General features: G+C 38.4%; 2 protein-coding genes, 2 long non-coding RNA genes and 1 pseudogene across 4 annotated transcripts; 3 read left to right on the plus strand and 2 right to left on the minus strand.

The window, feature by feature from the left end:
* Nucleotides 1–23,687: 23,687 nt before the first annotated feature.
* On the minus strand, nt 23,688–28,050 carry LOC110067445 (uncharacterized). Its single transcript, XM_089297389.1, has 6 exons — nt 27,836–28,050; nt 27,308–27,379; nt 26,653–26,724; nt 25,076–25,135; nt 23,881–23,955; nt 23,688–23,814 (listed from the first exon to the last, which is right to left on the minus strand). Exons 1-6 carry the CDS (start codon nt 28,048–28,050, stop codon nt 23,688–23,690), a joined length of 621 nt encoding a protein of 206 aa, XP_089153515.1.
* Nucleotides 28,051–35,120: 7,070 nt separating this feature from the next.
* LOC149106820 (uncharacterized) lies at nt 35,121–36,196 on the minus strand. The gene is made up of 2 exons (XR_016209824.1): nt 36,088–36,196; nt 35,121–35,630 (listed from the first exon to the last, which is right to left on the minus strand). It is a non-coding gene; the product is annotated as an uncharacterized LOC149106820 (long non-coding RNA).
* Nucleotides 36,197–36,278: 82 nt separating this feature from the next.
* Nucleotides 36,279–37,768, plus strand: LOC149106821 (uncharacterized). The gene is made up of 2 exons (XR_016209823.1): nt 36,279–36,500; nt 37,224–37,768. It is a non-coding gene; the product is annotated as an uncharacterized LOC149106821 (long non-coding RNA).
* A 6,894-nt stretch (nt 37,769–44,662) lies between these two features.
* Nucleotides 44,663–47,749, plus strand: LOC149106822 (uncharacterized; annotated as a pseudogene).
* Nucleotides 47,750–53,825: 6,076 nt separating this feature from the next.
* LOC110067536 (uncharacterized) lies at nt 53,826–58,534 on the plus strand. The gene is made up of 5 exons (XM_089298347.1): nt 53,826–53,950; nt 54,784–54,876; nt 55,622–55,741; nt 56,913–56,971; nt 58,005–58,534. The coding sequence occupies exons 1-5, from the start codon at nt 53,857–53,859 to the stop codon at nt 58,083–58,085; spliced, it is 447 nt and encodes a 148-aa protein (XP_089154473.1). The 5' UTR covers nt 53,826–53,856; the 3' UTR covers nt 58,086–58,534.
* The last annotated feature ends 12,287 nt before the right edge of the window (nt 58,535–70,821 follow it).

Consider the following 70,821-nt stretch of genomic DNA (forward strand, 5'->3'; position numbering starts at 1 on the left):
TATATCGATATATTAAGTAATTGCTCTCATGCTGCCAGTTCATTAAGAAGACTTACAATTTTTGAAGACTACTAAGGCCCCTAAAGGCGTTACCATCAACACTTTTGATTCGGTTTCCATGAAGGAACCTAAAAACGAAAGAAATCAAACCAAGAAAACAGCCAGGAACAATTTTGACATGCACGGAGCTGGAAATAGCTCTTTTGTAACATTTCATCTATTCCTGAGACAGAGGTAATCTTTAGTGTCAAGATTACTCTCAAGATAACTCATTGTGGAAACTACAATCACCGACAGCGGTCCATTTTGGGACTATTTCAATCCAGACGATCACGCCAGACATTTTCGGGAAATATTTTAGCTAGCTGATATATCTATCGTCTCTAAGGGTCAGTTTAGACGATATGTACAACGTGAGTGTGATAAGTGAAATCAATAAAGATGGTGAATTTTAAGCTCGGTAATGAAATGTGAAAATTGAACTGATCAACATGACACGAGTGTGGGACAAAGTAAAAATCTGAGTCCCCGGCAGGAATCGAACTCACGACCTCCCGAACACCGGGCGGGCGCTCTGTCCACTGAGCTACGAGAAAGCATGGAGAGCAAGGTTATTTAACTGAGTTTATATGTCACAGGCGTCCTGCATACTGCTAGGATCAGTATTTTTATTCAGTTATCACACTCACGATGACTTCGACAATGCTGATCCTAGCAGTATTCACGACGCCTGTCACATGAACTCAGTTAAATGACCTTGCTCTCCATTGGAATTCGATTCCTGTCGGGGACTCAGATTGTTTCTTTGTCCCACGCTCGTGTCATGTTGATTAGTTCACGTTTCACGGTATTTACAACGTTTTCACATTAGCCAAACTTGCAAAAAATATACAGCACGAACTGTTTACAGTAAATCAAGCCAAGAACTTGCTGGTGCCTGTGGTGTATACGTATGACACAAAAATGTCAAAACATTTTAAAACGTGTTTTAAGATCCTACGACAATTGTAGACACAAGCATGGCCAGTGATGAGAGTTGTATGGGATTTTCGCATGACGTGGACGCGGGCCAGGTATATCGTCTAAATCGAGCCTAAGAAGACCAAGCAATTCTTATTGTAGACATCTAATAATCCCAACTTCGACGTAGTTTAAAAGACCGTCAAGAAATAATTATACAATAACTGTCTAATTTCTCGCGCGCTGATTGGCTCATTTTTATCATCAATATGAGTACAGACGAATAAAATTTTAATTTATGCAAGCTTTCAAGTTCAACTTTCAGCTCTCAAACTGTCAACTTTTTAACCAATGAGATTTTATGGACTTTTTTTTAAGTAGCCAATCAAAAAGCGAGAAAAGCTATTGACAATGTTTGTGTCATTTTGAATAAAAATTCACTTATCTTTGTTTACGGCAAATTTACGTCGTCTTTTCCCCTCTTTTATTCTCAGCATTTGACCATTTTGGTGTCTTGTTATTGTAAAAACCAAAGTGATGTCAGTTTTTCTGCGTCTGTCCTCTTATTGATGATAAATTTCGTCCTAACATTGTCAAAGTTTACTGCGGAACCACTCGCCTGCGGATCGTGGTTCCACAGCCACTTTGACAATGTTATGACGCAATTTCTCATCAGTAAGAGGACAGACGCAAAAAAAAACTGGCGTCCATTTGTTAATTCGAAACGAAAATTAAACGGGCGTAAATGTAACTGCTCATTCCTCCTATTTGCATTATTTTGCTCATCAAACGTCGCATATTTGTTCCAACTTTAGAATGAATCGTAATATTGCCTGCATCTTGCCTAAGATTACTTACAGCATTTCTATCTTTGGGGAACCAGCGAAAGTGTTTTCAGGGATGATGGACAGGTTGTTGTTTATTATCATCCTACAAGACAAGCAAAAACACAGAAATAAAAAACGGAAAACATTTAGCCTTTCTACTACAGTGTTTGTAGCAGACATTCCCGTAGTATGGTGCACATACATTCACAGAGACAGACACACAGAAAGAGAGAAAAACAGAGAGACAATGAAAGAGAGACAGAGGGTCAGAGAAACAGAAAGACAGACAGACAGACATCGACTATATTTTAGTACCAAGGTGAGTGATCAATTTATTTTATCACTTCGCTTGAAGAATCGAAACGATAAAAGAATTCATAAAAATTGCAAAGTACCTAAAAAGTTCTCTTCGTTATTAAGTACCAGTTGACAAAATCGACAGTCACTTACAGTATCCGTAGATTCTTGAGCCCAGCAAAGATGCGATTGTTGACTTGTGAGATTAAATTAAAGCTGAGCATCCTTGCGAAAAAGAAAAGACTGCATCACTTACTTTTCCTCAACTGTCCTGCAACCTAAATTGGACTGGCTCTTTAGCTGCAATGTCTGTATCATACATTCTAAAACAAAATTAAACTTTCCATATATGTCACTTTCAATTTCTATTGTAATCTCTGATCAATCTCTCTCTGGAATTCATAACAAACAAACCAAAAAATCAAAATTCATTTTACTTACAACTGCGTTAAATTCTTGCACGCAGAAAACGCATTATCTGGTATGGAAGTTAGCTTATTCTTAGACAAATCCCTGAAAAAAAAACATTAAGCTGAGGCTTAAACAAGGCTTAAACAAGATTAATATTACACAAGAGAAATTGAGCTCTTTGTAGATTAAAATTTGTGTTGCAGTTTACATGGAATCGATAATGCATGGAAAGCAATCAGCGATTATGAAGATGGACTAAACAGCGTCTGGCATGGTTCAGAATAGACCTTTCCCGTATTTCACTTTAGTGCGTACGAACAATAGCACCAAAGAGAGATTGGGGTGGACATCTTCATACATTTGCTGTATTTTTGTCCACCCTGACCTCGACTCGGTGTCATTGTTTGTTGCATTTGGAATGGGGGAAAGGTCTATTTGTTAGAGCTTAGAATAATATTACGATTACTTTTACAACACTTTTTTGGTTTTCAGACTTCCTGTTTGTAGTTTAAAGCTATGAGGGTGTTTTTGGTTCAGAAAAGAAATTCAGGGTCTTAATTTGCACTTTTACCAAGTGTTTTCTCGCATCTGATGTCCATGATTAATTGTTGTGAATGATTGACATCGTCTTGTAAATTGTTCTTACATTCCTTCGCAAGGCAAAAGGCAGATTTCAAATATTTATAGTGCCGTAATTTTCAGGAAGCGTACACTTCTAGGCTTATTTTTCTATCAAACGGCCAAGTCTTGAAACTGCCTTCCTCTTGAATCTGCTAAGTCTTGCAGTTCTCTGGGTTATAAAAAGGCTTTCATGAAGGTACCTAGATTAATTAGGACTTTAAATCACAAGTTTGCTGTTGTTTTTAATTTCGAAAATCCTCTGGAAAGAGCTAAATCAAATAAACCATATTGTACTGTTTTTTTTGTTGTTTTTTTACTTTAGTTTTTCAGTCTTTTGTCCTCTATTCTATGATGAATTGTGCCATATCATTGTAAATTTTAATTCACTTAAAGTCGTGGACCAGCAGCGTAATTGAGAATATTTAGATAAAATTTAAGACTATTAAGGAAAATTAATATATATAAAAAGCCTGCGTCAACATCATAGAGCAGCTTCGTTGTATAAATAACGGTTATATGGGATGTAAATAGGGTTTCTTCATTGGTTGCAACTGACTTCCAGAGAAGAAAAAATCTCAGACACCACGGAAAGTTAAACAACAAAGAAACTTAGTGCAATCGAATGACGACTAACTTTCTAATTTATTCTAAAAGTAACTAGTTTCCTCCTGCATGTCGAAACGTCAGTCACTAACAAATGTCCATTGCAGGACTAACCGGCTCAGCTAGACGATCACACTGAAATATTTGTTGTTAAACTTACAAGGAGAATATTACAGGTACATTCTGGAAGATATTGACAGGTAATTCTTCAATCTGATTGTCCCAAAAGGATCTAAAAAAAATGATAAAATAGCGAACTAAATGAATAATCCGTCTATCAATGCTAAGCCCGAGGTGGGAGCCCTAGGCATATGTGGGGTATTTGACTTTTCACATGAATTTTGGGTCAAAATCCCTACGGTAGGGCCCGAAAAGGGGTAAATTAAGATCAGGGGTCTGTTCCTTTCAAGAAAGGTATAATATAATTTCTTGCTGTCAATGGATGAAATATAAAAATTCCAACGCTTGACTGTCTGACAAAAACAAGTGTTTATGAGAGAGGTAGTTGTTTTACTCGTTGAAAACGAGTGGTTATCTCCAAAACACCCGTGTTCTATTTCAAGATGGCCGCACAGATGAGCGCATGTGATGTGATTTTGTTCCTTTCCTCCTCGCAAAAAAAATTAAATGCCCCCACACTGGAGCCCCGAATCTTAGTAAATTTCCCGGAGGTAGGGAGAGGAATCAAATGCCCCACTTATGCCCGGGGTCCCCTCTCCTCGAGCTTAACACTGATAGATCTTTGATGAGATCTAAAACTAGTCTTCAGTTAGGCATTTACGATCGTTAGGTTCTGGATCATATTCAAAGGGTGAGTTTCGAAATTTGAGAGATCTCAGGAATAAACTACTGTGTTCAGCGTAGAATCACTATACCAAAAGAGCAGCACCGCGTCGTCGTCGTCGCCCTGTTCAGCAGGATGAGTGCTTGGTTGGGTGATCAAATACGAATACCCGGTGTTATAATGATTTTTATTTCCTTTACTTTTCCTTGTTTCCTTAGCTTTCTGAGGCGATATCAGTGACTGCAGAACTCTCAGCCCCGTGTAATGTCTTTGGCTCTCTTTATCGACTATTTTTTCATATCATCTCGCCTTCTTGAAATTCTCCTGTCCGTTTCTCGTCTAAAAATCTTAATCACGGCTATATTCATTCGAAAATTCATACAGTTCATCAATTTTGCAATTTTCAATATCTCATCTAATTAAAGTCGAGTACACTACGATTCAAACCTGTATTAACGGACACCTTCAGGGAAAGCGCTAGTATTAGCTTCTGTTGTTAAAGACGAACGAAAATCTTCTCAATGTAGATTACTTCTGGGGTGAGATATTGAGTACTTGCGTCAAAAATGCAAACATCGAATTAACTTGAACTTCGCTACGACTGTGAAGGCCTTATACATTGGTCAGGGGATTCGTCAAAAGTCTAACAGGAAGCGAAGGAGCCAAGGAGTGAATCTCTCATCTATACCTAAAACTTGGATTTTCCATGTTAAAAGAGAGATATAGTATTCCAATTGTAGGACTAATTTATAGTGCTAATTGAACTGAGAGGAGAGCAATTTTCTCTGAAATATAATCGTACGCGTGATTTTAAATCACGATGATTTCAGCCAAAATTACACAACACGAAGTTTTGAATGGCCACTTTATAACATCCATTTTGAAATCACACAATTTTATTAGCTAAATACAGGATTTTGGTCAGTATTAATATTTTATTGATCCTGTAGCCCTTTCATTATAAAAGCAGAACCGGAAACGCTTTGACATCTCATTTTGCAGGCAAAGCACAGAGAGATGCGATTTAGAGAAAGAAATAGTGCAATTTGTGGATAAATAGTACTGCTGAGAGCCAATCGGATTGCGAGGATCGCCAGTGATTTTAGAATGGGCGTAATAAGTACATAAAGACAAAAATTGTTACAGTCAGAGAGTAATATACATGCATTTGATTTTTCTTACATTTCACTAAGTTCTTTTATCGAAGAATTGCCCAGCTGAGATAAATCCTTGATTTGGTTATATAACAGTCCTCTGAAAGAGAGAAAAATAAACTCATTGAGTTGAAGGAATTAAATCACGTTTGGTGAAGATATTTAAAAATGACTGAAGTTGCGCTCAAAAGAGTTAAATCTGTTTGAGTCATTTGCATACAGTTTTGTGTTTTTTTTAATCCTATATTATTTCTCTACTTAGGTGACTGGAATAATAGTTTAGGGGAGTAGTTTTAAAAATATCCAAAGTCATGTATTCCCTGTAAATGTATTATTATTGTTATTATGATGATGATGATAATGATGATGATGATTAATTAGTAATTGTACTAAAGATGCAAATAAAAAAAATTATTATTATTAAAATATTGTTATTTTATTATTATTATATAATATCTGGATTTACAAAAACAGTGTTACAGAAATGGCGCCCTGTTTAAGCGTTCTTCTCGCCATTGACTTTCTCCAAAGTAGACGATAAAAAAATTAAAAGAAATGTCAGTCATTGTTTTCTCTTTCTCATCGTTTGCAGTGATTTTAAGGCCTTTTGGAGTTCTTTAATCAAAATGCACATGGCTGTTTTAGTGCAAAGCCTTGACATGGTTTTCATAAATCCAGACATATATATATTAAATGTATTACATAACCCATAGTCATCAAACGGGTTATGTTAAAAAGAGTTTTATTGCGCAAAGTATGCGCTTGATTTCAGACATTATTGAACGTTCTCAGGACATAAATATTCCTCGCATTGCAATTTTTTAATTAATTAAAAATAGAGCTTTGACAGCTTTGAATGTTTGTTTCATCCAGAACATTAGAAACTTTTGGTTTGAGGATGTCTTAGTAAAATGGTTTAAAACCTTTAAAACGCCCATACAAAGTTGTGGTACTAACAGTGACCTTGCAACACTTTTTCCTTGGGGCAAGTTACACAGGGAAGCCCTCTTTCCGGATTCATTTTGTTATTGGCGTCTAGCCTCGGGCACGCGCCATTGGAAGTAATGTATCCATAAAGGGACTTTCACTAATCTCCAAATCATTTAAATTATCCCAATACACTGATGACATTACCTGCTTTGTTAGAGATACTATATTGACAGCAATCTGGTTAAATAACTAGATCTATTTTGACTATACTCAGGATTTGAGCTTAACAGGTCCAAAACGAAGGAATTATGGTTAGTTTCAACCAAGAACAGAAATGATACGCCCATTTCGCATACGCTGCCCGAGGGTTATAGGATAGCACTCGACATTTGGTTCACAACAAACCAGAATACTTCTTATGGCAACAGCTAAGAATTTGAGATAGCTTTACTTAGAATAATGTTTTAGGGTTTTCTCGTGTAGAAACTTGAGGATGCGTGGGAAAATAGATACAGTAAATCCCCAGCACCTTATAAAATAAACCTTTTTTCCAAGGTTATCCCCATTCCTCAGGGTTTTATATAAAGTGTTCACATAGGCAAATTTTAAGCCCGGGGGGGGGACTCTCATATGGAGTGGACGGGGATGCTCGTCGGAAATTTTGAATTTAACCCCTAAAAGAGACCAATCTGGGCGTGGCCGAAGCTTATGCAGACCCCTAAAAGAGACCAGTTTATAAAACAGACAAATAAAAAGTACAGTGGCTTTTCATGATGGCGAATTTGTTTATATGAATTGAGTAAATATAAAGAATCAAAATTCTTTCTGTTTTGTTATTTCTTCGTGTGCAACCCTTAACGAGACCTTGACGGCTAAAAATAATGACATTTTGTCCAGAACACCCTAAGCGAGACCAAAATCCGAAATTTACACCCCTAAGCGAGACGACGAGCATCCCCGTCCATTCCATATGGGAGTTCCCCCCCCCCCCGGGATTTTAAGCAACTGGGGAGATTTTCGACTGGAGCCACAAGAACCCTAAGATTAAAAAAACTCAACAATGATCGACGAAAGAAAAAAAGTAGGATTAGGTATGGCCCGACTTTCATGCATTTAACAATTCGCTCAAAGCCACCTAGATTAAGAGGCTATCCTGAAGGTAAGAGACGCTGGAGAGGATCACAAAATGCTGTTGAGGATAAAATGCCATTCCCCTAAACAACACAGAACGTAGCATGAAATCTTAATTTTAACTTACAGATAAGTCATCACGGTAACACCAGTCAAATCTGGGACAGTTGTCAGGTTGTTATCATCCAATCGCCTGAAATAAAAATATAATATAGAGGATAATGCTTCTGCGGATGAGAAATTGTGCAATTATGAATAACCCAGCTATGTGTTCATTTTTAGCGTTTGCGTTTTGTCATCTGTTCCAAAGAAGTATAACTACTGTCCTTTAACTTGCATTTATAAACTTTTATTGTTATAAAGCTGGCGTTTTTCCCGTTACAGCGTGCTCATTCATTGGCTAGTTTATGGTCACATGACATCTAACAATGAATGTTTACTGCCAGATGCCATGAACGGGCAACATTGCGAAAACTATGACGTCAAACGGGAAACATTTCACTGTTACCCGCGAAATGTTGACCGGTGTTGCACGTGATCAGATCGAGCATGCAGTTTAAGGTGGCCTGATGCTGTCGCTGGACAACAAAATTTGTTTTTGTTTTGTTTTGCCATGTAACAAATCACTTAATGACTGGCCCCTTGGGGAAGAGTAAATTTTGTTTCCCTCGAATCTCAATGTTCCTCGGGAAACAAAATTCACTGTTTCCCTCGAGATTAGTCATTAAGTGTTAAATGCTAAGCCGCGTCATGGGGTCAAGTTGTGTACTTTGAAAAATCTGTCGAGATGATCGGTCATGTTTTGGTCAAAATTACTGGTCCGAATATATTACTGATGAAACAACTCAGTGGTTGAAATGGAAAAAAAACAACAACAAATAAAAAATAAATAGATAGAAAAACAGAAGAAAAACACTATATGTTAAGCCGTTAAAATTTCCGCGAGAGTCAGCCATTCGCCGGAGTTAAGACAACTAAGGGACGACACTTACAATTGACTGAGATTACGAAAACGGCGAAATGTTCCATCAGCTATTGTTGTAAGACCATTATTTTGAAGAAACCTGTAAGAAATTGGGCAAAAAAGTTTACTCAAGACAAATGGGTTTTTATAATTTTTGTTTTTGTTGTTGTTTTTTTTTTATCTTATTTGTTTTTGTTTTGTTTTGTTTTGTTTTGTTTTGTTTATATTAAGCTATTTAGCAACACTCTGCAAAGTGAAGTGGTAAACCTTGTTTATACTTCAACGCAATTACACTAAACGCCTGTATTCAAGTCATGCGCATGCTAGCGGTTATTTCGAAGAAAACAACCACAAAGGTTTGGCCGGATTTAAGAAAAGGGATTGGCAAAGATGTGAAATATGTTTACTCAAAGCCTGAATAATGGCCTTGAGAGGGTGGGAGACGGTCTTAGCGCATGATTCTAAAAGCCTACTATAGTTGAACGAGACACGACAGATAATAAACTAACAAGTTTTGCAACTTCATTTCCCGAAGTAATGCTCACTAGTTTAGTATATTTAATATTCTAAAAATCGAGAAAAGTCTGCAGAGCCGGCAGAATGAGGGCACTGAACAACAACCCTAACCCTGCAAAAAATCAGAACTCAGTGAATAAAAGTTAGTTAACTTCATTTCAGTTAGCCCATCAAGTAACCAAACCCACCACCAAGAACTCCATCGTTGACTGCAAATATGTCTCTAATCATCCGTCATTACGAAATAGCTTTGATGGTAGAAACAGTTTTGTACATTGATTGAATGTCAGAATACAAACAATTACCGTGAATAATTAGAATGGTTACATGGAACTTCATAAAATTTCACAGTGGCTAAAGAGGCAAGCATAAAAAGCGACTTTGAATACCACTTGTACTCTTGCTTGGGATCCCAGCCGACAAGCTCTTCAGCCTGGCAGTTTGAGAGATGATCTGGACATTTTACCCTCACCCAATTATAGTCCCGGTGGAGAGAGCACCGAGTACCAAAAATCAGTAAGAGTGAAAGGTCTTGCCCAGGAAGACAACTCCATGACAACATCAACCGCCTGAAGCCAGACCACTCAATTCATAGTGTAATATGCTAAGCATCCACCCTCACCTCCCCCCTCCCAAACCCGCCCCGCAAATCAACTAAATTAACAAAGGAACATCGTTAAATGAAAACTTACAATTCCAGGAGATCCTCAGATAGACCTTCAAATGTACCTGGCTCTATACGTGACAGCATGTTAGAGTCAAGGTTACTGCAAGGTATGAGCCAAGATGACAATTTATCATCACAGAGTTTATCTTTTTCAAGCACTAAACAGCTTATTACAGTCGAACCTCTATTAAGCGGCCACCTATTAAGAGGCCACCCCATGTTAACCATTTCAGCCATAAATTGCTGGGGCTTTTTTCAATTAATAATACACATGAAAAAATTACTCGATTCTGATTGGCTAAGAGCAGTGCAGTTCATTACAAGTGTAACACTAGTGCAAAAAGTGTAACATCAGTGCAAAAAGTGTAACACCAGTGCAAATTACACATCGAAATTCTGGATTATGATTGACTGAAAGAAAATAGGAACTTTTCTAAGAAAATGATACCACGTAAAATGATGACGAAAATTTTGTGCTGAAAGTTTTCTCAAATGAGAAAAAATGGCTTCAAGAAAGATCTTCCGGCACTTCCTCCGCGCGAATTTTTTCATGTTTATATTATTAATAAGTAATCATTCGGTTTTTCTCGTTCAGTTTGGAGTTAATTTGCACTTGTGAGTTTTTCAAAAAGCTGAAATTACACTCGCCGAAGCGGCTCGTGCAATTTCAGCTTTTTGAAAAACTCACTCGTGCAAATTAATTCCAAATTGAACTCGAAATCGTATGATTACCTATACTTAAAGTGGCTTCTACAGTTTTGATGTATTATAACAGCCCAACTTCTAACTCTTTTCAAAAGTGTTCCAAAATGTTTTCCTTTCTCTATTTACTGTTTTCTGAAGTCTATTCCCCTTCTATGTTAAACTTGAACAATTAAGTGTCAACAAATGGCCAATAACACGAATACCTTTTAATTCAACATATTCATAGAAATTTGAAAGAAAAACAGGACCAGAATTTGGTCGCGATATAAATGCTTGATCTTTTTTTAATTTCCATCGCCAAAATGGTACGCCGATTCCGTTTACGCTTGAGTTTAGAAGAACGTTTTAAGCGCTTTTAGTGCTTTCTGTTGAGATCAATAGCCGGGTTTGAGTGATCAGTTTGGATGTTAAATAAAGCAGGAAAAAGACTTTTTTCGATTAACATTAAGCTTATCAGTAGTTTTAAGTTTAGACTTAAATTTAACACGATAAATGAATTTAGCCGGTCAAGCAAGAGTTTTCATTAAGCAAAATAGGGGGAAAAACTGACTTCCTAGCCTTCAACATAAGTAAATCATTAAATGCGGAATAAATGTCAGAAGGAGCGTTTCTAGAACTAACCTCAATTCCATTCGCAAAACTTAAAAAATTGTCGTTGAATCACTTCGCCAAACGCATGAAGTTTGTACTGCTAGCAAACTTTCCGCTTAGTCGTTTACTTTCGTGATGGCTGATTTTGGCCACGAATTCCTGCATTTTCCCGTCAAAATCATTTTGAATTGATTAATACACTTTCTGTCTTTCACCTAAATCCTTTTCCTTTCCTTTCCTAGAATATTTATAGCGCTAAATATTTTCGTCGCTTTGCTCTTGTGCCCGGCGTCGAGTTTGCGCTTTCATTCCTTCAGCCTCTGTGATTAGTTTTCCTGCGTCATCAGACGGATTTGTGGAGCATATGCAACTTGACCACAAAAGTACCATTTTTTTTTTTTTTTTTCGCTTTGGCAAACATTTTCCATAGTTATTTTTTAAAAAGAAATAGACCACACTTTCTATGGGTTTTTAGTATAAATCTACTAGCGTTCTATCATGAATGCTGTCCTCTGATTGGCTACGCTACTTACGTTCTATTCTGTGATACTAGGCTGATTTAGCAAGAGAACGGGAACGTCACTTGACGACGGCCCGCGCAGTATAAATACCCAAATATGGTCAAATTAGAACAGAATCCAGGTTATTCCGCGCGCCCTGCAGTCGTCATCTGACCATATTTGGTTATTTGTACTGCGCGCGCCGTCGTCAAGTGACGTTCCCGTCCTCTTGCTAAATCAGCCTAGTTAGTGAGTAGGGTAGCAGCGTGCACTGGGGGCCACTTCTTTGTGCTTTCGAAGTGTCTGTGAAGAGGATTTAGATGAAAGTTTTGAACGAATAGTAGATTTATACTAAAAAAAATAGATTTTTCGCTCTCGATTTCTATGCGTGATAGTTGACGAGGGCGCGCTAGAAATCTCGAGCTCATAATCTAATTGTTTAATAGGGGTGATAGCGGAGCTCCGGGGGCAGGGAGGGCCGCCAAGCGGAGCACCATAGGAACAGAACCACATGCATGCCATAGAAATAGAAAGCCATGCAACTCTTTTCCGAAAGTCAACATTACTAGTGGCGTGGATCGCGGGCGCGGGCGCCGTACGACGACTATGTCGCGCAACATGGCGGCCATACTTCAGCAAATAGGTCGAGCAAGTCATGTAGCCTTGGTTTTAATTTTGATTTGAGCCTTATTTTTTAATTATAACTTGGCGGTGAGGTGTTCTGCTTATATTTTTTGGGGCGCACGTCTGAGTTTGAATAATCTCAAAGTACACAAAACATAAGCAGTGAAAACATTTTTGTTACATAAACAACAGTGAAATAACGAGTGGTATCAAATTGATAAACATGGCACGCAAGAAGTGCAAGAGTTATTTTTTTTCTGAATGAACAGCCCCTGGAAGTAGGAGCACTCACTGGAATCTTAACAGTTATGATGAGGTTAATGCAACAAGTTTGTTTGGTTACGATGTGTAACACAAAAAAAGTTTGAATTTGTTTCACCGTAGGCGTGGCTTGCAAAACGTTCTTTATTTCGTATTAAGTGATCGTCGATCGTCCGGGGTAGGGTAGTTCTGAAAAGAACTCAATGTTGTTGGTGACTAACGTTTCGACAACCTGAGCAGAAGTCATCTCAGAGTCAAGTGAATAGTGTTTTCCAGTCGATGGTGTTATAAGTCTGGTCCGTTGAACGTGATTGGTCAGTTTAGCCATTACGGTACTGGCTGTAAGACTTGTGTAAAGTTTGTCATCAGTCATTCGTCGGTTTCGAGTCGTCTATTGTTAGTCAAATCGGTCTGTTTGACGTGACTATCTGATAATTAGATTAGTTTTTGTTCATCCGTGAAATGATAATAGCGTTTATCGTTCTTCTTCCAAATTTCACCAGATATGTAATTTTATGCCATTTATCTCCAGCAATGAAGAAAAAGCACAACGCCCTATGCTTTCGAGAAAACAAGGGTATCGTGTTATATACCTTTCCGAGGAAACTAAAAGTATCAGGCTACAAACCTTGGTGTGAAAAGTAAAATTGACCAGTTTGCTGGTGAACGTTTTTTTTTTTTTTTTTTTTTTTTTAATTTAACTCATTTTATCACCAGACCCAATTTAGTATGGTCTTATTCTGTTGCCAGCAATTATCGTAGTTTTTTTTTTTTTTCTGGTTTTGATATTCCAAAAAAACCACTTAGGTAAACAGCGTTACCTAAGGGACCGTTCATTTTTTATAAGGTAGGGGGGGCTGGTGGGATTTGGGGGGGGGCCATGCGAAAAAAAATGGCTTTCGAGGGGGGGCCATCCCAAAAAAATAAGGGAAAAAGGGGGGGTCACGTGAAATATTTTAGTAAAACTTTAAAATGGCATGATGTTTGAATATCAAAAAAATTGCTATAGAATAAACATAGAAGGCAGGATACAAATTTATTATAAACTTTCCATTTGCTTTAAAAAAACGTTTGGCGACAAAAAGCATTTGTAGCTACTGAAAAGAAGTATTTAACACTGTTATTTTCGAATGTAACTTTCACTGGCAGTCATCTTCATCTTCGCTGTCGTCGAGTTCTTCGTCGCCGCTTGTGCTGCTATGGGAGTCTCCTTCACCAATGCTGCAAGAAGCAGCAATGCTTTCCGTCAGAGTGTACTCTTCAGGGTACATGAAGGTGTAAACATAATCTCTGACTTCCTGCTCAAGGTTGGTGGTGATTCTGCTTCTTGCAGCATTGGTGAAATAATTCCCTTCCAAGAGCTGTGCGATGTATGGCCCATCTCTTCTAAATAACGACGTGGCAACATGCTCAACTTCAATACACTCTTCCGGGATGGCCGTTCTAGGAGGGTACACAAGGCATTGTGGAAGATCATTTCCTAGCGGGTTTCCAACACAGATTCCATAAACTCGTTGGACGTTGTTTTCAGTCCGCTTCCTCTTTCTTTCATTTGACTTTCTGCGGTTTTCTTTTTTCCTTCTCCTTTTGTTGATGTGCTGTTTGAGTATGCCCTTGACTATGCTGTTATAATTGCTCTTCTTATTTTCTAGTGCTTCCATGTCCTGCGTGACCTTCGTCAACTTAGCTTCTATAAATTTTATCTGTTTTACATTAAAACTGTGGGCAAATTCTTCGCCCTGCTTTAAAGCAAGCCCATTGGACTGAAAGAGTGTGGAATCGTGGCATTCAACTTTTCCACCATTGCTCTGTGTTCTTTGATGGAGAAGTTCAGTTTTCTTCCATCACTGGGCTTCAACTGGTACCCTGGCATGGAAAACTCACTCGCCCTTTCTGAACAGCCATCCGCACTTAGAAAGATTGCTTCTTTTGCTTGTAAGATGTCAAACTGCCTGGATCGTTCAGCTGTAAACCTTTTCTTAAACGACTCGTCGCTTTCGCCATTATTGCGCATTTTGGAATGAGCCTCTTTCATGATTATTATGGACGTGCCCCGTTCTACATCGTGCAAGACATAGCAGCACTCAACTAACGTCAAGGAGCTTAAAGCAAAAATACGCACTCAAGGTATAGCATCAACCCCATTTTAAAGACGGGGTTTGCAAAAGAGGAGGAAATAAAAAGGAGGAATAAACCTATACATCGAGCAAGAGAAACACAAGCTCGATCAGATAGCTGCAAGAAACATAGGAATGTCTCTAGACAAACGTATAGCTTTATCAAAGTAAAGCTACGGCGTCTCCGAAGGAAATCGTAGGAGAACAAATATGATATCCGTGATAACGATCTACCTACTGTGCTTGCAAACAGTTCTAATCACCGCCGGGCCCGGCGTCACAATATAGAATGCAAGTAAGCAACATGTTCACGGTAAATTTCATATTTTGTCCCTCAAAAGCAAATTCATGGAGATTTAAAAGCATATCTTGCAATAGAAATGAGCCTAAACAATGCATAAACACATGGCAAATTACAGAGGTGTCAAACTCAACGAGTCGACATGCAGATAACAGCAGAAACCATGCAGACCTATGACCTGTAAAAATTTGCCATAGCACGATCTAACAGCTCAACTCCACTCAATTCCTCCTTATTACACAACATGAAGTGCCCTTCATGAACACGAGTGAAGCGACAAGAAAGGTCGAGTGACCGAACAGAGAACGGTAAATGTACAAATGTCACGAACCGTAAAAGTCGTGTAGGCTAGTCAACCCCATTTTACCTTGAAAATTAAGAAATTTTAAACCATAGATAAATTTAAACCACAACAAGTATGCTAAAATTTATAAAAAGTAATCCACTATTTGCAAGATTTGAGAACACTCGTAGCTTTTTGTTTTACCTGGACAGGGCAACATTTATACATGCCTATCACTAGAGTAGAGGTAAAAACCTTCCAAATAAAGACATCTGTAAATTAAATGTAACAATGTGTTTCAAACAAATCAAAAAATTAACAGATTTCCAGTTTTTTCACAACACTTCGTACTTGGTTCAGTATCACAATGCAGGAGCAAGGAAAGACTCTGTTCCAGGTTACTGTTACTTCCGTAAGATTGAGAAGTTTATGAATGAGCACTATGAGGAGGGGGAGAACTACAGAGAATTTCTAAAGTTGTCCTGTCAAGAAAAGGTAGGAGAAATTTGTTCTTTTTGTTGTGAATGGACTGGATCACCCATAGAAAGATATCCTAAACCAGTTCCTGACCATTCCTGCCTACCGGAATACCACTACCTCTCCTACCAGAAGACCCCAAAGGAAGGGCGTGATCCAGATGACTGGCAGCCAAGGGTCCAAGCGAAGAAAGAGCATGGAGGTGGCAGGCTGGTTTTATCTGACCCAGAGAGCGTTGCTCTATTTGCAGATAAGTTTATTGTCAAATCAAAGTTTGTGGTGGATTATCTTCAGCATCTTGAAGTGCTGGAATTTAAAAGGAAAAGGAGAGCAGAAGGGACGCAAAGTAGGGACGCGAAAGATAAATCATATGAGGATTATCCTTGGACTGAGTTGTGCGAAGATCTAACCAAGCTTAAAAAGCAACGTGTTCCAGAACAAAACAAGTACTTGAACCACCACGGGCTGAAGCAGCATTTGAAAAGCAGCAAGAGTGAGAAAGTAAAGGCAATTGTAAGACATTCAGGCTTGCGGCAGAAGAGTCCTCTCAGAGATGGCCAACCAACACTGAGAAATGCCAGGACATTGACACAAAATGACAACAGGGTAAGTGCTGACAGCAGTGAAACGGATGAAAGTGACAATGATGAGTATGACAGTGATGCCATTGACTCTAGGGGAGAAGATGACTCAAGTGATGTCATTCTTGCATTCATCAATTCAGACGAGGAAGATACCAATGAGAGGCCAAATGCCACACGCTCAGGGCGAGCCATAACTAGGAGATCCGAAATTGACTTCTCTTTCTTTTGATTTGTTTTTTAAACAACAGCTCTCTGTAGTATAGGGATTGTAAATATTGTCTTCATAGTGAGCACAATAACGTGAAGTAGGGGGATAATAGAGAAATATTAAAAAAGTTGAAATCTAAATATTGTTTGTTCAATTTTTTTTTTGGGGGGGGGGGTCATCCCAAAAAATGACCGCTATAAGGGGGGTCATGTGAAAAAATTGGTAAGCTGAGGGGGGGTCATGCGATTTTTAAATGGTGCTTCCCAAATCCCACCAGCCCCCCCTCCCTCATAAAAAATGAACGGTCCCTAACTCGAGACGTGAAACAACCACGCTAATGAACAAACTGTATAAATTTTGTCAGACGCCATGAAATCTGCAGAGTTTGGGACGTTTCCTTGTCATTATTACCCTTCCCAACGCCAGAGAAATTTTTTTTGGTGTATAAAAGTCAGTTACAGAAATCGTTTCTTTGAACCACCCAAGAAATCTGTTTCAAAACGAAAGACCCACTGTGTCACCTCAAAGTCTAATCTAATTAATTTGCGGTTTAACTTGCCGCCATGGAGTCTTCAGGAATATTTGAAGAGGTTCCATACCACAAACCTTTGAGAAAATCTCTGCTAAAAATTAATTCCCGTTTTTAAGAATTGCCATTAATGCAAGTTATTAAAATGCCACTGAAGACACTAGGGAAAGACACGTCCAAACATTTAGATCAAGTTTAAGTTTCTGGACGTGCCGCTTGATTGGCTCTTCTTTGTTTATTCTGACCGTATGAACAAGAGTCACTGATTCGTCAGTTTTAATTGCAACCACTCGTGCATGAAAAACAAAAGTATCAAGTTAACATTTGAAACTAACAAATAAAAATGCCTTGTTACATTTACCTGCGACAAAAACAAATTTCAAAACTCAGCAGTGTTCTCATTCATAGCTAGCCGTCCGTATAATGTCTTTGGTTTTGACAGAGAAAACCACTTCAAATGAGTGTCTCAGTATTGATTCCAAGGAACGTTACAACGAGAAGACAGTGTTACACCGTGAACGGCGCTACTCAATTGAAACGTACATTCACAAACTGAAAAACTTTGCGTAAACATAAACGGTCTGGACTGAATTTTTCTTTCGTGAACTGCACGTAATGCAAATGATATCGATGGGAGTCTGTGGAATACCATCACGGACGGAGGCCTCCTCACCATCCCAATAGTGTATTTTGGACTAAACAATCCTTCCTGTCCTAGAATTCACCAAGTCTTACTGATAAAATCCTGAATGGAGATGGCTAGGCTATTTAACTTGCTTGAATAAAGATAATGGCGCATAAATAAGGCATTGTAGTTGAATTTCCGTATTATTGCTATGTCGTGGGAGTTTGCAGTAATACCGAATAAAGTCTCCTCTGTGGTAGAAGAAACTTGACACGCATTCACTTGGTTAAACCAGCTCAAGACCTTTTGGGTAAACAACGTGGTAAACATACATTCGATAAAAGAGTGCTCAATTGAATCTCCGCAGTATAGACATTCATTGTCCGCCTTAATACCAAATCTGAATAATTCTTTCTTAGTTACTATCGTTCTATGGATTAATTTAAATTGAAACTCTTTGAGTTTAGTTTCCTTACAAATGTTTTTCAGTGATTTAAAGATCTTAGTCCATACGTCCTTTTTTAAAGAGAGTTTTTCGCTCCAACGTTTAGGGCCCGTTTGATCTTCGGTGTGAATCTTGTCGTTAAGCAAATTGTAGAAGTCCTTTGAATTAGCCTTGTACAGATTAATTTGTGTCGATTCGTTGAGGGAAAAGATATTATTATTTCCGGTAAAAAATGATTTGTTGACGATGTCGGATCACATGGCTAGAGACCTTAAGCGTTTCGGAATAGCGCAAACAACTTGATAATACTGTAAAAAAATGGATTCACAGGCATATTTATCACGGAACTCGTGGAATGTTAAAAAAAAATTGCCACTTTCATTCAATAGGTCATTAATCGATAGAATACCCTTTTTAAACCATCCACTAAGAAAGATGGGTTTCCCGTCCACCAATATATCTTTGTTATTAAACAATACTAACTTCTGCTTTTGATCGTACGAGTAAAGAGTTTTTAATACATTGAAGACGTCTAGTATCTTCTTATAGAAGGGCGGGAGGTCTTGAAAGTAATTCGTGTCGTAGTTGCTCCTTAGTAGAAAGTATAACCCTCCCTTTCTTCTGAAATAGTGCTCTGGAATAATACACCAATTACTATTGTCGGAAGTCCGCAACAGTCTCGGGTTCCAGGCGAGTTTTAGGTCAAAATCGGTCATGCGTATTCCACCGTTGTCTAAATCTTGGTAAAGGTCTGATCTTTTTATTTATTCTTTTTTTTTTTTTTTAAATATAAAAGTAAAAAGAATTCACCAAGTTACCGAGCGGCTAAAACTCATTTCATTCAAAATTTCACGTAATGCAAAAAGCAAAGTCCCCTGGGCAAAGCCTTGATGACATGTTAGTGTATGCCAAAGACTGTGATTCTTCGGCTGAGTAACGAATTCTGAACTCTCTTGAAACCCATCCACAAAGTCCAAGGGTCAACCATAGTAAACGAAGCATCGGAAAAGTCAGAATAAGACCAATACAAGGATACCTGTTTCTGTTTGATTGCTAGCGGCAATTTAATCGATTGCTTATAGTAGCTCCAATCTGATTGGTGTGACGAAGGTATTTTTACAAAAAAAAAAAAAAAAACTCAAAAACGATATATATGATATCATCACATGTGAAGATAACATTTTTGGTACCAAAATCAATTAAATTTGTTGGTGTATGATCTTAACATCTTCGGATCTTCTTCGGTTGTCTTCGGCAATGTTCAGTAATCTTCGGAGAATGTTCGGAAATGTTCGAAAAATGTTCGGACATATTCGGAAAATGATGTGAAGTATATATGAAATAATTCATATTTGAACTGCGGTAGTAGATGAAAGTGAAGTATGATCATCGCAGTAAATTTTCCAATTTAAGCAACTGGAAAGAAGAAGCCTGAAAAAAAATCAGGGCTTCAATAATCCCGTTGAAGCCCTGATTTTTTTCAGGCTTCTTCTTTCCAGTTGCTTAAATTGGAAAATTTGCTGCGATGATCATACTTCACTTTCATATTCGGAAAATGTTCGGAAACGTTCGTCTGGCCTTCGGAACAATTTTGGAAAATCTTCATAAATCTTTGGAAATCGTCAAAAACGTCGTCATTAGTATTATATAAGGAGGGCATGTTCAACCTAATATCTCACTCGTTCGCTGCACTCACTCGTAAGATATAGAGTTGAACACTCGAAGAGAAATTCCATATCTACGCGAAACCATGAATTATTTCCTATTTAGGCAAGAAAAAATTAAACTTCGGTTAACTTTTAATCCTGGGTTAGCGTTAACCTGCTCAGTTCTCAACAATCCAGCCCTGACTACGATAACGTAACCTAGTTTGAGCCCGCGATTCAATCAAAAAGACAGTATTTGGTCAGCGGTTAACTTAAAAAACCGTGAGCCCGCAATATAGTCACGTGATACTGGTCAGTGGATACCTTGTTTTGACAGGTGTCAATTGACCATAAAATGGATTTCCAATATCAAAGACGTACGCTGTTAACTAAGGCCGCATGTTCTATTAGCTAGAGTATGGCTCCCTTGTTGTACGACGTCGTCGTTGTCATGCGTACACGCCTACGAGCAATACCGCTAGCCATTTTACCATGACAAAAGTGATTCACGGATTTCTATGAGTACGGGCGCCGCTTGGCAGCCCTTCGGGCCAACGCTCCGCTATGAACGCATAGACAGTGTAGTCTATTGCTTGAATATTTTGGAATTTTCGCGCCTCTTGTATCATTTTACACGTTGAAGACTGCAGTTAAGGTAGTCGAAAAATATTCTTAGCCAGAGAGGGTTTTTATATCACAAATATCACTTAAGTTAGTAACAGTTAAATATAATTACTTTTTTATAGAGTGTTTTCTTGATTACCGAATGATTCGATTTAGCGCCCTCTTTCGGATACGCGCTCCCCTTCGAATGTGTTTTTTTAATAAGCGTCCCTATTCTGCTTCGGGAAAATCAGCCTTACCATGCAGGGTTAGAACGGCTCAAGGTTTTCCAACAAGCCATGAGCACTTCACACGACGTGGATCCTTTCGACGGGATCACCGAATTGGACGTTGAAGATGCCGCAACAGAAAGCTAAGCTTTTATTTACATATCGATGTACCGTAGGTGACACTGTCAAAGCTATTGGCGTCGAAATAGATTAAAATTCCCTCACGTTAAGGTGATTCCTCAGAACTAAAAGTTTCCGAACAATTTTTTTGAAACTTCCCTTGAATGTTCTCTACCAAGCACTGTTTCGAAAAATACAATAAAAATGATAGGTCACCATGCTCGTTTAAGAGATATGATGGGTCAATCTCACCCCATTTATGTCTAATTACGCGACTTATTTCATCAGTTTACGTTAAGCTTTGCGGTAGCTGAAAGCAGAGGTTATTAAAACAATACTTGAAAATCTTGATAGGCAGAAAGTCTCGGGCACTTGGAACAATGTAATGTGTAATTTATGGAAAAATCACACAATTCTAAATAGCTCTAAATGACACTGACTCATTATGTTCCTCAAGTCGTTGTTTTCGAAGTCATAATTTGCATCCTCGAGTAACGATTTTGTGCACTCTTTTAACGATATCCTTATTTCCTTCCGAACAAGTTTTTCTAATTTTTTAACTTAAAGAGAATCATTTTCCCACCAAATTTATGTAATAAAAAATGTAGGTCACCATGCTCTTTTGAGAGACAACGAACATAAATTTCGCTATCGAGCTCAGCTTGAAGGAAATCTCTTACATTGTGTACGTGCACGCACCCATGTGCGCGCGCTATGACGCCAAAATCGTGCGCAGTAAGGATGCGCAATGCAAAACTGAGGAATCACCTTTATTGAACATTCACTTTACATTTGTTACTGGTACAGTTTCTCTTAAAATTTTGTTTTGAACATTCGGTTGTTCCTCAAAAAAGATATAAGCGCCCTCCCTTGAGGAACCAAAAGTAACTAAGCGCCCCGGGGCTAATTTACGCTAATTTACTAATCATTACGGTATGGCTTTGCTAAATAAACAATAGCCTCCATTTGGCGCGAAATTATGCTCGGATATTTGTCCGCGGGCATCATTTGTTACGAGTAGTGAACAGTTTTCCGAGGAAAACTGTGAGCTTCGAGGAACAGATAATGTCCAAGGGCAAATATCCGAGCATATTTTCGCCCAAAATGGAGGCTATTGTGTTTATTATTCTTCAAATCTTTTTTTTTTTTTTTTTTGCAACGCGCGCAGTTTCGAAAATTGGGAAATATTCTCGGATATTCCCAAGTTTTAGCTGGGGAATATTCGGTCACGTGACGTTTTTAGACCAATCGCGCGCTAGCGAAAATATTTGATGGATTATAAAACCAAAATTATTACAAATTTTGATCGCAATAACGTTAAAAAAACATTGATTTTTTTAATACAAGCAGAATTAATTTGCTTTAATCGACCTCTCAAGCAGTTTAATGCCTTGGTCAAGAATGTAAAGTAAATTTTGGTCGGCCAGCTATATCTCTTGTCATATTTCGTCAAGCTCAAATTTTCTCTCATTATAAAATTCTGCGTTGCACTGATAAAAAAATGAGCGTTTTTGAATCAAATTTTAATTATCTACCTTGGTAGGTTTAGGATGATCTTCCTTCATTTCGTTTTTAGAGTATGTAAATGACCAAAAATCGAATTTTGAGCCTACGAAATTTTTTATGCGAAAAAGGGGACGGTCATTCCAAACATGAGGGGATGGAAATAATTGACCTGCATCTAAAACCCGGTTATGTTGGATGATATTATTGAAGTATAGCCTTTGAACCGATTGGCTCATAGCTGCCGGAGCTACTCTACTCTTCCTGGACGGGATGCTAGTCCATCGCAGGTCACTCCCCGCAATTTGTTAGGTTTCCCCAACATTTCGCGGGTGCCCATTTATACTCCTGGGTGGAGAGAGGCACTGTGTCTTGCTCAAGAACACAACACAATGTCCCTGGCCAGGACTCGAACCCAGAACGCTCGATCCGGGGACGAGCGCACTAACCATGAGGCCACCGCGTCTCCACTGCCATCAATTCCTCAAATAATGGTTATTTTCTGCCTAACGCCACGTGACATGCCAAGTGAAATGTCAGAAGTGCCAATTCTACTTTAAAATGTTCAGAACGTAAAATCCTAACTGTGTGCTAAATTTAGTTCCATCGTTTTTTATGTCTTAAGAAATACAGCTAATAAATTATTTTTACAAGTAAAAGTCTTTGATCCAAGCCTTGAAGTAATTGAGTGGACTGAGGAGTAAACTTACATTTTCTTCAATTTGTTCATCGCTCGGAAGCTTCTACTCTCAATGTGCTGAAGGCCACATCTTTCCATATTTCTAACAAAATAATCCACGTGTTAAAAAAAAAAGATAGTTTGCATAAGGTTAAAGGCATATTTCAAAATGTGTTTCCTCTACAAGACGTCACGTGCTACAAACACTGAAATCATATAATGAATTTTATTTTTATAAATTTATGGCAAGGAACAGCATCTCCCCAGAAAAAGAAAAAAGTGAAAAAGAAATCAAAGAGTTATAAAGAACTTACAAATGAACCATCTTGTGAAATCCAGCAAACGTGTCTGAAGTTAAATTAGGTCCAATTGGATTTCGTGATATATCTCTGCAGAGGAAATACAGCTAGAGTAAACTTAACTTAAATCTAAGATTCAGTAGTACAATAATGGCAACTAATGCCAACCTTCGTTTGCGCTTCAAGACATTTTAAAATTTAAAAGCTTTTTCAGCACAAGCTTTCAACTTTGTGTCATTGTTGAGACCGAACTTGTGGAATATGAGAATGTGGGGAGCAGGGAAGGTGCTGTGGTGAGAGTGCTCGCCTCCCACCAATGTGGCCCGGGTTCAATACCGGCCCGGTGCCATGTGTGGCAGTGAGTTGAGTTTGTTGTTGGTTCTAGCTTTACTCCAAGATTTTCTCTCCGGGCTCTCCGGTTTTCCTCCCTCCATAAAACCAGCATCTCCAAACTCCAATTCGCCCAGGATGGAGGAGGTGCATGAAAACCAGCTAAGGCTGATGTGACTTCATCCCTAAATATTGCGATCTATTTGCATCATTTATTTGTGATTTACGATCGACGTTGACAAGGTTAACCGACATGTTCTTCCCAGTAGGTCGGGAATAACCAATACACCTGCCAAAAGACATAATGCTGTTAGATAGTTTTAGTTCTGTTCTCTTAGCTATACAGCATACTTACAAGAAAGTGATGTCTTTTGACTCTTTAAGAATAATTTTTAAATCATTCAACGATATCCTGTTCTGTTGCAATTCGCTATGAACAAAGAAAGCAACATTGTGAGTTACAATGTACGCCATGATTGGTCTATTGTCCTGAATTGGGTGATTTGACTCAGAGCACAAGGTCAAAAAACAATAGACCGTAAAAGTCCCCATAAATACTTCAGCATGTTACTGACGGGTTGCGCTTTTCACAATACCCGACATTGCATCGAACAACATGAATAGGACTTTCTACGTGCAGTAATTTTTTTAAAAAATTTCTGCGAATTATTCTCTGTATTTAAAATTTTAACGTTACATTATTTTTATCACTATATAGTTTTTATCCGTCGAAGACAGTAGACCGGCTGTCAAAAGTTTATTTTTTCTTAATTCTTTTTACCAGAGAACGCTATTTCTATATTATCTTGAATAGAACTAATACATACTGTGTATATTAGAAAATAGCCCAGATTGATTGAAAATTGTGTTTCTATTTAGATTATGAGCTCGAGATTTCTATGACGCGTAGAAATAGAGAGCGAATGATCCAAATGTTTTAGTATATATCTACTAGTCTTTCAACACTTTATCTAAATCTTCTTCACAGACACCTTGATAACGCACGAACGCACTCTCACTATCTACAACAAAATAGATATCAAGTAGCTTAGCCAATTAGAGAACGGCATTCGTGAGTTAACGCTGGTAGATTTACACTTAAACTCGATAGAAACTCAAAACTAGAGCAATCAATTGACGTAGTAATGGTGCGAGCTAATTTACATTTTGATGATCAAAGTAAAGTTGTTTTCTCTTTGTTGTCTCGGAATTTTCTAAATAAAATAGAAAACATGATCTTCGTGTTTCCTAGGAAGTTTGGGAGAACTTGTAAAAACTGTGGAACGATAGTATTTCTTGTTTTCCCAAACTTCCATTCGTGTCTCTATAAGTCGATAGCAACTTGGTACACATTTTTTTTTATTTTTTTACAAAATTTGTAAAACAACTGAAAACAAATAGATCCTAACTTGCCGTATGTCTATGCAGTAATAGATCATAGACGACGTCAAAATAACTGCTCGTGTGCCACTTTTTTTGTTCTCAACACATTTTGACTTCATTTTACGCGTTAACATGGAATCTATTTGTTAAACAGAAACAGAACTTACACTTGTGAAGCATTTCCAGGGAGATAAAATCCACCTTTGATGTTATTTTCGGCAAGATTTCTACAAGAGGGAAAATAAAAGTTTCGCCTCTATGACTTTAAGAATTCTGCGATTTTAATGACATGGAACAATTATGTTTCAGCTCAAGGAAAGTCAGAATATCTGAACCCATCAGAGCCGAACAAGAAACGGAAAATGCAGTTGGATAACAGCACACGAAGACACCGTATACTCAGAGTAACGAGTAATGAAAAAGGGAGGAAAATTAAAGTGTTGGAGTTAAGGACAAAAATGGCAAGATCCTCAGTAATGAATGCAATAAAATCCAGAGATTGTTAGCGCGCTTTAATGAGGTGCTAAATAGCCAGTAGGGATATGACTAAGTACGGGTCATGATAATAGACCTGCCGGATGAGATGCAAGATATTGATACATCTAAACCCAGCAGAGCCAAACCAAAGGAGACATAACAACACCTGACTGTGAATACAAAAGCGCCATTTTATCGATGTTTGAGAAAGAGGCCACTTGGATCATTTTTGGACCAATTTGAGGATCATTTGCGGGCCTGAGCACACATCCAACGTCCGCTGGTGGAGCAATTGTTAAATGTGTTACAAACCTTGACCAATCAGAATGAAAAAAATTATGACAATTACCTGAGTATTTGTACTTGAGTGTATTATTAACACGTAATCACATGTAAGTACTAGTTGTGCAGAAAACCAATAGAGTCAATGATAACAAAAAAAAAAAAGTAATCGCATGATTATTCTCGTGCACTTTGGAATAAACAAGCACGAGTACCTTCTTTCAGACTACAACCTGCACTCGCTGATGAAATTTTGTTAGCCTTTGAAAAATTTACTAGTGCTTGTTTCAGTTCTAATTTGCACGAGGATAACCATGCGTATACAAATGCACAATGTGAAGTTGCACTAAAGCGAGGGTTGTCAAATGCACCCAAAGTGAGATGAGTCGTCTAACTTTATAGTCGACTCGACTTATGGTAAGTTATGTCGTAAAGATCAGAACCTAGTCGTCGACTCTACTTCCCTCGAGGTTACAAGTAACCAGGAAGTGATATGTTCCCGGCGTAACACACTGGCAGTGCTGTGGTTTATAAAAGAGGAAGTAAAAGTACTGACGAGCTGACGCGCTTCCACTTATGGAAAAGTTTAAGTCGAGTGGACTTCTATAGAAGCGCCCTATAGCGGTTTTAGAAGGTGAGGTGAAGGGGGGACGGAAATAGGAAATCGTGACGAGTCCACAAAGATGACACGACTCGACTGTACTCACGGAAAAGTTCTGTCCACAGGTTAAGAATTAGCATAAACGCCCTTTTTAGGTGATTTAGACGGGGAAGGGTAGAGGTTAGAAAATTTCGTCTCGTCATGACGAGTCTAAACGAGTGGACACGACTCAAATTGTGGAATAGTCGAATCTTTAGAGTGGGTCTAACGTTGAACTAACAATATACAGCAAGTTAAGCAAAGCTAATCTACATGGCACATTGAGAGAGCTCGTAACCAAAGATCAAGTTTGACTGTAACACAAATCAGATTAATTCTACTTGCATGTATGTCAGTAGGTTCAGATTACGGAAAGTGTTTTGTGGAATAGACTTCAAGCTGTTCCTTGATAGATCTCTGAAAAGAAAACACAGTATTTTTAGTTAAATGTTTGAATTTAAATGGAATCTTTTGGTCTCTAGGACTTTACTGATTGGGTAGTTTGAAATAGGCGTTTGTGCTTTGTATGTGGTTATGATTTCAAGTATTTATGTCATGACGTCATTTTATGTTCTCTAACAGAATATGAATCCTATTTGAATTCCCTAGTTAATGATCATCCAACATGGCGGCAATGACATTAGTTGAAAACGAACTATGGACGAAGATCTAGGAGGGTAGATTTTAAAACACACCAACAAGTCTTGCTTTCGTCAGACCATTTTAATCTCACTGAATGTACTATATATATAAACGTTCAGTAAAAACAATGCCTCGTGATTTAAATGTGAAGTTAGTTTTCTTTCATAGTTAGTCCATGCTCGATTCCCGTCGATCTCTCGAGTCTGGTCTGATCTTTTCCGAACAGCCGCTAGTAATTAAGTCACGGCTATAGGTTCTAATGACGTGTTTTTTGTTAATTGTGCTGAGTTGGAGCTATTACTTTCACTACAAAAATGCGATTTGCTAGCTTGTGTTTCCATTAAGCTAATCAACTTACATGACCTTAAGTAATGTTAGACTTCTAAAGGCGTCTTCCTCTATCGACCTCAAATGATTTGCCGAGAGAACTCTGAAAGAGAACCATGGCAACACCAGAAAAGTTTAGAAGACTCATAATGCGAGTGGCCAACATATGTTGTGTCTTGAGCAGTGTACGTTTATCGTAACCAGGGAACTAAACAAAGGATGTGGAGGGAGGACATAGATATATGACTATACGTATTATACCACCGTGACCATACAGTATCAAAAAGAAAGAAAGGGATTATTTGCTTTGATTGTTGCATTTTTACTTTATTTGACGATATGTAATTAAGGGAACGGGCAATATTTGGGAGCATTTTGGAGCCATATAGTAAAAACATTAAGTGGATAAACATTAAAACTTCCCATGCTAGGAATACAACTGAGGACATTTTAATCATTTCCCGTAATTTGACTCATCTGAAGAGGGTTCTGGAAAATATTAAAGATTAAAGTGTGTGGTGTATTTTAACGGTTATAAATGTAGTTTCGCCTCACTTACAACTTTGCCGTATTGGACGGTAAATCACGTGGCACTTGCTTAATTCCTGTACAAGTTACCCTGGTCCGGATGTCGCCAAAAGGTTTGCAGGTACATTTCCCCGGATGAACATCTTCCAAACAACACAAACCAAACGCCACAAACCAACCCACCAACACGAACTGTGTCAGAATAACAACAGGCCTTACAGGCTGGGCTAGTGCTGCTTTTCCCATCTGCGGAGAGAAAGCGTGAATGCGTTTTCTGAATTATGTCCACGTTCAAGCCAATTGTTTTGTTTACACTAAGTCCTATTTCAAGAAAATGTTAACAGCGGAAAAGCAGAACACAAATGCAAAATTTCATTTAACAAGAAAAGAGTCTATAGTAGCGGAAGGGACAGAACCTTTCGACTTGGCCACTACCACAGTGAATATATTTAACAATGAGTATAAACTGTACAAGATATATAAGCTCAGTCATTAGAGACTAAACAGAAGAAGATGTAGCCTTTACTGTCAGGCAGAATGGTTGAAACATTACATTCCTCAAGCTATTGCAAACTTGATAGTCCAAGATTACGTCTCCCTTAGGATCAGTGAATGGTGAACAAGTATTGGACAGTTCATAGTCGGTCAACGCGCTAATACAAGACCTAATGAGAGTCTTGGGGCTTCCAGCGGCTTTTAATCTACTGCTGCTACTAACCTTAAGAACATACAGGACAAGTCTCTTAACGTGGCCGAGCACAGTTTTGATACTTGTGTTTCATTTTGCTTTTTCTCTATAACCCTTAATACTTTGGTCGCCAAAAATGGCAACACGCAATTTGATTATGGCAAAAACTTGGGTCAAAATGTTTTATTCCCTTCAAATTAGGGGGACCCCCTCCAAAAATGGCCGTTTGTCACTAATTTATGCATATTTAATTAGCTGTCTGATTTAGTATTTCTACAACAAGAAAGGCCATGTGAAAATGAAATCCACTGCATCATGTTCTACTATTATCAGTCTCAAAGCAGAGATATTCATATGAACCAGACAATTTGATTTCTCTCCGTGGCTCCATCTTAAGTAAGGTGCATACTTCACAGTGTTGTGAACAACCTTTAATTGATGGCAAATATCTGTACTGGGCACCAGCAAATACACATTATTCTAACATAGCTAGTGAGAGCAATCACTAAAGTTCTCAAAAAAGCCATAAAATGTTTGGGGACTTCAATATTTTTTCTGTGCTGGCATACTGTTTACACAGGACTTCACGATTTTTGGCCATTTCATGAACATCTAAAACAGAGAAGCCGTTTTTAACTTAACTCGAAATCAACAAGAAATGTCTACCTAAGTATTTTCCTATCAATATCCAGTATAAATTCGGCAAAAAAAGCACTTGAGTCATTTCTTTCATAAATATTTTCAAAGCTACATTTTTTGGCATTCTCACGACATCGAAAAAGTGCGGCAGAGGAAGATTCAACGCATAAGTTCCCTCAACTTAGGTTTTCACGCGTAAAACAGAATGGAAACAAGAAATAACTGCGACATACATGTCACTTAGACGCGATTTTGCGCCCTCTTTGATTCTTGGATTGCGCAATGTCCAGTTTTGTGTCATCTGTTCCGCTGCTTCGACCTGAGATTTAAAGAGAATATCCATTGCCATCCCGCTTTCATCACCAGAAATGTCAACAGCTGTCGAAAAAGCTACTCAAAAGGCCGTTTAAAATCCAGGGAGAGCGATCACTGCTGTTTCAACATACAGATTGCTTTTTAAAACTCCAGCATAAAACACTCGGCCATCTTTAACTTAGACGTGAAAAGTCAGCGGCTACCTTCTTTTTACTCGGTAGATAAGTCATGTATGGTGATGCAAATTGTACCGCTTAATATCGTCAAAGATGGCGTAATGTTTTATGGTGGGCTTCGAGAGAAATCTGTATGCTATAACACTTACAGCAGTGATGGCTCTTCCTGGATTTTATACGACCTTTTGAGTACCTTTCTCGACAAATGTTGACATCTCTGATGACGAAAGCAGGATAGCAATAGATATTCTCTTTAAACCTCGGCTCGAAACAAAGGAACAGATGACACAAAACTGGACATTGCGCAATCCAAGAATCAAAGAGGGCGCAAAATCGCGTCTAAGTGACATGTGTGTAGCAGTTATTTCTCGTTTCCATTCTATTTAACGCCTGAGAACCTAAGTTGAGGGAGCTTATTATAAATACAATGTGTTCAATTATGAAGAGACAAGAAGATACTTTAGTTACTCGCGGTAAAGAAAACAATATCTGTAAACTTGTCCTTCTATTAATTTTTCAACAGCTTTTCGCGAATAAACATCACAGTTGGCGTAACAGTTCAAAATTTGGCCGAGAGGAAGTTTTGGTCTCGTCGCCGCCAAAACTAAAAAAAAAAAAAACCCATGCAGAACATAAGCCGCGCTCGGCCCATAACCGCGCGGTTAAAAAAGCACGGATAGCTAGGGTATTGACCAAATAAAATGATCACTGTATCGATCACATGTTTGCTTTGTGTAAGTTGTGTTGTGCGCGTGCTAAATTGCATTAGCAGGAGCGTGCGCGGAAATTGTGTTTGGCAACCTCAAAGCAGAGAAGCTAGACAGAGCGAACAACGAAACTCAGTACAAGGTGAGACATGTGAAGGCTGACCTTGACTAACCTTCAAGTTGACTGATGGTTAGCCATGGATGATCACGAGACAAGCACGACACATTCTAAAAATATCGGTTACGTAATGAACAAATTTACCTTCTAAATACTTTTCTCGGTGGCAAGCTACAAAACTGGTGTCTTCGGATGACATCACATAAAAATAAAATCGGGACAAAGTTTTGAACAGCGCCGACTTGTTTTTCGGTATTGTGATCTTTCCTACTCTTCCCAGACTGCCAGCTTCTCTCTTTCGCTCAAAAAATCTCGGAGGCAGCAAACTGAGCTAACGAGCCTCATATGCGAGCTGCGAGCCTGCCCGTTTGCTCATTGTTTTTTTTGTTCTTTCTAACGGATGTAAGAGCAAGATACAGGCTGCGTTTCTCACAAAGCCTTGGTTATGATTTCACAAGGAGAAAGATGCTTACCTCACGTTGGGAAGAAAGAATAGCCGAGATGAAGTGGTCGCTTACAGAGAGGATTGCACGGTTCGACGCATGTCTCTAAATGAAAATACGTTTGTTCGCTTCTAATCAATGTTACCGCTTCAAAAACCCCACTCAGATCTAGCTCAGTAATCACATGCTATAGTTAGTCGTGGCAAAATGAATGTGGTGTTAAACCGTACGATTATTATACGGTTGATACGGATATTTGCATGCGAAATGAGGTTACTAGCTTACGATTGGTTCCTACATAGTTAGTAGAGGAGACTAGTTATGAAAGCCGGCGAACTTCAAAGGACTATGACTTTGTTATGTCTTGGCACATGAATGGGAAGGAACTAAGGAGGGAAAAATCATCTGCTGAATTTGAATTCTCTTCCTCGTATGACGTCATGACATAATCACTTTCACTTTCGAGACTATCAACATACATGGTCTGTTTTCCAATTGCCCATATTTCACTCTGTCTGCTCCAAAAAATTTGCTTAAACCACTGTTGTGAAATGCTTTTTGTATGACGTCACGCCGTGTTACTTTCGGTTTCATTATATTTTGAAGGAACGCTTTGGAAAGGCTTCCCTTGTTGTACTAACACATACAGGCTGCATTTCGCTTGTCCCGTCAAACAAGGTAAATTCTCTTCCCTTTATCATGTGAGGTTTTAGTTTCAATTTGTAGATTGTCATGTTTTGTCGTACTCGATGCAAGTCTAAAGTCAACGCCAAACTTTAGGCGAACAATTTTTGGTGAAATAAAGACCTTTTCACGTAACGTCATCATTTTCTAAAATCCAAAACCAAAGAGCCACCGAAGTTTTTATCCTCATCAGGCATAAGAGGCGATAAAGTAGGATCTGTTTACAATTTTACAGCTCAAGCGTATGCTTTGTTTGGAAACCAGCTGCTTATTTTGAATTTCAGAGTTATGGCAATGCGTCACAAAGCTACGATCGCGTTTGTCGAAAAATATACACTTCTCTCATGATTTCCGTTAAAGGGATTCTTAACTCTACTGGTATCTCATAACAAAATCCATAGTTGATTAGTGCAACTGATTATCGCAAAAAAGTTACCACTGAAATCCACAGGCAGTGCAAGCAAAGGAAGCAAGCCTTCACCTGCATGTAACCTCGCTCCTTAAGCGTGCGTAGAGAAAAGACTCGTTCTTATGTAAAGTCCCCCAAAATCGAGAGAACCCCGTGCAGAGCAAGAACTGCGCTTGGCTTATGCCCACGCGGATAAAAAAGCACAGATAGTGAGGGCATTGACCAAATAAAATGATTGCTATGTCGACCACATGTTTGCTTTGTGTAACCTTGTGCGCGCGCTGAATCGCACTAGAGAAGCTAGAGAAGCTAGGCAAAGCGAACAACGAAACTTAGTACAAGGTGAGATATGTGAAGGCTGACCTGACTAACTTTTACGTTGACTGATGGTCAGCCATGGATGATCACAAGACAAACACAAGACATTCTAGAAACATCAGTTACGTAATGACCAAATTTACCTTCTAAATACTTTTCTCGGTGGCAAGCTAGAAAACTGGTCCCTTACCAAACCAAACACTATTTTAAATGTATTTAAATACTATTTTTAAAAACTGTTTTAAACCTATTTTATGAAATAGATTAAAAACAGGGCGAAAAGTATTTTTAACGTAGTTTTCGACTGCTTTTAATGGTGTTTAAACCTGTTTAAAACACTATTGAAACAAAATTTGAAATGTATTTTGAAAAGCTTTTAAAAATATAGTTAAAATTCCAAAACTCGAAATCCTTTGCTAAGTTTAAAAATATAATTAAAATAGTCTGTAACTACTTTGAAAATCTCTCGAGGAACACAGCATTCGGAATAAAAACAGGACACAAATCGTTTTAAAAACAGCTTTTAATCTGCAAGACTATTTTTAAACTAGTTTAAATGACAATTTTAAAAGTATTTTGTACAAAATAGGTTTAAAATAGGTGCAAAATTATATTTTTAACATATTTTTCGACTGATTTTTAAGGTGTTAAAACCTGTTTAAAACACTATTGAAATCCACTGTCTCAAAACATATTTCAATAGTACTTTAAACAGTTTAAAAATTAAAGTGGATCATATATGAAAAAAATATGTCAAATACAATATAAATATATGAAAATAGCTTTAAAATAGTCTAGAAATGGCATACAGTAATATAGTATAAAACAGCATAAAAATAGCACAAAATAGTATAAAAACAGTATGAAAATACTGTAAAAATAGTATAAAAATAGTATTAAAATAGTTCAAAAATAGTGTCAAAACAGCATAACAATAGTGCCAAAAAAATCTTAAACTTACATGTAACTTTGCTCTAGCTGTGAACAACACATGACATGCTAGAAGTAAGTGTAGGGCAAACTCAAGCTTGATGGGGGTGCTTGGCTCTACTTCTTTCTTTACTTGTATAATCAATGTATGTAGCTCTACACTTACTGTATCTGTATATGAAAAGCTGTAATAACAGTTGAGCCTGCGATAATATTTTTTTGTCTACTGTACATGTATAAAAGGCTAAAAGTTACTACAGTTTTAAAAACCAAAACATTTTTGAGTGTACGGCCATCATCAGTAGTACATATTTTCTTTGTTAAGAACAATTGCAAACAATGTAAAGGAGTCAAAGGAACATGCATGTATCAATACCAATTGAGAACTCAAGGCTAAGGGTCCATTACTTAGTATAAAACATCTTCTATATCACTCATTTTAAGGCTAAATACAGGTTATTTACTTGTACTGGTATGCTATGTCTGCAGGGCTGTCATTAAGGGTTGTAAGCCGTAACACCTGTTATGGCTGAGTATGCTTGATTTTCCCTTGATGCTACAGGTGAAATTCCCTGTTGTTTAGAGAAATCACCCACAAAGTAACAAATTTACTATGCATGTGGAGAATAAGGCTACAGGTGACTAAAAAATTAATGACAACCCTGGTCTGTACATGGGAACTATATACATTGTAAACGTACATGCAGTACATGCATCAATCACTTCTAATCAAGGGAACCCTTAGACCAATTTAGAGGGTACAACTCATTATGTGTGACTTTTGTAAATTTAGCAGGTGATGATCATGTTGTGCAAAGGTTTTGTTCATCTTTCATCACTGAGCAATGTCTGAGGCTGCAACTAAACCCTGCATCATTTATGTGGTCCATGTTACAGTTGCAAGCAAGTTGTGGGTTTGATTTTGAGTCATGGACTTGTTTTATGTACATGTACAAGTGCATGTAGCAGTTAAAACTGTACCATCTTATTGGGCCTACAGATATTCAGACTATGAGTAGTCCCGGCCTCTTTCGCTTAGTCTACTGTGTGTGATGCAAATGAAAACAGCGAGAAAAAAATGTTGATTTTCTTTTGTGTCATGCATGATACATAGGCTAAGGGCCTCTTCATATGAGCCAGGTAACTGGCCAAGTGTTGTGTTGCAAAAGCGAAGCTGTTTTGCCTAAAAAGTTTCGTCCTGGTTACCCGGGCTGGAGCGTTCATATGGGAAATTTTCATCCTGGTCACTGAGATCTTGGACGCAAAAACTGAGATCTCAGTAACCGGGCCAGCCTGGCTTCTCATACATATATGAACACATCAAAATTTTTACAAAGGAAAGAGTGACGAGGTGAGATCTCGGAAAATGAGCCAGGCTGGTTGACCAGGCTCATATGAAGAGGTCCTAAGCCAAAGAGGGAATACTCGTAGTCTTAGCAAGCAGGGCAGGGAAAAACCCACATCCCATTGCCTGGGGCAAGTAAATTTTGTTCTTGGGCAAGTGAAAATGGAAGTTTGGAGGTCTGGTCAGGTGGGCAAGTGAAATTAGCCTCAGTACATATAATCTTGTGAATGATAATTTCCAATCAAAGCCTATTTCAAAACTTAAGACTGCAAGATGAGCAAAACAGTGAGTTGAAAGCATGGATTAATTTAAAATCCAAGCATACTTTGTATCTGACACAACAATTGTCACTGTTGGTAGTTTCTTTCACCTAGTTTCATAGTGCCAGTAAACTCATTTTGTTATAATCTATCACTGAATATAGACAGCAACTAGTAAATGATGTAGTTGATAAGGCATGAACCTTACGTGCCCATTGGGCATTAGTAATATTTTAGTGGAGCCAACTGAAAACTAAAATATACTGGCCCACTGGGCAGCTAGATTTCATTTTTTTTTCCGCCCTGGCAAGATGAAGCTTAAAAAACCAAAACCACTTGCAGTAAGTTATAGGGAACCCAAGCTGTCACAAGTCAAGGTCATGTGCAATTTGAGGTAAAGTTTTACAAAAACTACAGTATTCAATCATGAAAGAATTAATTAATGCATACCATGTTCCCCTTGAAATAAACTTTGTAGCCGCAGTGTATGTAATATATGATCGATAATATTATTATTTACAAGTTAACAAAAATTATCCCATCAAGTTGTAAGGTTCATTCATTTCCAACAAGAAACAACTGTACTTTCACTGATGTGGCATGACTGTAGTAGCTACATATAGCTTCCTTTCTAACCCTAAATTTAGTTATTTCCGCCTTTAAAAATTTACCAACAATTGCAGAATTGCAGCAATAACTTTGTAACCGGAAGGCAGTTGAAAGACCCCTATCAGACTCACAGAGACTTTGGCCCTAACAGGGCAGCACCACTCTCCATCTCCTGTTTCTCAAAGCTGAAAATAAAAACAAAATTATTTACTGCATTGTTTAGTTATTGCAGGGTTTAATATTTTAGCCTCCATGTATGTTTTGTTATCATGTTAAGTCTATAAACTGTTTGATTCAACTTCCACAGCTCGCACTTTAATTTCCCTACGAAGAGATCGATCAGTTTATGCCATGTCAAGATAGTAAAATGATCACAACGGATGAGTAATTTACGGCTGCACAAAAATGGCATACACAGTTGCAAACATATAACTGCCATATAACCGATCATACATGTATATAGAACAGTACCTAATTATGTAGACTGGACGGAGAACAATTCAAAGTTCAGATCTATGTTTCATAAGCAATCATCTAATTCGATAAAACAGCTGATGTGGTTACAGATATGTTACATGTATTTACATGTGCATGCATCTTTTCGAATGAAAGGCACACCAAGACAGAAGATGGTCGGCTTACCTCCGTTTCCTTGAGACATTACCAAGTTGAAGTCTATCAGAAAGATAAATCATGGTCGCTGCACCCACGAGTGATATGATTCGGTTCGGTCCCTTAACTTTTCGTCCAGTAAAAGGTTAAAAAACAAACAAATGAACTGTTGCACTGGTTTTAAACGACTGGAACGAAACCTCCGTTTTATACAGCAATTTTGAAATGGAAACAAGTCACGTGGTCCCTCACATGATGTTTCATGCAATCACAGCTGACCAAAATGCTCGCATCAGAGTATTGCACCGGCGGGTCAGTGGAAAATCGACCGGAAAATCGATCGGAAAATCCGTTTGCACCAAAAGTTACGACCGCCAAAACGAAGCAAGAGGATCGCATCGATCGCCACATTGGATATAGTTCTTAGCCCAGGATTTTTAACGGTACGGTATCTGTTTATTTTATCTGCTTAAACTTCATTTTTTTGTTTACAACCCTCGTAACTTTTTCAAGCGTATTTTCAGGTATTTTACATTGAGACATACGCGGGTAATGCTTGGCGATTTCTTGTTTGGATGCGCCAAATGTTTATTCATAAAAGAAGCTTTCTCTTAGATGCATGACTTTGCTCCAGACGTAACTAATGACGTACCAAATGGAACGTTCGATTAAACGAACTTTATCGAAATCAATCGAACTTAATCGAACGATTGGGTCCGAACACTTGAAGAACAAAATTCTGACATTCGAATGAATGGAATCGCACTTTGTTGTCGTGCGAGAATGTGTTGTACACATGTTCATGTATTGAGTAATTGCATGCTATAACACATGAAATCCAAGCTTGAATCAAGCCTGCCATGAACAGTCGAGTCCTTGCATTTTGGTTGCGACTTTAGGTGTCACTCAACCTGTATTCGCCCTATTGTTTCTATCGTTAATTTTACTTTAATTATTTTCATTCTTCTATATTATGCATGTAGATTTCTTGGCAAAAATGATATTCACACAAAGGGGCTCTGGAAAATGGTTGAAGGGCCTAGTGATAGGGACTTCTCCCCATGCACATGTTAGTTTTGACCTTCAATGGGGGATAGACAAGCATTCAGTGTAGTTCAAATTCAACAAATTTTTTATTAGATGAATGCACTACATTTATGTGGCAGGTTTATATATTTCCAAAAAATATGGCTAAGCACAACAAAGGTTCAGGAAGAAGAAATTACCTGGCAAGAAGAAGAAAAAATAATGAAAGACAAGAGGACAAAGTAATAAGAGAAGGATGAAAACACAGAAAACTACATGTAGCTGAAGTATTTCATTCTTTGCAAGAAACTGAGGCAGATGAAACAATTAAGTTGGGAAAGATTTGCGGAACCAGTGTGATTTACCACCAAGGCATTTTTATGTGGTCCAATGAGGGTTCTTTATTCGCTTTTGCTTGTAACATTTTCAAGGAACAGAGAAAATTTAACCAGTTACAGAATAACCCACTAGGACATGAATGAATGGGTAAGTGGATAATGCAGTTGATTCATGTACATAATTAATAATGAAATGTTCCAAGTCCTGGTTCGGTAGTTGTTGTTCGCGAGATCTTGAAGCTTGTGCTCTAGTTTGCAAGATGGCATCCAAGCAAATGTGCAAAGGCCTCTAGGTGTTCTGAAATGTTATTGTTGACAACTGAAAAATAAATCTTTTTATCATTCGATGCATTTTGTCTTCCTTTTCATTGGCTGAGAGCCCACCAAGTGACCTGTAAATAACTGCCTACAAATAATGATCTGCTCATGCATAGTGCCGTGTAAATGTGTTTGCTGCAAATAATATTGAATTTTCCTCTCATGCGTAATTGAAACCAAGCTCTCAGGTGAAATAATTTAAATGGCAGATCGCTTCCCTGAGCTGTCAGAGAGTGATTTAAATGTGAAACCAAACTGGGTGGTCACAGATCAATTATTTGCCTCAGCCTTCAGCTTCGGGAAATAATTGATCTGCTTGCCACTGACAAATCATGATATTTTGTTCAACCTCATCCAATAATAATTATTATTCACAGTTATTGTGGAACCGGCGCTTTTTGCCAGCTTGCTGTGATGTTAGTAGTGAATGCCTCTTGTTAACAGATCAGAGCACAGACTCTCATAATATTAGCCTGGTCACAGCATCTGTCATTGAAACCAACCACTAAATTCAACATAAGTCTGCTCATAACAGACTGGAACAACAACTTTTATCATTAACAACTGTTTAGACAAAAAAAAAAAAAAATGGATTTCCTACATTGTTAACAATAATGACTAAACTGTTGTACACAAATATTAGTTCAAACCACTTTCGACTTCAAAATTAAATGACTGTCAAATCTGGAAAACTGTAACTGCTCATATGGGAAACAGGAAAAAAAGAATTGTTTGAAAGAACAAAAAAAAAAAAAAAGGAATTTGGTTGTGAGATCTTGATTTTGGTGTACTTTGTGAGTGACAGCACTTTTGCAAGATCTTGAAGCATGTATACCATGATGAGTGACCACAATAAATAACTGGCTGATTACTACAAGCAATTTTCTTTTTCATATTCAGTGGTTGTCATTTCTTGTGATTTGTTTTGAGATCTTTCACGTGCACACTGCGAGTGGGACACTTTCTGCCAAAATTACATGTATGTAAATTATGTAATCTTGAAGCACGTACATGATGACTGACCACAATCAATAATTTGCTAATTACTGCAAGCTAGTTACATGTACCTTGAAATTTTCTTTTTAATATTGAGTAGATGTGATTTTTTTGTGATTTGATTGTGAGATCTTAATTCTGGTCTACTTTGTGAGTGATGGCATGTTTTGCCATTAGGAGTAGCCCCAATCAGTAATAAGTAATGTCAACCAATTACTTGGATCAATTTTCCCTGAGTTATTAGTTGCTGCTTTCAGAGATTTGATTGCTCCTGGTAAATTTTTAAAGTGATGACACTTTTGATAGAACTTATATATTGTGCATGTACATGCGGCCTAGCACACGCTCTCAACCTCAACCTCACTTGTGAACAAACATGGCATCTGTGACTATGTCCTTTTAGAGAAGACTGGGATTTACTTTAACGCCTATCGAAAAACTCCTCTGGGAAGTCCTGGAGTTGTTCAATCTTTGCCTGCCATTTTGTTTATAAACAGTGCTTGATACTTCGAAAAAAAAGAAAGACAGGAATACTGTACATGTACATGCAGGGCGGCAAGAGAGTGCTATTTTGCGAAAAGGTTTGCTTGTCCACAGATTCATGTTTTTGGCTTGGCTAAATTTTTGATTGATTTTGGTATTGAGAGAGTCTTAAAAGCTTACACACTAAAGCAGTTTTCAAAAAGGGGATGCAAATTATGTTGATTGAATTATAAATTTCCATTGGGCTAGATTTATAGATAGTGCAAAAATAGTGTATTTAAAATCTGTTTTTAAGATAGACATTATTGTCATTATTTAAAACTACTATTTAACCATATGAGGAAGTAGCAGATCCCATTAAAATAGTGCTCAATACACATATAGTGTAGAGCTGAGTATATGAGTAATAACGAAGAGGCAAGATTTGCTGTTACTCCGAGTTTCGTGCTTACGCACTCATCAGACAGTATTTAATGATAAGCATTCCTATCAACTAGATATATATACACGGTATTAAACAATAGGCTAATTGCTGGACTAGTTGCATTACAATAAGTGATAGTTATACTGGAAAACAATAGGTGTGAAGACAGAAATTACGGGGACGAGTATAAACTGCGTGGGTGCAGTACAATATAAAGAAAGTGTCAAGCGTTCTTCAAGTAGAATTTGTTCTCGTGCCGGCATTTAGAAATAAGTTCTGATCTTTTGTTTAGTAGATTGTCGTTGCTATGTTTGATAATCATTAGTTTTTCTGTGAGGCAGAGGTCGCATCGTTTGGAAATGTTGTTGTAGGGTCTTGCACGGCTAATAATTGACCATTTGATGTTGAAGTCTTGTTTTTTGTCGTGTAGTTGCCAGATGTATTTAGAAAGCTCGGTGCTGTTGATGTGTTTTCTGTGCTTAAATGTGGATTTGTGCTGCGAGAATCTCTGTTTGAATGTTCCTTCTGTCAGTCCAATGTAGTTCTTGGTTGTGTTGTTAGTTGTAACTTGTGCGTTGTAGATTACACTGGAAGTCAGGCATTTGTTGTCTAGCGGGCATTGGTCTTTTTTGCGGCAGTTGCATTGCTCTCCGGTGATTGCGTTGGCGTTGTTGTCGGCGTTTGTTATTTTCATGTTGTGTTTGTTGATTACTGTTTTCATGTTGTCCATGCAACTGTAGCTGACTTTGACGTTGTTTTTGTTGAAGAGGCTGTGGTATTTATGTTGGTTCGGAAAGTGCTTAGATATGAGCTTCAGGAATGTTCTACCGATGTTTGTCTTTACGTTTTTACTAAATGGAGGGTTGTACCATATAATGTTTCTTTGTCTGTTGCGTCGGGGGCGTGTTGGTTGATTGTCTTCGTTGTAAATTAGTGTTTCAGAGTATCCGCTGGCTTTCAAAGCAGTTTCGTAGATTGGTTTGGCCTTGTTGAATTCGTGTTCGTTGCATGAGTTGGCGGAAATACGGCGATTGATGGATGCTGGAAGTTGCTTTATTATGTTAGGTGGGTGGTTAGACTTTGTGTTGATGTACTGCGGCTCGTCGTTAGGCTTTCTGTAGGGGCAGTAGGTACCTTTTGTAAGATCGAAGGTGACGTCCAGGTAGTTAACAATTTTCATGTTAGTCTGTATGGTAATGTTAAGTCCATATGTCTTGAAGCGTCTTGTTATGTCCTTCCTTGTACGGTCTGCTTGAGGTCCGGAGATGTTTTTGAAGATGGCAAGTCCGTCGTCTCTGTAAAGCCCGATGTTGTCTATCCCGTATATGTTACACAGGTCGTCGAGAATGAATAAGCCTACGAGCTCGCATACTTCGGCTCCGTCGAAGCTGCCCATAGTAACGTCAAAAGAACTGTTGTTTTTCTTGATCCAGGCGGTGTTACTGTCAAAGAGAAGGGATTTTCTTGAATGCATAATAATATCGATGTCGCGGTCCGTAATGGAAGTGAATTGTTTGGCGAAGTTGATTGCGTCTGTAAGAAGTTTCTCAGTAATGGAAGGGTAGAAGTTCTCAATGTCAAATACGGCGAAGGTATGTTGATCTTTGTGTTGTATAGAGGAGAACCAGTTGATGACGGATGATGAGTTTTTCCATTGGTTAAGGCCAGTCTTCTGTCTCACAGTCGTGTTAATGTTCGCGAGGATTTCTTTACTGATACGTCCAATCTCACTTTTTGCAGGGTTAATGAGTCTACATGTAGGTTTGTTCTGGAAGTTGTCTTTATGGTCTTTGAGTGTTATAAAAGCCTGTCGTTCAGCCATGCGTTCCGCGCGGTCGTCAATGTTCAGATTAGTAGCAATGACTTGAGCTTCTTTGTTAATAGCAGTAATCGTATTAGAATTTGCTTTCTTGTACGTCGATGTGATATTGTCCTTGAGAAGCTTGTCGTGCGAAGCTTTGTCTACTTCGTAGTAGTTGGTTGTTTTGTCAGCAGGTATGAATGTTTTTGTGGAGTTGTTTATTTTCCTAATGTCTTGTTGTAGATGGTCTTGGAAGTCATCTCGTATTTGCCTGAATTCAATGTTCTTGATCATTTCGTACACGTCAGTTTCAAAGTTGTTTAGGTCTTCGTTCTGAGGAGGGCATTTTCTTGATTTAAAACCAAAGTTGTTGTTGTCAATGTTGTCGTCGTCGTTGTTGTGGTCTGTGTTATTCTTATCTTTATTCTGTTCGAAGAAGAAGGCTTTCCAACGCATACGCTTGATTACACTTTCGGTCTTTTCGATGAGTTTCTTGAGGTAGGAGTTTCTTGGTGGGATAGGAATGTTCTTCATTGAATAGTTGAATCTTGTTTTCTCCATTGTGGATAACGGCGATCGGCGAAAAGTGCTCTACTGTTGTTAAGCAGGAGCGAGTATAACCATATGAGGAAGTAGCAGATCCCATTAAAATAGTGCTCAATACACATATAGTGTAGAGCTGAGTATATGAGTAATAACGAAGAGGCAAGATTTGCTGTTACTCCGAGTTTCGTGCTTACGCACTCATCAGACAGTATTTAATTGTGTAACATATACGGGATAGACAACATCGGGCTTTACAGAGACGACGGACTTGCCATCTTCAAAAACATCTCCGGACCTCAAGCAGACCGTACAAGGAAGGACATAACAAGACGCTTCAAGACATATGGACTTAACATTACCATACAGACTAACATGAAAATTGTTAACTACCTGGACGTCACCTTCGATCTTACAAAAGGTACCTACTGCCCCTACAGAAAGCCTAACGACGAGCCGCAGTACATCAACACAAAGTCTAACCACCCACCTAACATAATAAAGCAACTTCCAGCATCCATCAATCGCCGTATTTCCGCCAACTCATGCAACGAACACGAATTCAACAAGGCCAAACCAATCTACGAAACTGCTTTGAAAGCCAGCGGATACTCTGAAACACTAATTTACAACGAAGACAATCAACCAACACGCCCCCGACGCAACAGACAAAGAAACATTATATGGTACAACCCTCCATTTAGTAAAAACGTAAAGACAAACATCGGTAGAACATTCCTGAAGCTCATATCTAAGCACTTTCCGAACCAACATAAATACCACAGCCTCTTCAACAAAAACAACGTCAAAGTCAGCTACAGTTGCATGGACAACATGAAAACAGTAATCAACAAACACAACATGAAAATAACAAACGCCGACAACAACGCCAACGCAATCACCGGAGAGCAATGCAACTGCCGCAAAAAAGACCAATGCCCGCTAGACAACAAATGCCTGACTTCCAGTGTAATCTACAACGCACAAGTTACAACTAACAACACAACCAAGAACTACATTGGACTGACAGAAGGAACATTCAAACAGAGATTCTCGCAGCACAAATCCACATTTAAGCACAGAAAACACATCAACAGCACCGAGCTTTCTAAATACATCTGGCAACTACACGACAAAAAACAAGACTTCAACATCAAATGGTCAATTATTAGCCGTGCAAGACCCTACAACAACATTTCCAAACGATGCGACCTCTGCCTCACAGAAAAACTAATGATTATCAAACATAGCAACGACAATCTACTAAACAAAAGATCAGAACTTATTTCTAAATGCCGGCACGAGAACAAATTCTACTTGAAGAACGCTTGACACTTTCTTTATATTGTACTGCACCCACGCAGTTTATACTCGTCCCCGTAATTTCTGTCTTCACACCTATTGTTTTCCAGTATAACTATCACTTATTGTAATGCAACTAGTCCAGCAATTAGCCTATTGTTTAATACCGTGTATATATATCTAGTTGATAGGAATGCTTATCATTAAATACTGTCTGATGAGTGCGTAAGCACGAAACTCGGAGTAACAGCAAATCTTGCCTCTTCGTTATTACTCATATAAAACTACTATTTAAATAGTATACTCGCCTGATTAAAACTTAAAATATGTTTAAAACAGACTGTTTTGGTTGTATTTTAAAGCTTATAATATGAATTGCTATTTCAAATAGGTTTTAAACTTCCTATTTAAAACATATTTTATGTTCTTGACATGTCAACTACATTTTAAATATCCTATTTAAAGACTATTTTAACACTGAAAATTTGTAAAATACTTTTTAAACCTACGGCCATTGCCAACATAACTTTCAAAACAGGGTTTAACTAGAATTTTTAAACTGTTTGAACGAAATTTTTGTGGCCATAGTATTAAAATAGATTTTAAATCCCCGATTTAAACCCTGTTTTCAGCTCAAACTACGTTAAAAACAGAGTGAAAATCATTCCAATGTCATGAAGTAGGTTTTAACTATACTTGAAATACATTACAAACAAGAAGCAAAATTTTAAATTTTGTACAAAATAGCACAAAAATACCCTATAGTGACTTCAAAATACTGTTTAAATCGTCAAAATACGTTCAAAACAGTTTAAAATCAGTTTAAAAATACAGCTGTTTTGGTAAGGGACGTGTCTTTTGTGTACAACTTAATTTCGGATGGCATTAGATAAAATTAAAACCGCGACAAAGTTTGAACAGCGCCGAATTATTTTGCGGTATTGTGATCTTTCCCGATCCTCCCAGACTGCGAGCTTCTCTATTTCGCTCAAAAAACTCGGAGACGGCAAACTGAGTTAACGAGCCCCACATATGCATGCGAGCGGCGAGCCTGCTCGTTTGCACATCAGTTGTTTTTTGCTCTTTCTAACGGATGTTAGAGCAAGAGACAGGCTGCTTCTCTTACAAAGCCTAGGTTATGATTTCACAAAGAGAAAGATGAAGTGGCCGTTTAATGGGAGGATTGCACGGTTCGGCGCATGTCTCTAAATCAAAATACGTTTGTTCGCTTCTAATCAATGTTACCGCTTGACAAACCCCACTCAGATCTAGCTCAGTAATCACATGCTATAGATAGTCGTGGCAGAATGAATTTAGTGTTAAACCGTACGATTTATTATACGGTTGATGACTTTACGGATATTTGCATGCGAAATGAGGTTACTTGCTTACGACTGGTTCGTACATAGTTAGTAGAGGAGACTAGTTATGAAAGCCGGCGAACTTCAAAGGACTATGTCTTTGTTATGGTTTTCGCTTGGTCACTTGATCATTACCCTGCACACTCAAACAAAATGGCGACTCGTGAGTATCTCAAGCTTTCCTCCTGTCTCGAAAGATAGTTATTAGAGTTTTAAGTACGAGTTAGGCCGGGAGAAAACTGCGCAGTATTTGGCTGCGGATCAAATCGCAGAAAGAAAGGAATCGGTATTTGGAAGTTGCCGAAGGCGAAAGACAAATCGTATACAAAGTGGAGGGACGAATGGCTTGGAGAAATTAAAAAGGCGAGAGATTAAATTTGGACCAGAGTTTCAAGGAGTTGATAAAAAAGATCGTGTTTTCACTTGTGAGAAGCATTTTGGTGCTGAAGATGTTGAAATATGTAAGTATGGCTCTGGCATCTCGTATGATTTGCATTCATGACATGTTGTTTACGATTTTTGCTTCGCTTGCATTGGTTTTCTGTTTTCTTTATCCTGTTCTCGCTACTTTTGTTTGTAGTTGTAACTGAGAAACAGACCAAGAACAAACCACGATTTGGAGCTTTACCGATGCTGAATATGCCGGAAAAAGCCACGAAACAGCGAGACCACCATCAAGATCTTACAGATCGGTGGTGAAAGATTTGCCGCCTTCGTCGAGCAGTGTTTACTACAAAACATTCAGCGAATTGTGTCAGCGAGTAGAAGGTTTAAAAAGCCTTAGTGAGTGGAGCTACAAAATATTTCCTGAGAGGTTGGTTATCAGAAAGCAAGACGAACATTTCCAGCTGCCAGAAGTGGAGATCATCATCGACGACAGTCTAGGCTTTACTGTCAAGGCATTTGGTTCATTTCTTGTGAAAGTTCATGAGCTGAACCTCAAATACAAACGGTCAATGCGCAACACAACTGTGTCTATGCTCGTGAATGAGTTGAAGTCTTACACACTGTGTGGCGGAGTCAATCCTACAGAAATTACAGGCAAACTGTTTCATCATGTAGTTCCACTGAATCAAGACTTGACAGGGGATGAAGACAGTGAGCAGTTCCCTCACAATGGATATTGGATGGTGAACGAATGTGCCCTGCTCATGTGTGAGCAGTACCCTGTGTGTGGAGCTTGTTCTAAATATATGTCATCCTCAAGGCATTCCAGTGAGGCAAGGGAGAGACGACTGTTGAAACCTACCCATGCTAAGGCACCAATCTCCAAAACAAATCCAGAAAGGATCAAGCTCACTTTACAGGGGCAAGGGCTACGATGTGCAGAACTTGAAAGACAGTTGAATGAGATGCGCGCAGAACTTGCAAAAAGAAATATTGAAGTGGATCATGAACTTAGCACTGACTTTTGTAAGATCATTAATTCAGCTGATGATTCTGAAATCACCACCTTTCATGAAGCTGTTCTGGGAGCAGCAGAGAAAGGTATTTTCTAGCAGTGCTACTGGAGTAAGATTTCATCCCATGATTATCCGTTTCTGTTGGTCACTTGCAGCTAAGTCGCCATCATGCTATGAGGAACTGCGCAATAGTACATTTTTGGTACCTTCCGGCCAAAGACGCTTGAAGGACTACCGCAACGCAATCAGACCCCAACGGGGATTTAATGATGATGTTGTAGACGAACTGAAGAGCCTCACAAGCACATACTTTGATGTTCAACAATATGTTGTCTTGTTGTTTGACGAAATGAAAGTGTAGGCAAACCTGGTTCTCGACAAGGTTACAGGGGAATTGATCGGATTCACTGACTTTGGTGATTCGGAGTTGAACTTTGCAGTTCTGGATAAGACAGATGAACTTTCAACTCATGCTCCGGTCTTCCTTGTTTGCGGTGTGTGCACTGAGCTGAAGTTTTTTCTCGCACACTTTTCAACCAATGGTGTGACTGCTTGTCACTTGATGCCTATCTTCTGGAAAGCAGTCTGCATCCTTGAAACAAGCTGTAATTTGTGGGTTATAGCTACCACATCCGATGGTGTTTCCCAAAACAGGAGGTTCTACCGAATGCACAAGGCTCTGGATGGCGATGCAGGCACTACTGTGTGATACCGGACAACCAACTTGTATGCACCTGACCGTTTCCTCTACTTTATCTCTGATGCCCCACACCTGAGCAAGACTACACGCAACTGTTTGCTTCACTCTGGCTCTGGCACATGCACAAGATACAAATGGAACGATGGACTGTTTATTCAGTGGCAACACATTGCTCAACTCTATTACCAGGACATTGACAACGGCTTAAAGTTGCTGCCCAAACTCACGTATGACCATATCAACTTGAGCTCATATTCCATCATGCGAGTGGATCTGGCAGCCCAAGTTCTCAGTGCCTCGGTAGCAGCAGTACTCCAGTAATTTTGTCCCCAGGAGTCAGCAGCAACATCTAAGCTCTGTGAGATGATTGACAGTTTCTTCGGTTGTCTCAATGTCAGGAGTTTGACAGAACACCAAGAGAAGAGAAAGCCCTTCCTTGCACCCTTCAGATCAACAGATGATGAAAGGTATGTACCAAATATTGTTAGACAGCTGGTTCAAGGTTTATTGTGCATGTACTTTGTTAACTGATTTTTAGCATGCTCTGCTCTGCAGATTCTAATCCAAAAGTTTATAAATTTATATGTTTGCAATGGTCAAATCAGAAAAACATATTTTTTAACAATAATAAATGTAAGTTGTGGAAAGAAACATACGTTGTAAAACTGATATAATTTTTGTTTACATATTTATTCATTACTTTTTCTTTATGAATTCTTTGATTTTGTTTAACATTTTAATTGTTTGCCTTAGTGGAATTGCAAACAAGTACATAATTGGATTGAGTCAAAAAAATGGAAGTAGTTTGTTGTTGTGAAGAAATTATTGAAGATCAATTTTCATTATTTTGTATGTTAATTCTTAATATTGAATTATTCTTAATTGTAGGTTCCAGTGGCTGACAGATTTTCTGGAATATCTGAGGAGGTGGAAGGAGAGTACAGAGCACAGAACCGGCAATTTCACCCGAAATGCTCGAGCAAAAATGTTCCTGTAATGGCAGACACATGAGGGATTCCAGATAACTGTGAATGCTGTGATTGAAGCCTGCAAATTCCTGCTGCAAGAGGGTATGGAGTATGTCTTGACAGAACGTTTCTATCAGGATCCAGTCGAGGAATATTTCGGAAATCAACGGAAGTTGGGCAGACGTAGTGATAATCCTGAAATTTGCACATTTTGCTACAATGATAACACAATTCGAGTCCAGAGGACAATATCATGTGAGAGTGGAAATACTTGAGGGAGAAGGGACAAGCGCCGGTCATGGGAGCAAATAACAGATGAGCCATTACCCAGCCGTAAGAAGAGTAAATCAAATTTAACTGATCTGTTTTTGGACAGTGCCTGCTTTGCATTACCCATACTTGCAAACAAATAGAGAAATGCAACTGTGGTGTTATGATGGTGTGCCTTAAGGAGCCTACCTTTTTCTCCAAGTTAGACTGACAAGGTTGTTACATAATAATTACATAACAACTTTTTCAGGCTAACTTCAAAAAAAAGGTTCTTTCATGCACACCAATTATTGGTGTTTAGTGGAATATTATACTACAGTATTTAGGTTCTTAAATAGGTTCAAATATTGTTAAGAAAAAAGAGTTTATGTTGCTAAGGCAACTTTATTGCCCATTACAGCTTGTTTTATTTCACTTATGAATTCGTGAATTCTATGACAAGGAACCTGTCTCAATTTGTAGGCTAAAGCAGGGTCTTATATGCATTTTTCACTATATTTGTATTGTTTCTCAAATGCATAACTATGAGATGCCTATAGATTTAAGGAAAAAGAGTTTATGTTGCTAGGCAACTGTATTTGCCCAGTTTACACTTGTGTGTAGCATCTCTATGTATACATCTGAAATGACATTGGAAGGGATTTGGCTCAGTTTTATTGCCCATGATAGCTTGTTTGTTTGTTTGTTTGTTTGTTTGTTTGTCATTTATGAATTCTAAGTATTAAATGAATTCTACGACAAAGAACCTGTTTCAATTTTTCGGCCAAAGCAGGTTCTTATATACCGGTATGCAGGTTTTTACTGTATTTGTATTGTTTCTAACTAGCTATAACTATGACACATCATTATAGATTACAGTCATTTTATTGGCATTTGGACAAAATGCAGCAATCATATGACATTGAACAAAACAAATTTATAATGAAATGATGGGAAACCTCCCTATATGTATCATCTATACTTATGGTAAAGCCAAACTGCAGAGTAGTCCTGTGATATAAAATTCTAAGTTAAAATTGAAATTGCTTGACATATGAAGTATTGCAAAATAGATGAGTAATAAACAGCGATATCAGACAAATGGAAGTGATGCCATGTTTGTTAGTGAATATCATATTGATATAATATCAACATTAAACAATAAAATGTCTGTTGGCCTTAAACCTGCCTCTGTTGTTCATTTTCTTGGCAGCTTCTACTTATTTCCTTGCGTAACGACTTGCTCTTATTTTGTTTTGCCTTAATTCTATAGCGCTGTACAATATCTTTAGAACAGGAGAAAGAGCGTACTCTGACATATAAGCTCAGAATGTCATGCAAGGCATCCTTCCTGACATGAATGTCAGGTTTGCATTCAGCCTCTGACACGATGAGATCATAGTTGGCCAATACATCACTGTCCATAGATGATTTTAGAGTTATGCTAACAATATCTATTTTGTGCAGGCCTACAGTTACAGTGGATTGTCTGAAATAATTTTAAGTCTTCAAAAACATTTTTTCTGTTGTCAAAGTAACTGACCAAAGCCCCCCTCTGTTCAAACTTGATACCTGTTTTTGCGAGACATCACTTTCAACTTTTCCAGCCTTAAGGATGGCCATGGCTTGTTAGCTTTCATCTGAGTTTACTATACAGTGTTTTTTGAACAGGTTTTGTAAAACATATCCTCTAAAGTACTGTAGCCCAGCCTTTTGTTTATCATTCAGTTCAGCTGCTATGCTGTTTGTAGTTGTTTGCTTCTCTTGCCTCCAGAATAGTATCATACTGTCTGCCACTTTTGTTACCAGTAATGTTGCTGCATTTCGTGTAAGTCCTTTGAAGTATCTAGTGGCATTTGCAGCTACATCGCCATAAAAACTGGAATAAAACTGTTCAGCATCTCCTTTCTTCACAAGTGATTCATAGATTGTTTTTAGAACAGAGAATTCTTGAGATCCTTACTCTAGTTCAAATTTGAACTCGGTCATCTCATTCCTGATGCTTGCATTTAACCCTTTTCTCTCTTTAATTTTCTCCACGGCACTGGCTGTCTCACATAGAGAACTTATCGTAAATGTGGCCATCTCTCTCTTTTATTCTGCATGCTTTGTGGCCCTGTGCCCGTCATATCCACCTTTAGTCTTGTACTTTTTTCCACAGCATGCAGTCACAAACTACTTCTCGAATTTGGGCCTATAGACAACAAGAGTAACATTAATTATCATTCGATAAAATAATAGTTGGTTCTAAAAGCAAGATGATCGATTAGTTCTACAGTATCTATGAGTTAAAGGACTGCTGGATGCTTAAGAAAGTTCAAGCTTATGAAAACCAAGAGCTATGAAACTGTATCGAGGGCTTTACAGCCGTAGAACCACAGGAAGATCGAGATTTAGCGATCAATCTAAGTCAGATTCCTGTCTTTTTATTTGTAATACAGTTGATAATCTACTAATACAAACTACTTTCTTGCAAACTATATATTGTTTGCTGTTTCACGGACTATATATACACATAACATGCACAATCACACATGGCACATGACGAGTGGGTTTTAGTTTACATCGAGATGGTACACGTTTTTAAACTTGTTCGGTCGCGAATTCGGGTAAAAAATCAGATTTATTTCACTTACACTGTTCACTGCCGCTGAAAATTCCTCTTGTAAAACTTCGTTCTCTTCCAAGACATCCAAAATCGCATCCAAATCATCTCCAATTATCCTAAGTCCATCTACCTCGTCCTCCATTTTGTTTACAATGTGTGCAGGGTCAGTATCACGTGATGTGCAGGCTCAACTTCAGACACTAAGCTATTATTTCGCTCTTTGAAATTCGCCGGCTTTCATAACCAGTCTCCTCTACTAACTATGGTTCATAAACAATGAAATACTAGGCCTGGGCCAAAAAGCGTGCACAGGCGAATAAATAATACAGACATGCAACGAACCGTGAAAACCTCCATTTAATGTCTTAATGGTCCGTGAATACTTAATTATGAATTTACCAGGAGAACAACTTAATGAACCGGAAAGTTTGGAAATGTGAAAATGCTCAGGTTTGGTAATTGTTTTCTTGAATGACCCAACGATTCCGATCCCAGCATTCCTATGGCACATGATTGGAAAGGAACTAAGGAGAGAAGAGTCAACCTTTTTACAGTTATCTGATGAATTTTAAATTCTCTTCCTCGTATGAAGTCATGACATAATTAGTTTCGGTTTCGAGACTAGCAACTTACATGCTCTGTTTTGCATTTTCTGTTTTCTAATTGCCCATAATTCACTCTGTTTGCTCCAAAAAAATTGCTTAAACTACTGTTGTGAAATGCTTTTGGGAGTTCTGCAGTTTACAGCAATAAAAACAAGTTGTTGCTGTGTATCACTTTGAATTGAATTGCTTTAGTTTGAGGTAACAAAAGGGCTAAGTGGCATATTTAGAGACGTTTTGGGAAAAAACGCCTTCATCAGTCGCAAATGAAGCATTAACCAAGCGTTATTTCACAATAATACTTTATGCAAAACTTGGGGGAAACAGTGCATTATGGGCAATTGGAAATAGGAAATGTGCTTTCAAACAAGCTAAGTTCTCTTCCCTCTATTGTCTGTGCTTTAGTTGGCTTAAGCACAGACAGAGATCGACAGTACAATACAATAAAATACAGTAACATACAATAAAATACAATACTGGTTTATTCATGATGAAAAAACCAGTATTGTATTGTATTGTATTGTATTGTATTGTATTGTATTGTATTGTATTTTAGACAAGCAGAGAAAATTTGACACTTTTGGAGCCTTTTGAGCATTATATCTATTTTGTCGGCAGTCTCACGCATCTTACGAGTTTTTTGGCTCATTCCTATTGAATTGTATTGTATTGTCAGCTGAAAGTCGAATTTTCTTCCTTGGTCGTGTATGATCGGCTTTTCGTTAAACTTATCAAGTTATAAGTGGTACAATGGCAGTTTCGAAACTCAGTGAAGTGGGACAGAAAACTTGCCAAAAGCAAGAACGTAAACTTCCGGTCTACGTCCGTTCCTGCCTCACAATCGTCTTTGATTAACAATGCCGGGGTAATTTTGTGTGGTCGAAACTGAAAGATTAATTTAAAAGAAGGTATTGAACCAGAAATTTCGCTGCACCTTAAATTGTTGAGTCTTTTGTCTTCCTTCCATATAAATCTAACAAACACAATTCGAAGTTTCCTACGGCGCAAGAAAGAGAGGGAAATATGCCATTTTTAATCTGTTGCTGTATTTGCTGACGTTGCAATCTTTATATGACGTCATGCTGTGTTACTTTCGGTTTCAATATATTTTGAAGGAACGCTTTAGAAAGCCTTCCGTTGCTGTACTAACACATACAGGCTGCATTTCGCTTGCCCCGTCAAACAAGGTAAATTCTCTTCCCTCTATCATATCAGGTTTTAGTTGCAATTTGTAGATTGAAATGTTTTGTCGTGCTCGATGCAAGTCTAAGGTCAACGCCAAACTTTAGGCGAACAATTTTTGGTGAAATAAAGATCTTTTCACGTAACGTCATCATTTTCTAAAGTCCAGAACCAAAGAGCCACCGAAGTTTTTATCCTTATCAGGCATAAGAGGCGATAAATTAAGATCTGTTTACAAATTTACAGCTCAATCGTGTGCTTTGTTTGGAAACCAGCTTATTTTGAATTTCAGAGTTATGGCGATGCGTCACAAAGCTACGATCGTGTTTGTCGAAAAATATATATTTGTCTCATGATTTTTAGCCTTTTTAGAAGTTAGAGCAGTAGGAAAAGTCTCATGAAAAAGCTTAGGCCCGTTCCAAACGGCGCTCCATTCATGCGCCGAACCTAACTGATGAGTTAACTACGGCAGAAGAGCGGCGTTTGAATCAGTTTGGTTCGGCAGGTTAGGTTTGGTGCGGCAAACAACATTAAATTCGGGGTCTGTCGCACTATGCGACGTTGGAGCGGCAGCTGATTCATACGGCGTTCTCCTCATGTGTCGAACCTAATGCATAAATTACTGTAATTTATTTTTCATATAACGGGACTCGTGATTGGCTCAAAATTGAGTGGCGTGACCAGTCATGCATGAAGTTCAAAGTCGTCGCTAGAAATAAAGACAACAAAATACCAGTATGCCTTCGATTTATGAGAAGCGGGACTGTATAAGCGAGTTTCTTTAGCGCAAATTCATTTTTTGCTTTTTCTTCGTGATAATAGCCCAGCTTATTAGATTTCCCTTTAACAAGTCGATTTAACCGTGAGAAAACCTGTCTAAATACAAACACTGAACCTTGAGTTTGAATTTGCTTCCTTAAATATTGCATAACAGCATGATAACGGCGAAATGTTAGTCACAGCTTTTCTATTTGGACAGAGTTCGTGAATTCAGAACGCATATTTCCTCGTCGAAATTATTGTTACCACCGGCTTCCCGAATTAAGTTCGACGCAACTATGCCGTCCGAACCAGCCGCCGCTCCAAAGTCGCTCTAAAGTCGAACTTAATCAAGTTTGGTTCGGCACATGAGTGGAGCGGCGTTTGAACCGGGCCTTATTTGTTCAGTACAGATATCACTCGCCTAAATTGCCAAAGTAAGCTCCAGATGGCTACACTATTTTCTGGCCGCCATATTGGTGTACCACGGAGGCCTAGTACACACCAACATAATGTTTCCATACTGGGCTCTGTAAATTTCTGCGAAACATTTCGACGAATATCTGAAGTTTGGGAAAAAGCAGAGACCTAAAACTTGGAGAAATCTCGTCTTTATTACTTTATTTATCAATTTCCGATAATGTTGAAACATTTTGATATAGATGCTGAAAAAGGTGTCCCCTCGTGCTGATCACGATTGTGTCTTGTTGTTAGGCATCCTTATCTTCTTTGAAGAATGGCATCTAGCACTCAGCACCTGATTTTCATCTACCTCTTAGTCTGTGGTATGCTGTCCGTTGGATTTGAATTCAAGTATCTGAAATATTGCGGTGAGAATCAGTTATTGTCATGGTCAGTTATAATCAGGCAGGGTTGTCAAAATAAACAAAATTATGTTAATAAAATTATTTAATTAATAAATTAAAAATTAAGCAATGAAAAACTTAAATGCAAAGAGTACCGACTGTTGATGCGTGACCTCAGGCACACTAAAAACACACGACAAAGCCTTTTTAAAGATACGCTGAAGTCCGAATAATGATCAACCCTAGGAAAAAATTCATTTTTGACCCAAAATCACTGAACGGGATAATTTTACGATTCGGCGCATGTGCAAGCTATGATGTATCTCATCCAGTTCCATTGCTTGGAAGACAATCAGATGCGAGTAGATAACTTGTGCGACCGGCTGGTCCAGAATAAAACCGTCGGGCCAGATAATCAATTTGTACATCATCCATGCAATTGGGCATTCGCTATTTCTCTACCTTTAGTGTAGCCGTATGGCTACAGACTCCGAAGGCTATTACTTCTGCTCCTACAAAAGTACAGTCTGTGATTACTGAAACGCATGAGGTAGATATCAAAACGAAAATGTACTTTATGCATGGGGTTGGAACATACGAAAGGGCTGCTAATGAGAAATCTCTCCTTAACGTTATTTGTTCGTGACTGACCGCAAAATTCACAAAATAAAGGCAAATTTCCCCGCAAGTCATCGTTACGTTTCTGATTGTTTTATAAATAATGAAGTTGTAGCTAACACATGTGTCGAGCGGCGAAAAACTTAATATCTTTTTGTAGTCATTCGTAGTTGTTTAACACGTACCCGCTAATTTACTCCATGTGTGGTTGACAGGATAATCTTCTTATACTTTTTCAGGACCGCCAGACAAAACCCTCAAGTACAAAATTACGCCATGGCCCGAGCTGAAGCCCGGTCAACCAGTAAATATCACGATCTCTTTTACACCTGGTAAGTCTGACATGGTTCTTGGGAATGTCAAAAAACGTAACTTCCTAATTCCGGAAGGAATCCTTGCTTTATTACCCAGAATAACAATGGTTAATGGATATGATCGATACTGTTTTCTTTAAAAATGTATTTTTATGTATATCGCACATCACCAACGGAATCTTTGACTCTGAACTCTGAAACATTTCCTCGGTTGTCTTGAAACAGAGATACGAAATGTACTAACTTAACAATGTATCTATGGTCCCGTAATATTTAATCTTTTGTCAAAATTGTCCTCAATATAGACGAGTTAAGAGGAGTTCTTGCGAGGAGTCTATCAGTGTGAGGAGAAAATTCTGTCTCGCTTACTTTCCCCTCATGTTGCGTTCAAAGCACAAACTAAGTGATCTCCAATCGCAAATTTTTGCTGCCCTTGTCATACTATTAGTCCGTTTATATCAGAATCACCATTTTTGAACCTCCTCTTGAAAGCAAGGGCTGGGTTTATCGAGGGTTTAACTTATGTTGATAGAGATCAGGATAACATTTGGAAAGTAGCTAGGTTTGTGTCAGAACAAAGTCAACTCTAGGCAAGTCTTATCACTGAGTACGGAACTGTAAAGTAAGGTAACAATGAACTTTTGAGGCTGCTCGTAAAGATTGCACAGAAACATCACTTTATGTGCCAGGTTAGTATAAGTTAGCACATCAAGTAATAGTTTTATATCATTGCTAAACTTTTGGCATTTTTCTTGGCTTATAGTTGTAGACATCTTTTCATCAACACTGCAGTACGTAGTAAAACACGGCAGATACATATCCAGAGGAACAACTGACATTAAATGCAATGAAGTGCCGCAAATTTGTAATTTAGCAGCAGGAGGTATGTGGCGTCAAAATCTTTCTTGTGGAGGGGGGGAATGGGGGAGATGAAGTGCTATTTAACAAATTGACGTCATTTTTTCATGAATCTGTCCTGTTATTGACCATGAATTTCATTATAACATTGTCAAAGTATTTGTGGATTCTCGAAGCGATAGCCGGGTGGATCTGCAGACTACTTTGTCAATGTTATGACGAAATTCAGTGCCAATAACAGGACAGACGTACGAAAAACCGAGGCCAATTTGTTTCTTTACAGTAACAAATTTTCAAATTGTCCGCTCCCGCTCGTTGCGTCAACATAGATTACAAAGTCGTGTGTCTGTCCGCGTAATGTCATGGGAAATTAGCCAATGAGCGCACGGAATTTCCTGCAGTTATTGTAAATATTATATTGACAAGGATGTTCTTAATAGATTTCGACATTTTACCTTTTTTCGAAATTTGAATGTCAATAAACAGTAGCGAACGAAATCCCTGTTGGTTGGCGACACTTAGTATCATCAGATGACGATGATGATCATGGTCTCTTTGCAGTATGGTAGCAAGTAAAAATGCTCTATAGGCGGACTTGTTCCCTCTCACGAGAAAAAACTGAATTTGACCCACACGTGCACCTACAAAGAGAATTCTATTCTCGTACTTTATATCGCGTTCTCTACCCATCATTAATGGCCTTATAATCTTCATAAGAACGTTCCCACTTCAGCCACTTGAGGACGGCCGGAAGATTCTGCCAGTTTTAACAACCTATCGAGCGGCGACTGGGTTTATAACCGTAAACTCTTAAGTATTTTAGTTGTAGGATTTTACTCGACCATGGTTAATAGAGGGAAATGTTTATGAAACCTGACGAAGTTCTTTGTTGTAAGTTTTTGGTGGCTATTTTGGGTTTGACCCTGCACAACGCTGCAAAATACAAAAGGTGGTTATGTGTGCTCATGCAACTATCCAGTAGAAGCATTGTGATTATGCAACTCGTGCATAGCCTGGGAGCATAAAATAGATATGCGGGTATATGGGCCTTCCAACATAAATCTTAGCCTGCTTGCTTGCTTCTTTGATGTTTACCTGGCTTCTTACCCATTTTCGTCTATTAACTATGTCCTGACATAGTGAGTTTCCAAGAAATCTTACGTTGCTCGTTTGTTTCTTTGTTTGTTTTCGCATAGAAACCTCTACCTTGTCATTCAACTACAACCATTTTCCAAATGTTCCACCTGGCGTAAAGGTATGGTAATCATTGTCATATTTGAGGAATAAAATGTCAGCAATACTTCTTTTATACTTTGATATAATAAAGATCATATAAAGACACGTAATTTTGGTGACGAGATGGTGAACCGGAAGCTTTGGACACTTGCGAGGGCAACATCAGCCATTCGAGGAAGTGTATTGACGTCCTATTATTATCATCATCATCATCATCATAATCATTATTATTATTATTATTATTATTATTATTATTATTATTATTATTACCAGTATTATTATTATTACTACTATTATTATTATTATTATTATTATCATTATTATTTAGATCGTTTTGTGTTTTTATCCAACGAGTTATTTTAAAGTAACAAAGAAGCACATTTTTTTTCACGGTTAATGGTTTTAATATATTATATGTATGTACGTATTATAATGTAGTATAATTTTAAAGTAGTTCTTAAAGCGCTAGTGATCATTACATATAAGTCTTCGCGTGGTGCGGACTAAGAGTTCCAGTTTGATAAGGATTTGTCAATTTTCGTCCTATAAAAAAAAGTTTGGGAACAATTGTTTTGCTGCTTGGTACCAGTATACAAAATCAATTATGCTACTCAGAATTTATGTTCTTGGATGGAAAAATAATTGTTCAATATTTTGATAATCGCGATCTGATGTTGGAGGAAGGATGGCGCAGTGGTGAGGGCACTCGCCTCCCACCAATGTGACCCGGGTTCGATTTCGACCCGATGCCCTACGTGGATTGAGTTTGCTTTTGGTTCTCGCCTTGCTCAGAGGGTGTTTCCCTGGGTATGCAGTTTTTCTTCCTTCTGAAAAACCAACTTTTACAAATTATAATTCGATCAGTTTAGAGGACACGAGTGAAAACCAGCTAGGGCTGATGTGGCTTTCTCTCTAAAAATAGATATTATAATTTTAAACCCCGCAGAGTTTTACTAATAACGCACGACGAGTAATATCAAGTGCCGTGTCTCTCGGTTACTGAAACAGCTTCTAACCTGTTTTTTGTTTTGTGTTTTTTACGAACCCATCAGGGAACCTTCTATGCCAAAGGTGAATTCTGCAATCAAGATCAAGTTATGTGGTTCTGTGTGGAGGCAGAAGCAGTTATTTAAATAAACAACAACTGCAATGGCAACCGAGCAACAACTGCAAGAACCGAAGCAATAAACTAAAATAAAATAAAATAAAATAAGTAAACCCATCACAGCAAAAAAACAAAAAAGACAAAAAACAAAAACAAAACAAACACAAAGGGGTACTATTATGATCTTGGTTAGAAAACTTTTAAACCAAAAAGCTGTATTCTGATAGATCGAAAGCCAAAACGTTCTCTTTTTTTATAACTACTGCATAAGTGCACGGATCCCATAGGTTGGGGATATATATATTGTTTATATCAGTAGATTGTCTAGCAATCTTAGTGGCCTTTAAAAGGTGTTATGTTAAGGGAGCCTCAAGTTATTGGGTTCCCAAGTCACCGCTGAAATCAGTGAGTATAATGTTATTTTGCAATATTCAAATGGTCATTAAAACTTAACCTTGCTCGGTATGGGTCTGAAAATTGGTGTTCTTGTTGTTTAAAACACGCTCTTTTCAGTACTGAAATTCACTTAGCTGTAGCTACAAGTCTAGAAATTATTAGTCACGTGACCAACTGTTGCAAAGGCCTATTACCACGTAAGTGCACTGAAAGCTTAAAAAAGGTGTTATAAAGACTTAAGAATGTACGAGATTGTGATCTCAAATGGATTAAGCCTAGTAGACTTTTCAAATAGAATAAGAAAACAAGTACTTTATCGAGAATAAGGAAACAAATACTTTTAGGCCTGGGTCAAAGACTTTTACAGGTAAAAATAATTCCTTAATTGTATTTCTGAAGGCATAAATGGCAATGGAACCAAATTTCGCACACAATTACGTTTTAACGTCCTGAACATTTTAAAGTAAAATTGGTGCTTCTGACAGGTCACGTGGCATGTCACGTGACATTAAGGGGGAAATAGCCGTTGTTTGAACAATTGGAAGCGGTTTTTAGTAATATCATCCATCAAACACGCGTTTTAGATGCAGGTCAATTATCTTTATCCTCTCACGTTTGGAATGACCGTCCCTATTTTCGCTAAAAATATTATAGGGTCAAAAATCGTTTTTTTTTTTTTTTCAAAAAAAAGTCTACTTTTGAACGTTTATATCTTCTAGAAACGAGATCAAGGAAGATCATTCCAAACGTAGCAAGGTAGATAATATAAATTTCAATCGAAAACGCTCATTATTGATCAATAGAATGAAAATTCGCCACCAATTCGCCGATTTACCAAATTTTAACAAAATGATCACTGGACACGTCACATGATCAAAATAGTATATGTGACGCGTATGTGATCAGCATGCGCCTCTCCAGCAAGGTCCCCTTGTCAACACGGAACATGCAATGTTTAGAACTGAAAACTCAAGTTTAGGTAAATGAAGGTGTCGGTAAAAGACACCCTTCCCTCCTCGGTCCTTTGACAGCTGACCACCAGCAGTCCACCAGCGGAAAGGCCAGTACCTGGACCAAATCCCCAGCCCGGCCCCGATGGAGATCCCCTACGAGCACGTTCAACTTGATCAGATGGAGCTACTTTGGCGGGCTACAACCCTGAGAACTACAGTTGAATCTTCACCCCTAATGATATCCGGCCAACAGCTCTGTTAAGGATAACGACTATCGTGTTTACTCGAATAGGCGCCGCGGCGCCTATTTATATGTCAATCCGGTGCGGCGCTTATTCGAGGACGGCGCTCATTCGAGGGCGGCGCTTATTTGAAAGGCTCATAACACAAAGACAAAACATTTTGATTGTAAAATTTAATTTACTTCATGAGTATTTTTCATGGCTCACAGGCTTGAAGCTAAACTCAGTTTTGGCTTTCATAACAGTCGCGTGGAACACTTTAATTTTCTGCTGGTTTTCAATAACGCTTCACTCGATGTCAATGTCCTGACTGTTGCTGAAACACAGCGATTACAGTGTATTTTTATACTCAAATAAGCGCTTATTCGAGGGCGACGCTTATTAACTTTTCCACCCAATGTGCGGCGCTTAATCGAGGGTGGCGCTTATTCGGGGACGGCGCTTATTCGAGTAAATACGGTATCATTTCCATCGATGAGCTATTTTTACCTACGAACTGCACTTTGAAGCGATAGTTTTGAACGAAAGAATGAACGAACGAACGAACGAACGAACGAACGAACGAACGAACGAACGAACGAATGAATGAATGAATGAGAAGGAGGGAGAGAGGGAGGGAGAGAGAGAGCCAGAAGAAAGGGAACTTTTGTGACGAAAATGAGGAACTTTGGTGACGGAAACAGGGAACTTTTCTGTCTATGGAACTTATGTGACGCTCACAGGGAACTTTAAAGACGTCACTAGGGAACTTTTGTGACGACACTAGGGGACATTTGTGACATTTGGAAACTTAAGCGACTTGAATAGGTTATTTTCGTCACCTAAACAGGGGTACGTCTGTAATGTTGATTTCCTGCAGTAAATTTTTGGCAAAACGTCACTTTCAGTACAACAGAAGCGATAGGTATTTCCCCTATTGATTATCAAACTTAATGAAACAGAGCGCAAACAAATATGCTGCTTTTACCAGCTAACTTAAATGCAATTTCCCAGTTATTTCTAAATACTGACTAGTCTCATTTATTCAACAGTCCAACATTTTATTTAACCAGACAGTCATCTTTAAACATCATAACATCAAATGTAAAAGCCTGTATAGCCACTCAGTTCGACACACAGCGCTGCAGTTTAATCACAGAGTAGGCGAATAATATATATTAAGGGTGTTTGAGGTGTTTGATTCTTGTGTTTTTCGGCTTTAAACGTAACGTCCCCTTTGAGGCATGAAACTGTCCTGAATGGCAAAAGAAGGCTAGTTATGGAAATAAATTTGAACTTTGCCTGTTTTTCTTTCAGGTGCATTAGACAGTGACTTGAATTGGATAGTATAACCGATCAAAGCAACGTGAACTTTATCAAAATCTTTAGCAATCCTTTTTTATGTGCGATAACAGTGCATTGTAGACTATCGTGAAAACTACGTAATTATTTAGCATGTTCATAATTAGACAAAATATCAAATTACAAAAAACGTCACTTCACTCGTTTGGTTATCAAAATTTCTCCTTTGCGAACGCAAACAATGTCGTAACGACACACACGAGTACATACGAGTAACATACGACGAGTGTATACGAGTAACCTGCGGATACATAGAGACACAAACGGTAACATACAGGTTACATAACAATACATTGGTTACATACAAATATATAGAGGCAACATACAACGGCAGGAGGGTAACAGACATGAAATGTACCATTTTTCTTTTAACATTTTATTTTTGCACGTGCGCGGGTCATGTCTTGCACACATAAGCGAGCGCACGCAAGTGCCACACACGCGCGAACCACACACATGCGCAATAATACGCCATCACACACCCCGAAGCCTTTACTATGCTATTACTTCGAGGAAAAAAAATTTATGTGGCATTTGCGCGCGCTAAATCTTGTGTGCAATCATCGTTACCTGCGTTAATCATAAAAATTGCAATTTCCTAGATTGTGATTGGTTTAAAAAACTCCTATTTTCCACTAATTAACTTGCCAAGTTGTTTTCGGACAGTTTGTTATCGGACAGTTCAATAAGCCAATCACATTCAAAGTTGTAGTTTAAATCAACCAATGACATTCATAGTTGTAGTTACGTACGTGCGTACGTGCGCTTGCTTTTGTGTTTTTGGCGCCTAATTGCCGGTAGGAGGTGCAGTGGCCTTAGAATGTTTACATCTCCTTTGTAGGTATTTTAATGCAAATTTTCCCTTTCTTTCATAGCTTGGCTATTCTTCCTTTCTCGGAAATTGTAATTTTTATGATTAATTGGTAATAAGACTTCGTGTCGTCCAATTCGGTCTGTAATCATATTCAAGATAAACAACTCGGACTCCCGCTGCGCGGTCGTCCGATTTTCTTATCACTCTTATGATAACCGACCGAATTGGACTCCACTCAGTCCTATTACCTTTACTTATCGAACGAGCAGCGTCGCATCATGTCACATCAGCACTCAGGTTCGTTTGTGTGGCGCGCGTATTGCGTACGTATGTATGTGCAACACGCGCATGTGTGTGGTACGCGCGGGTTTGTGGCAATTGCGTGCGCTCACGTATGTGCGCAAGTCAGGACGCGAGCACATGTAAAAATGAAATGTAAAACGAAAATGACATATTTTATGTTTGTTACGCTCATGGTAACCAATGTATTTGTATGTAACCTGTATGTTGCCGTTTTTGTCTTTATGTATCCGAATGTTACTCGAATGTACTCGTATGTTACTCGTATTTATTCGCATGTCATTGGTATGTACTCGTATGTATCCGTATGTTACTCGTATGTACTCGTGTGGTGTTTTAGTCACGATCACATTCGAGTCACAATGCATTTTAACGAAACTAATTCCCCCGGGTGGCAACATCTTTTGGTACCATCTTGAACTTAAAACTGTCGGAGAGTAGAGGAATAAAAATCTCGGTATGTTAATTTCTACTACAAGAACAAGAGTTGCTTTAACAAATAAGTTTTAGATCCAAAACTAACGTTCAGACTTCAAACAACTGTTAAGGCGTTTAAAAACAAGGCTACGAGACTCCTAACAAAAGAGGGACTATTAGCAGTCTCAAAAAAATCTGACAACATCGCAAATAAAAGCAGTATAGACCACAGCACAGAGCCGGATGACCATTCAGAGCAAGAAGACAACGCTTTGCCTGAAAAAAACCATGCAATTTCATTCAACACGCAAAACAGTCGACAGACAAAAAGCTCAATGAAGTTGATGCAAGAAACATAAGATTGTCTCTTTAACACAAACTTATAGATAAATATTATACTCATTATAAGAAGCAGCATAACCGTCTTGCAACAGTTCATCAGACAGCCGGGTCTGGTGTAACAACATGAAATGCAAGTAACATTTAAAGAGCTTAAAGCATATCTTGCGATATAAATGAGCCGAAAAAACAAGCATAAGGCAAAATACAGAGGCGTCGGTTAAGGTTACTTCAAACCTTCGCGGAAGTCTTCCAGAAAAACATTCATACGCGCGCTGTTTTCAAGGAAACCCCCACAAACTATATATCAACAGAAAGGTTATAAAACGTAGAATTTGATAAAATTATGTTTTGTTTTGGATTTTGCTTTCCAAAGACGGCAGAGGCCGTCAACTCCAAAATGACCGACTGACATTCCAGCGAATTAATCGGGTATCAAATGCGATCGTTCATGCAAAATAACTGTGCAGTGTTAATCACAAAGCCTCAATCTCCAAAAACGTGTCACCATTTTCTTTTAATTCTATTGGTTATCTTTTTATAGATCTGTCAAGTTCGACTATTAAAAAATTCGCGTAACCTGTTGCATTAAAGGTCAGCACGAGGAAAGTAGTTAAAATAAAGGAATTTGCCGACACGCTTTTGTTCCATGTCTATCAGTAAATGTTCTGACCAAATTTCATGGAAAACCGTCAAATCTGCATACCCTATTAATTCATTTAAAGAGAAGGGATTCTCTCGAAAAACGAGTGCGAGTTTTCGCCTTCTAAAGATTTATAAACATATCACGCCTTCCCAGATGAGTGTGTCAACTTTAAAAGCCGCGAGCCAATGAAACAACAGAACCCCTAGCGTCCACAGTATGCAAATTTGTGCTTCGCGGACATTAATTTTCTTGACCAAAACAAAATCGACCAATGTAGCCCCGCGGAGGCTTGAAGTAACCTTAACTACACGCAGATAACAGAGGAAACCGCAGACCTATGAGTCTAACGGCCGTACTCTGGTGAAATGTCCCCATATAAACACAGCATAAAGAGCCGTTCAGAAACACGTGTGAAGCAAAAAAGGTCGCGAGACCGAAATTAAGAAAAGAACGGCTAATATACAAATGTCAAGAAGCGTAGAAGTCCAGCCAGTATGGCCCGTAATCCCCGATTAACACTGGAACTTAATCCAAAATTAATTATTGTTTAGCGAAATATTAAAAGATCCCCCTTTTGTGCCATGCAAAAGGGGCAGATCCTTAAAAGATATACTCGTTCGAGCAAAACTTTACAAGCGGCTATTACATTTTACCAGGAAGGTCCCGTCCTATCACGTGGAAGTACGAACTTAATCCAATCACAACATGGAAGTCCAAGGTGTACATTAGCTACACTAAAAACAAAGGATAAACATACGAAACGGGACAAAATATTCAACGCAAAACGAAAATTGGAGACGTCATAAAATAACAACGCATAACTCACTTGCGACTTATCCGGAAATTTAAACCACACGTTAATGGGTGGCTGATTAGAGACGGAGCTTAATAGAGAGGAGGAAGAGGGGCTTATTTCAAATCTTAAACACGCCGAGAGAAAAGTTAACATAAGATAACTTAACATAACTGTTTATTCACAATTCAAATTCAAATTCAAATTCAAATGAAATTAACTACAAAAGTCGTTTAAATGACACTTTATTTTTCTTTTTACCGCGGCGGGTTGTTCCATACAGTTGCAATGCTCGGTTACTAAATACGGTCTAGACAGAGTTGAACAAAACGTCGTCCCTACACATTCTGTCATCATTACAATTATTCATACGTACATAAGAAACGTGAGATTAAGACTATCGTGATAAACAAGTTCGTCGTAAGACCAGCGCTTTTTAGCGAAGTTCCGGTGGCCCGAAGGGCCACAAACACGGAGCCCCATTCCTTAGCAAATTTTATAGCCCATCAAGCCGAGAAAGTTTGGTTATGACGTCACCGAACAAGGGAGCGAGCGACCGAACGCCGTCCGTACAGACTCTCGGGGAGGGGGAGAGGAGTCTCGCGGAGGAGCGAAAGAATGCCATCTTTTCTTGGTGGGATTTGTAGAAAAAAAGGAAAACTCATTTCTATTTGCTATGTCAACAAACGATAGCGGAGGTTGATCTAACTTTTTTAAGATAGGGTTGCACTCAAGCAAAAGACATTAAGATAACAACAGAAAGAAAGAATTAACAGGCAAAGAAGTAGCGAAGAAGATCGCAAAAGAGAGGGTGCCAGCGCTGGGAAAGGAGGCGAAACAGTACTGAACAATGCCGTAAATTATAGCGAGTCAAGGGCTAGAGAAAGGAGACGAAATAATACCGACCAATGCCGTGAAGCAAAGCTAACGACGGCTGTAGAAATGAGGCGAAATACCCGGTAAATTGACTCAGAAGATTACGGCACTTCTCAAGTTAATTCGCGCGTCGAGATGCTGTGCAGCCGTGGAAGAACACAGACGGACCACTCTATGTGTTTGTGGTTAATAATTCATCGCCAGAAATCGGTGACATTTGAACCTGCGAATGTAAAATCCAGCGGTATCTGTAACCTTGCAGCGAAGAAATCGAACGCCAAATGTACAAAGAAAATGTATGAAGAATGAGATATTTAATGGAATATTTCTTGAAGAATTAGCAAATGTAAAAATGTGCATGCCAGACACGATAAACTGGTCTATCACAAAACACATCGTGCACAAATGAAAGAGGAGACTTACAATTTTATGTTTCCTTTCAAAGGTTTTCTGCGAGATGTTTTCACTCGAAAAATTACGAGGCGTAGAGGGAGAATTATCGACAGAATCAAAACTCATAGTTTATAACCAACGATAATCGTCAAACCAAATGCGATCGTAAAAATGTGCATACAGGAGTGAAAAATATGTATATTAAAATAACTCACCTTGGGTCTCACAGCTCCATACAACTAATTTCGATGTTTCCTTTTTACTTTTGAAAACCACGAAGAAAACGCCTTCAGTGAACATCGCATGGCAATCCACGGTAAAATCCCAAAATTCGCTATCTTTGAACTACGATATTTCGGCCGTCTATGCTCCAATTTTGCTCCAAAAGACATCACTTGAAAGATATTTTTCTCTCCTTTTACGTTAATACGATATTTGAGATCAGTAGTTTAACCACTAAATACAAATTTACTTTGTGTATGCTTCCCTTTTGCTTCTCATCGGCCGTATATGAGCCCATAGTCATTGTTTTTTCCCAGCGGTTTTTACCACTTTGTTCTGCGGGAATTTTGATTTTTTCGAGGGAAATTGTTCCTTCTCTTTGTGTATTGCCATGTCTGAAAACTATACGTGGCGAGAAGAGTTGAAAGCGAATTTTCAACTAAACATTTTGGAAAATACGTCGTCCATGCACTATATTTTTAAACAGAGAGCCGGAACGTACCTATGTTCAAAAATACCGCACAAGGCATTGTTGAAATGGAGAGAGCTAAAGAAAGTAATAGTGAACATTTCTTACCTGGAGCTCTTACAAGTGACTGCATCAAATTTATTTTCGACCGCCGAATGCTTTCCTTTCGCGACGGCCATTTTGTTTATTCTTTAACAAATTGCCGCTGTTAAATCCGCGGGCTCAAATGTCTCGAATTTCTGGCGATGTGTTTATATGAAACGAACAGAATCTATGAGGGTTATGAATAAAGCTCTGAAAATTGCATATCTAGATTACAACTCGGTCTGAATATCCCAATAAAGTTAAATGAAACGTTAATCGACTAATGTGCGGTGTTTTTTCGCCTTCCTGGGCCGACTCTATTTTTGGCAGTTCCCTTTGCCTCTATCCAAGTGATATTCTTCTTGGCGAGCTCGTCTTGCACACTTCGCGTCAAGGATTGCTTTAGGTGGTCTCTTCTTCTTCTGAACCCCTGAGGGTTCCACTCGAGGGCGGAACGGGTGATGTTATTCTCAAGCTTCCATAGCGCATGCCCGATCCATTTCCATTTTTTTCTCTTAGTGCTTTCTTCTATACGACTTTGTTGTGTCCTTTCCCATAGTTCTTCATTTGAAATGACCTCTGCAGAGAGGAACGGAGCATAAATGGCATGGCTCTAGAGGGATTATTCTTTAAAACATTCCTCGTAAGAGCCTTTCACGAGTGTGATGTCAGTTGTGATACAGAAATCACCTGTCAAAGCTACAACTACGTTGTAGAGGAAAAGTATTGCGAACTTAATAACCGCACCAAGGAGGCAAGACCATGAAATAATACCGTAAAATTTCCGCTCAGACCCGGCACGGTTTTACAAAAGACGCTTGAGCGACAGGCGTATCTATAAAAACACTTGGACGTCGACCAGAAGCCCAGTATTCTCTTCTATTGAGCGCTTTATCGACGTTTCGCTGAAAATGTCAAGTTGTAAATGCTTTAAAATCGTAAGAGCTTTTTCAACTCATTAGTTCGTGGGGACGGGGTGGGGGTTAAAAACGCGTAAAAACCAAGAACGTAAACTTCCGGTTGTCTTCCTTGGTTTTAAAACGTCTGTGCTCAAACTCTCTATTAATTCCTAAAATGCCCTCGGGCTAGTAAATTTGGTTTTCCCGAGGGTTCGTTCGTTAACGATCCTTGAAAGCTTTTTCAACTGAAAAGAATCTTAACTCCCGTAAAATTCTAACTTACTCCACTTGCAACATTCTTGTAAATTTCATGAATTAAAGTTCCCTAACCAGGATACTTATTTTGTTTCCAAATCTTAACTGGATGAATTGATAAAAGTTACTGGGATTCCTATTTGTTTTATACGGCCCTATGTGCTACTTAGGCGCAAAAAGGACTGTGTGTGTGTGGGTTTCTTTCCTTTATACAACATAATAATTTCGCAGGCAACTATCAGCCCATAGTCCACCGTCGTTCGAGAGAAACACTCTAATATTATAATGGAAACCGCAGCATAATTAGTAAATTATTTCTTTTTCATTATTTCGTTTTTTCTGATCCAAGCTCCTGTAGGTTCCATTCCGGAGCTCCCAGCGCATTCGTGTCTGGAAATAAAGGCGAGCGAAGTAAAGACGCCATTAGCAGCAAGTACTGGCTGGATCCAACTGCGAATGGAACGGCGCTTTTGGTTTATTGTGACATGGACTTTAAGGTTTATCAAAAATAACTTTCCTCTCAGATCTGGGCTGTTTACAATATATCTTGGGTTTTGCAGTATGGTGCGAAATTTTTTGCGGGTTCTAATTTTTGCAATTTTTGCGTTGATTTCCACAATCCGAAAAAAACGTTCCCGCAAGAAGTTACTCCAATGGCGAAATTATACAAACAACCATCACAGGTAGAATCTTGTTGATGCCATTTATTTAAAACATTTAAAGTTATAACATCTCTTCCTTTCAGATAGAAAAGGATGAAATTAGAAACAAAATCTTCAGAAATAAGATGACGAAACTGAGAATATTATTATTATTATTATTATTATTATTATTATTATTATTATTATTGTTATTATTATTATCATTAAAATAAGTCGGCAGAAAAATATGAATGTCAAGCCTGGGCATGAGAAATATATATTCGTTATCGAAAAAGAAGAGTGTAGCCTCCCAGGAAAAGACCAGGACGCTTTTCAAACTAGATTGTTTATTCTTTCTTTAGTTTACAAGAACTGCGCTGAAATCTGCAAATCTGGTGAAAGGAAAGATGGTGTGTACCATCAAACCTGACAATTTGCCTGCCTTTGATGTGAACAAACAACAGCCGAACAGGTTGGACAGTGTTCCAGAAGAGACTGACAGGTTCAGTGAATTTCTACGTTTAAATGGTGTGGTAATAAAGTTGGTTCGGGTGATCTGAATGGTTAATCTTGGTTCGGACTGGACAAAATTTACCGCCTGACCTTAGATAATGACAGCATGCTGCGTGTGGACTTGGAAGACTTTGAAGGGAATACTGCTTATGCCGAGTATAACAAGTTTGGTGCTATGAGAGAGAATGACATGTACAAATGACATGTTCAGGTCCGAAAGCATTTTTGTTATTTTTCCTCGGGCAGGGACTGTTAGATACGAACGGTCAAACTTTCTCCTGGTCATCATGCGGCTTGCTACTTGATTATGTCAACACGTCGCTTATTGTTGATGAAAAGAGCATATAATTGGCGAGTAGATTTCGTTTTGAGCTAGATAGATGCAAAGATGAAGTCAAAAATTTTGTCTTTCACTAATTGCATTTGTGCCTCGGTTTCTGCTGAAGTGTCTTTTGTGTGCGTGCCGAACGGAAATGTAATGAACAATTGAACAAATTCAAGTGAACATCACTCGAATAGAATGCGACTAATAGAGCGTTTTCACTCACGTGGTCAGGAGTCATGCAAATTTATTGAAACAAAAGGAAGTGCTTACATAAGAAAAGAGTTCAATTCCCACAGAATTGTTTTGCTACACCAACATGGCCGCCATTTCATTGTTTTGGAACGCCAATATGGCTGCCGTGACGTCATGTGAAAACGCTTTATGTAACAAGTTTGGCTTCCACGAGACAGTTTTTGAACAAGTATTTTTTTTCCGTTAGTTTAGTATGTTAGTTCGCGAAGTTCGCAGAGAAAGTTCATAAGCTCAGAGAATTTTGATCCGAAAGGTAGAGACGAGGCGGATCTTAGAACACATACTAAGGCTTAAAATAAGTTGCCGTGAAACTCTGAAGCCAAATGGCGCGAAATGAAACATGGAGTTTATAAAAGATTTTCGAAATGCTGCTCAATTAAAAAAACGTGGCGTGATCTGACAAAAATTTCTCTCGAAGAAAAAGTATTTCGAAACAAAAAAATTCGCAAACACTTTTATGTTTTTTATATGTTAAAGTACATGTATTTGTTGTCCAAATTTAAGGCCAACGAACACTTTCCCTTTGACTTGTAGCTTTCAAAAAGTGATTTGGAGGCTTGCATTTATAGTCTTGAAAAATTCCAAAACTCATTTTATTTTAAAATTATTAGTTTAGTCTGATAGCCAGCTTTCTAATCTTTAATTGAATATAGGGTTTAGGTATCCAAAGTTTAAAGCAGGCGCGGTACATCGCTTGGTCGCGGAACACATCTAGAGGTATATCGTAACCTTTAAACTGCGGCCGCGTGTGTGTATACAAACTGCAATAAACAAACAATTGTGTATGTGTTTCCATCTTTCTTCGGTCATTTTGAAGATATTAATATTCACCTCTGCAAATTCAAATAAGACCATTCTTAGCTCGTGCCGGGCTCCCGGCGAGAGCGAAACGTTCCGCTTGCCCTAGACCACTCTTGGCTAGCTCCGCTCGCCGGTTTCTTTTTGTCGCCCTATAACCCAGTCGGGAGCAAAGAGTGAATGGTTACCTCAACCTCTTCTCGGTGAATTCACTAAGTATTTATTAAAGTTCACTTTACTTTGACGAATGCTTGCTACGTTTTACCACTTTCTGCTTTGTCGCGGCATCTGATCTTGATTTTTGGTTTGTTTGTTTGTTTGTTTGTTTGTTTTGCCAAATGTGACAGAATGATCAAATTATAGAATTTATTCAGAAGTGGATTAGTTGTGGAAACTCCGGTCGAATATATACTTGGACGGATTATTGGGTGCCCAACAAGGAGAACTGTAATTGAGACTAAAGAGTAATTATACCCTAACAAACACGGGACTATTATAGGTCAGTATACGGCTCGCTTACAGTTGGCTCTCGTAGTTTGTCACTCATTTCATTTCGGTCAATATAAGCCATTAGTCCAAGTGAGTCAAGATGACTGGCTGACACATTTGGAATAACGTTGTTCATTACTACATGTGCAACAGACAGGAAGAAACAATTCCCATTTGGTGGAACACTGACACGGACCATATTGTGGTTTTATAGAATATTATCGAGGGTAGAAGATTCCTTACTGCTTACTAAGCCAGAGTGGAACAGTGTCAAGCTACTTTTTGAGAAAAACATAAAATTTGGATT

Source organism: Orbicella faveolata, unplaced genomic scaffold (assembly GCF_042242905.1).
Source record: "Orbicella faveolata isolate gen_17 unplaced genomic scaffold, um_ofav_v1 contig_3, whole genome shotgun sequence".
Classification (NCBI taxonomy): Eukaryota; Metazoa; Cnidaria; class Anthozoa; order Scleractinia; family Merulinidae; genus Orbicella; species Orbicella faveolata.

Bases quoted from the DNA above. Each gene is read 5' to 3' on its own strand.
- LOC110067445 (XM_089297389.1), bottom strand. From the start codon at position 28,050: ATGGGAAAAGCAGCACTAGCCCAGCCTGTAAGGCCTGTTGTTATTCTG. The intron at 25,136-26,652 runs GCAAGTAGAATT...TCCCTCTTGTAG, and splicing joins CTGAACCTACTGACATACAT to AAATCTTGCCGAAAATAACA. The intron at 23,956-25,075 runs GTAAGTTCTGTT...CTTTGTTCATAG, and splicing joins CCTGGAAATGCTTCACAAGT to CGAATTGCAACAGAACAGGA.
- LOC110067536 (XM_089298347.1), top strand. From the start codon at position 53,857: ATGGCATCTAGCACTCAGCACCTGATTTTCATCTACCTCTTAGTCTGT. The intron at 53,951-54,783 runs GTGAGAATCAGT...ATACTTTTTCAG, and splicing joins CAAGTATCTGAAATATTGCG to GACCGCCAGACAAAACCCTC. The intron at 55,742-56,912 runs GTATGTGGCGTC...GTTTTCGCATAG, and splicing joins TTGTAATTTAGCAGCAGGAG to AAACCTCTACCTTGTCATTC.